Consider the following 72,089-nt stretch of genomic DNA (forward strand, 5'->3'; position numbering starts at 1 on the left):
CGAGGGACTCCATGCAAACATATCAGCATTTGCACGGAGAAAGTCGACGAGCACGGCTTCCTATTTGGGGTCGAGGTCGGTGCTGATCGTCAGCACCTTGCCGTCGGAGTTGTTGGGGTCGAGCGGGATCTTCTTGGTTCCTTCCGCCGCCTCGAAGCTGCCCGCATGACGCTTAGGCTCTGGAGCCTCAGCGGCCATGGCCTCGAGCTTTGCAACGAGCTCGGTGGAGCTCTCGACCGCCTCCCCGTACTCGACGCACTCGACGTCGCACTCGTATGCGTGCTCGAAGGAGGAACTGACAGTGATGACGCCTTTGGGACCAGGCATCTTCAGCTTCAAGTATGTGTAGTTAGGTATGGCCATGAACCTGGCGTAGCCCGGGCGCCCGACGATGGCGTGGTACGTGCCTCGGAACCCAACCACCTCAAAGGTGAGGGTCTCCTTCCTGAAGTTGGCCGTCGTGCCGAAGCAGACCGGTAGGTCGATTCGACCTACTGGCAGTGCCTTTTTCCCTGGCACGACGCCATGGAAACCGCCGGCGCTTGGTTGGAGGCGTCCTCTATCGATGCCGAGGAGGTCGAGGGTCTCGAGGTAGATGATGTCGAGGCTGCTGCCACCATCCATCAGCACTTTCGAGAGTCGGGTGTTGACGATGATGGGGTCGACGACGAGCGGGTAGACGCCTGGGGCGACTACCTTGTCAGGGTGGTCTTCTCGGTTGAAAGTGATGGGAGTGCTCGACCAGCTAAGGTATTGGGGCACCGCCATTCTTGCTGCAAAGACTTCGCGACGCTCCCTTTTGCGCTGCCTCGTGGTCAACTGAGTCGAGGGCCCGCCATAGATCATGTAGCAGTCGTGGACGGCAGGGAAGCCGTCGTCATCTTTGTTGTCCTCCTTGCCGCCAGCCTTCTCTTTCTTGGAGTCATCACGCGTATCTTTTTTGAACCCCTGACCGTCGAAATGCTTTCTCAGCATACGACAGTCCTTGAGTTTGTGGTTGGCGCCCCCCTTATGGTAAGGGCACGGCTCCTCCAACATCTTGTCGAAGATGCCTCCCTCCGGAGGGCCTCGCGGCTTCTTTCGATCCATGGCGGCGACGAGGTTGTCACCTGAATCTTCCCGGTGGAACTGCCGCACTTTCTGCTTCTTTTTATTTTTCTTGAGGCCTCGACTGGAAGTCCCATCTTCATCGACGGGCTGCTTGCCTTTTCTTCCTTCTGAGCTGAAGAAGGCGCCGACTGCCTCTTCCCCTGCCGCGTAGTTAGCTACTACGTCCATCAGCTCGTCGACGGTCTGAGGTCGATTGCGACCTAATTCCCGCACCAAGTCTCGACTGGTGGTGCCCGAGACAAACGCCAAGATGACGTCGTGGTCAGGGATGTGCGGCAACTCAGTGCGCTGCTTCGAGAAGCGTCGAGCGTACTCCCAAAGAGTTTCTCCTGACTTCTGCTTGCATTTGCTGAGGTCCCACGAGTTCCCTGGCCGTATGTAGGTCCCTTTGAAGTTACCCTCGAAGACTCTGACCAGATCAACCCAGTTGTGGATCTGATTGGCAGGGAGTTCCTCGAGCCATCGACGGGCGGTGTCCGAGAGGAAAAGGGGTAGCTGTCTGATGATGGCTCGGTCATCACCTCGAGCGCCACCTAGCTGACAGGCCAACCTGAAATCGGCCAGCCATAGCTCTGGTTTGGTCTCTCCGTTGTACTTCGCGATGCTGGTCGGGGGTCGAAACGGATTATGCAGGGGCGTGCTGCGAATCGCCCTGCTGAACACTCGCGGGCCCGGTGGCTCGGGGGCCACCCGGTCCTCGTCGCTGTTGTATCTCCCACCGCGATGCGCGCTATAACCACGTTCTTCCGCGTCTCCGTGCCGGCGGCGTCTATTTTCTTTGATGTCGTGCCGCGCGTCGTGTCGACGTTGATTGTCGGCAGGGAGGATGAGAGCGGTCTTTCTACCTCGAGGGGGAGGTTGTTGATGGACTGACACCTCCTCTTCGTTTAGAGGCTGTTCGTCGCGCTTCTCTGTGGCAGCTCCTCGTCGTCGAGACGCCGAACTTTCGGCTTGTTGAACTGCTGCCACCTGGAGCAATATCTGAACTTCATCTCGAATGCGTCGGGCCTGGGAATTCGACGGCTCTGGCATGTTACGTAGCAGCATCGTCGCTGCCACTACATTCTGGCCTGCTCGAGGGAAACGGCTGACAGGTTGCTCCGCCTCTGCGTCACCGACGATTTGTCGATGTACCTCTCGAGCGCGTCTGCGGACACTTCCGCCCGGCGGGTAGGGCAGGTCTTGTTCGAGGATTTGCTCGAGCAGGACGAGGCACTCGCGGTCTTCGTCGAGCTTCATTTTGAGCTCCCGCAGCTGCGCGAGCTGCGCGATTCTGTCTTCCTGAGGTGGGGGGTCGACTTGTCCGTCGTTCCCAGGTGTCCTGGGGTCTTCTCGCGCCGCGGGGGCTCGACCACCCGCAGCAGCATCCCGTGTCTCGTCAGTAGTTTCTACCGCCCCGTCGATGTGATAACATTCCCTCGTAGGGTCATAGCTGTCTGTCTCGGAGTCGGAGTCCGGTTCGGCGGCGTAGAAACACCCACATCCTTCCTCCAGCAATCGTTGCCTGAGGGAGGTGATCGAGTATCGTCCAGGGCCTAGACGACGGAGGCCTCGTACTCGGGAAAGGTCCGGCAGCTCGGACGCCGGCCGCCGTGCTTCAGAGCTATGTGGGAGGACCATGGGTCTTTCCACGTACGTCTGGGCGTTTGGGCATATCGTCCTGGCGAGCGACGCCGCGGCGTTGTCCATTCCGAATGGCAGTGCCGCCCTTGGAGAGAACAACCCGTGTGGAAGTAGCCTAGCTGCGGTGGGGGAGAGGGCGCGAGACGCGTCCCCTCCCGTCGTCGCGCGGTGCTGAGTCGTCGCACTTGTTGCTCCGTCACATGGTGCTGCCGACTTGTGGCCCACATCCTGCCTCGCACGAGTTGTTGGTCGTGCTGAAGCAGAAGGGCCGCGGTGGTGCTGTCCGTGCCTCTTCTTAGGCGGGGAGACGTGGTGATGAGGGCGTCTCGGGGCCTTCAACCGTGCTGGCGTAACGCGGGCTCCTCCTGGTCCTTTGACTGAGAGCAAGATCATGTCGTAGCCGGAGCCCGTAGACATGAACTCGAGACTCCCAAACCAAATCACCGTGGAGCGCGGAAACGGCGAGGCAAGAGTAGCCATCCGGAAAGGAGTGGGAAATCGATGAAAAACACGCAGGACCCCTACCTGGCGCGCCAACTGTCGGTGTTTTTCCCCCGGGGGGTCACACCAACGAGTAAATTTGTATGCGTGCTCCCTTTTCCGGATGGTGATGCAAGAAGACACAGAGACTTATCCTGGTTCGGGCAAGAGAAGGCCCTACGTCCAGCGGGGGGAGAGAGTTTGTATTATCTTGCACCTAAGTGCTTGTACAGGGGCGAATACAAGCGTGATATGAAGTGTGGAGCTTTACTACGTATGAGCGTGGTCTTGTGTTGTGATGTCCTGTTCTTCTATTCATGAGTCTCTCCTATTATAGCTCCAAGGAGAGACACAGGGTACATGCGTAGATGTTAGAGTAGGGATCGATAGCCGCATGGGGCGCTGACCTACTCGAGGCTTCCGTACGGCATGGCCTCGAGCCGTCCCATCTTGATAGCCCGGTGATGATTACGCGTGCTCCTGCGTTCTGCCCTGCCCGCCGCCTTGCGCTGGTTCTGAGGTCGCATGCTTGTACGGTATGGTGGCGGATCCGGCGGGGTAGCTGTGGTGTTGTCAGTCGACGCCCAACTTGTCCCTAGGAAGGGACCCTGTTCGGTCGAGGGTCGGACGCCGTGTGATATGCTGATATCTGGAGCGCTGACCTTGGGTGTCTCGAGGGGGTCCCGATTAGACGTTCCATCCTTGTTTCCTGCGTCCTAACACGCCCTAGGTCGTTCGGTGGGAAGGCTGCAAAAAGAAAAGAACGATGGGACAGAAGCTTGTTCCCTATCACGCCTTCCGTGACCCGTGTGTTAGGTGGGGAAGCGTCAGGTGCATTTAATGCTCTGGCCCGCGTGCACGCGTCAGGCGGCGGACAGTGTCCTTGCGCCCGACGCCTCTCGGTTCGCTCGAGCCCGCTTCCGTTTTCGACGGCAGTCGTCGCTCGAGCCCTGACCGATTCGCTCGACGCTATTTCCGTCTTCGAGGCTGCGACCGTTGATGGCGGCGCATTACGTAAGATTGGAGCGTCGAATTGAGGGTCTCGATCTTCGTACGGGCGATCTCATAATGCGCATCGCTGAGGGTACCCCTTACCGATACCCTCGACAAGAAGTTTGACATGGACAAGGCCAAACCCATAAAGACACCAATGCCAACAACCGGACATCTTGACCTTGATGGAGACGGCAAGGCAATTGATCAAAAGGTATATCGCTCCATGATTGGTTCTTTGCTTTACCTTTGTGCATCTAGGCCTGATATTATGCTTAGTGTGTGCATGTGTGCAAGATTCCAAGCTAGTCCGAAAGAATGTCATCTTATGGCTGTTAAGAGAATTTTTCGATATCTTGTGTTCACTCCTAATCTTGTCTTATGGTACCCAAAGGGCTCCACTTTCACTCTACTTGGCTACTCCGATTCGGACTATGCCGGTTGCAGGGTAGAGCGGAAGAGTACCTCAGGGACTTGCCAATTCCTTGGTAGGTCCTTGGTGTCCTGGAGTTCCAAGAAACAAAACTCCATTGCCCTTTCCACCGCTGAAGCCGAGTATGTGGCGGCCGGCGCCTGCTGTGCCCAACTGCTTTGGATGAAGCAAACTTTGAGAGACTTTGGTTGTAAGCAAAGCAAGATTCCCCTCTTATGTGACAATGAGGGGGCAATCAAGCTCGCAGATAACCCTGTAAAACACTCTAGAACAAAGCACATAGACATCCGTCATCACTTCCTGAGAGACCACCAATCCAAAGGAGATATCGTTGTACAACATGTGAGAACCGAATATCAGTTAGCCGATATCTTCACTAAACCTCTAGATGAGTCAAGATTTTGTGCTTTGAGGCGTGAACTCAATATCGTTGATTCTCGTAACATAGTTTGATGTCTTGCACTCACTTGTTGTTTTAGAAAGGTTGTGAAAAGTTGTGTGATTCACTTTCAAAATCTATTTTATTTAACCCCAAAGATGTTCATAGTTATGTAATGCCTTCATGAAATCTGGATATCTTCGCGTTGGGTTAAAAATAAAAAAAAAGGAAATCGGAACTTCCGGTCCTATTGACCGGAACTTCCGGTCGCCTTTTTACCGCGGTATATATACCGCTGAGTCGTTGACTAGGTAATCTTATCCTTTGACTCCCGTCCTCCTTCTCTCCCCCTGACGGCGGCGGCGGTGGTTGCCGCATTCTCCTCCAGATCTCCCATCCCCTTCCCCCCTTTCAAAATCCGTTCGCGGGGAGTCTTGCCCTTGTCTTGGAGGTTGTTTTGGAGGTGGTCGCGGGCTGCAGAAGGGATCCACGTGCGGGTTTCTCCTTCCTCTTCGTCTAAGGCCAAGGTACCGGGTCTTTGCGCCCGATCTGCCAATGTCCTTTATTTTGGGTCGAATCCTTGCACGTGCTTGTAGTTCTTTATCTCTCCGAGGTCTACGAATGCCTGTCTTGCAAGTTGCATGGATGGATTCGTCGGAATAGGTCCACATGGTGTTCGCGGCTCTGGACTGGAACTTCCGGTTCATGCACCGGAACTTCCGGTGGGTCATGGACAACATGCGCTCCCATTTCCTCGTATCTATCTGTTGCTGTCTTTCCTTATCTCAGTCTCGTTCCTATCTTATGTCTTTTGCAGCATGTCAGATCGCCGTGCGAATCCCTCTCGCTCTGCTCGTCCCCGTCCCCAGAGTTTGGGGGATGGAGAGGAGGTTCATGCTCGTGGTGCTCGCGCTCGACGTACCACCAACCCTCCGTCCTCTCGCGCACCGGCATCGGCTGGTGACGGGCCTCGCTCCTGTCCAGATCGGTCCACCTCTGCATGTCCTCCTCCTCTCCATTGCACTGTGGTCCGTGACTCTGTTGCTCCGGGTCAGATTGAGGTTGAAGTCCGGGCTATCAATCCGGAGGTTGTTCGCAACTCTCCGGTGCGTATTGGACAGTTCACCATGAACCGAGTTCTTCAGCGTCCTCAGAACCGCTGTCCTCGTCTTCATGGCCCCAGCACTCCGGGTGACTGCATTCCAAGGTGTCCTATTGATTACAAAGTCCAATCTTCTGATGTGAAGCGCATGCGGCAAGACAACCCTTTTGCTTGGTCTAAGTTTGAGGGTGTTGATGATAGGTTCTGGTCTCAGTTTCATAATGATTATTATTCATCTGTCTGCATGAAGACGGGCATTCGAGGTCTCACTACTCCTATCATTATGCACAAGGCATCCACTTTGCTTTCTCTTCAGAGTCACAATCATCCTGAAATAGATGCCCTCATCCAGCGCCTTGAGGACTGGTGCATCTTGCCTCTTATGACTTTCAAGCATGATTGGAATTCTGAGATCCTTTGCCAGTTCTGGGCTACATTATACATTGATGAAGAGCACAAGGTCCTGCATTGGATGACAGAGGGTCTTCATTACCGCTGTGATTATCGTCAATTTTCTCGCCTTCTTGGTTTCAACAGGGATGATCGTGCAGCACCCAGTCTCTATGATCGATATCCCGATGGTGCAGGGAAGGATGATTTTGTTGAGGCAGCTCTCTATATTGATCCAACCAAAGCAAATGGCAAGATAGATGGTTTGAAGCCCTACTTCTATGTGCTTAACAACTTGCTCAGGGCCACTATTGATCCCAAGATAGGTGATGCTACTACTGTGCAGAATCATGCTCCCACCATTCTTGTCTGTTTTGGGCTTGGAAAAAGGTTTAGTGTCACCGATCTTATGTGGCGTCACATTCAGGAAGTTTCCCTCACTTCCAGTCAATCTTTTCCTTATGCTCCATATCTCATGTATATCATTGAGCAATTCACTGGTTTTGGTTTTCACCATGATGTCTCTCATCCGGATTGGAATGTGAAAAGGTTGCAAGCCAAAGCTAGCCAAGGGAAAGAGCCTGCAACTGATGTTGGTGGCAGTGACCATGAGCCACCTGCTGATGATGCGCCCCATGTTCCTTCGATGGATCCTCCTCCTAGTGCCTCCGGTGGTCGTGGTCGTGGTCGTGGCAATGCCACTCGCCATGCCCTATAGCGCTTCATGTCATATTTTTGCTACTGTCAGGCAAAGCAGGACAGACGCATGAGGCGCCTTGAGGAGAAGGCTGGTCTTCCTCCTGCTTCTCCTCTTCGCCCCTTTCAGGATCCCTATCAGGAGTTTGAGCAGCCGGATTTTCAACAGTCAGGTGGCTTTGATCCTTCTTATGGAACTAATCTCCCTGCTGGTTACACCATGGAGGATACCGAGGCTGGTTTCTCTTATCAGGATATCTTCAGTGGTGCTGATCACATCACAAGGACTTCCACCTCTCGGGCAGGCCAGTCTACCTCTGCTGATCCTTTTGGCAAAGCTTCCCTTGTCGACTATGGCGACGATGATGATGACGATGACGATGCCGAGTAGTTCGCTGGTGTTTTCTCCCGCGCCTACCCTTTTTGGCACTTGCTGCCAAAGGGGGAGTGTTAGGCTTATCCCTGCTGTAGTAAGTTAGTTGTTGGTGTCCGTCTTAAAATTTTCTAAGTGGTGAACCGTTTGTGTGTCAAGAACTACGTTTGTGTGATGGTTGATTGTAAGCTAAACACTTTTATTTCTGTTTATATATTGCTTGTGTTAGCTTATTTGGATCCTTGTTGATGCAATGTTGTTTTAGAATGGTTATTGTGAGCTCTTGAGCCCTTGCATAATCATTCAAATTCTTCTTCCACTCTTTGTGATATATCCTGTCATACGCATCACGGTTATTTCTTGTCACTTACACACTCTTTTAGGCACCCCACGGATTGCAAAATTTAGGAGGAGCTTGATCTTATTGTATGCCATCTTGATATTAATCAAGATTTGAAATTCCAAATCCAATGCATACATTAAGGGGGAGCTCAACCTAAATTTTTGGAATTCAAAAGCTCCTCTTCTTTAAATCTTTTGTAAGCCTAAGTTGGTTGTCATCAATTACCAAAAAGGGGGAGTTTGTAAGTGCATTCACCCCCGGTGTGGGTTTTGATAATTAATGACAATCAAATTGGGAACTAACCTGTCTATCAAGTGTAATCTACAGGTGTTAGTTCATTGATGGAATCAAACAAACACATTTGGTGAATCACAGCACCCCCAAAATTTCTTCTTTTGAGCGACGTTTCAACTCAAGAAGCTATCTAGTTTTATTTCTTGTTTGAGTTTTAGGAAACGCCGCACTATCAAGAGGGACATGAAACTGGTTGGCAAAGTGGGGATAAAAGTGCTCTCGTTGCTGGTGTCTTCCTTCGCGAAGTTAGCACACCGGAAGTTCCGGTCATCCAGACCGGAAGTTCCGTTAGCTGCCGGGTGACCGTCTCGCGTTTCAGCCTTCACTTTCGGTGGCTCACCGGAAGTCCCGGTACGGATCGGAAGTTCCGGTCCAGGACCGGAAGTCCCCGCAGGAGAGTTTCTGCGGACCGTCTCGCGTTTCAGCCTTCACTTCCGGTGGCTCACCGGAAGTTCCGGTTCAGGACCAGAAGTCCGCGCTGTAAGTTTTCTGCGGAGCGTCTCGTGTTTCGTTTTTCACTTCCGGTCAGTGAGCGGAAGTTCCGGTGTGCCTGTGCTGGCACTCTCCGTTAGTCTTGAGTGAACCGGAAGTTCCGGTGCCTTCCTCTATATATATCCTTATCTCCTTTCTAACCGTTGGGTGAACAAGAACAACTCTCTAGCTGAGCCTTCCATCTTGTTTAAGCAGTAACTCACCTACTCTCTCTCCCCCTGTGTCTCAGAATCTCAATCCAGACTGTTTGAGCTAGGGAAGTGAGATTAGAGAGTGGGAGCATAGATCTACGACTTGAGCACTTGGTTTCCCCTTCTTGCAGGCCGGCTAGGCGTTCTTCGGGACAGCCCGTGTTGACTTACTTGTGAGGGCACTCCGAAGCGTTTGTAACTACTCTCTACTCTTAGTGGATATCTTAAGTTAACCTGTGTGGTTGCTTGAGAGAGGAGACCTTCGTGGTCAGACCTTAGTGGTCACCTCAACAACGAGGACGTAGGAACTCCTTAGTGGAGATTGCCGAACCTCAGATTAAATCTCTTGTCTTTCTGTGGCGGTGGCTTCGACCACCCTCTTGTCTTGTGAGCTGTTGTTTTTTCTTTTCTCCTCTTACTTCACAGGGTGATACTCTTGGATCCGCAACTAGGAGTAAAAAGGGAGTCGGTGAAGTTCAACACCAACTTCAACAATCTCCAGGAGTGTGTGGTGATACTAGATCTGAACTTCTCCTTGCCTTCTCTCAGTTTTTGCAGTAACTTTAGGTAACCGGAAGCTCAGGAAGTCTGCACCGGAAGTTCTGGTCAAGCCGACCGGAACTTCCGATCCAGACTACCGGAACTTCCAGTCTGGTTACTAACTTTTGCAAGTTCAAGTTTGTGAGTTTCAGATTCCTTCAAAAGGCCTATTCACCCCCCTCTAGGCCAATTAGGTCCTTTCAATTGGTATCAGAGCGAGGTTCCTCGTTCATACGCTTAACCGCGTGAGGAGTAACATTGGCCAAGATGGATCCAAAACTCAACAACAAATAGTTGAGCAAATCACAGCACAGATCACAGCATCCTTGCAGCTGCAGCAGAAAGAGCAAATGAAGAAAATGCAAGAAGAACTAGACAAGATGAAGGAACTCTTAGGTAAAAAGAATCATGAGTCAGACAGTGAAGGTGGAGATGAAGATGCTAGCAAGGTGTCAAAGTCGTACCACAAGACTGGGTTTGATTATAGCAGCTCAAGCAAGAATTCAACATTGCCCATGATCAACCCTGGAAAGCCACCTCCATTTGATGGTATAAGGTACACCGATTGGACTCATAGAATGAAATTACATCTCATTGCTGCAAGATGCTGGGAAGTAGTGGACATTGGAGTAAATCCACCACAAAATTCAAGTGGAGGGCCACGTAGTTAGGGCGACACGCCGAACTCGGCCACGTAGTTAGGGCGACACGCCGAACTCGGCTGGAGGGCCTTGTTTAATTGTAAAAAATTTTGCAAAACGTGAACAATTACTTTTGTTTGTATTTAATAAATATTGTTTAATTATAAATTAATTAGATTTAAAAGATTCGTTTTGTAAATTATATGCAAATTATATAATTAGTTGTCTTTTTTATCTATATTTAATATTTCATATATATGCCTAAAATTTAATATGATGGAGGGCCCATCAACCGGATGCGGCTGCAGCTGTGCGCCAGGCGGCAGTGGGCACAGGCGTCAGAGACGTTGGCGATGACTTCGAGGCACGACACCGCTACGGCAACGGGTGTCGCCATTGACAGTCACGAGCGGAGCGGTCGGCAGGGCCATCTAGATGGCATTTGGGCCTAAGTTCAATTCTAAAATTTTTGTAAAATATAGATGGTAGTATTTTTGTTTGTATTTTTGATAAATATTATAATTGTCTAATTATAAACTAACTAAATTTAAAAGATTTATCTCATAAATTACAGATAAATTGTACAATTAGTTATTTTTTAATTTATATTTAATGTTTCATACATGTGCCGTAAGATTCGATGTGATGGAAAATCTAAAAAATTTTACAAAACTTTTTGAAAACTAAACAAGGTGACTTCCTCGGTTGTTGTTGGAGCTCAGGCAGGGCATGAACTAACCCATCGATCCGTTGACGCTGACACTGTACTCAGACGCTATGTATGATCGTGACATCACAGAAGACTTGATGTTAGAGGAGTTCGCATCCTCGCTTATCAGTAGTCGGATCATTGCATATCCTTCCCTTGAGCGCCTGTTGTCACCTTCGATGCCCCTAGCTATAGGATGAGGCCCTGGCAGTGGCGGCTCCACAGCTAGAGGACGAGAACCCAACGGTGGTCTTTTGTGAGATGCAGACACCTTCCCGTACTCTATTAAGTGGGTTGTGGACTTGCCGAAAACACGTATAGATCTCAGTCACCCACTAGGCTTAGGACCAGTCGACCTCATGGTAGATGCTGGCCCTCCTAGTTCACCACCGGTAGATACCACCGGACTGTGGACAATGATGACTCTGCCAAACGCTGCCTCGATAGTTTTCATCAATGAAGTGACTCATAAGTGGAACTCTCCGCTGATTTGTGAGACTCCCAAGCAACCTCCTCCTAAGTGGTGTTGTCATGGCGAGCAAGCGGTTGGCAGCTCAGAGCCTCTCCCGAGTATTAGCTTTCAAACGAGGTGAGGTGTTGATCATGCACCGTATGGGTTATTCCAAGGGTCACAAGCGCCATCCACGGCCGAGGTGTAGGCCTTTGACAAGCTCTTCGACGACAACCTGACTGCATCTAATGCCCAAGCGTTGGACACGCTTCTGGCTGTTGAAAAGGGCTCATCCAGGCAGCCACGAAGATGTAAGGTCACCTCCTAGGTCACAAAGCTATGTCGGTATTAGGCCTTGTTTAGTTCCGGAACGAAAACAATTCGTGACACTGTAGCACTTTCGTTTGTTTGTGATAATTATTGTTCAACTATGGACTAAGAGCAACTCCAGCAGGGCCCCTACTTGAGCCCCTATAGCTAAATATGGGTGCCCAGGCAAAAAATAGCACTCCAGCAGGGCCCCTACTAGAGCCCCCAATTTGGGGTGGGCACCCAAATCTTCCCTGCAGCCCCCATTCCTGTTGGTCCAACAGCCCAGCCCCCATCCTGCGTGGTGTGGCAATTACCTCATCACACCGAACAAGCGCAGCTTCGCCCATCTCCCTCCAACGCTAATTTTCACTACCGCGCTCCCTCCCTCCACCTCCGACCTCCACCGTTGGGCTTCGCCGCCATCCCTTCCGGTGAGAGTGGTCTCTCCTCGATGAGCGGGAGCAGCCCCAGCCATGGTTATCGCGAGCGTCGAGCCTCCCCTTCTTGTGTCCATGCGGTAGCGAAATGTTTGACCCAATGACGAGTGGGTCCCACATGTCATTGTCTGCCAGTTTGGATTTGAGGGCCTTCATTTAGGTGGAGTTGCTCTAACTAGGCTCAAAAGATTCGTCTCGTCAATTTCGACCAAACTGTGCAATTAGTTTTTATTTTCGTTTATATTTAGTATTTCATGCATGCGTTTAAAGATTCGATGTGACGGGAAATCTTGAAAAATTTTGCGTTTTTGGGTGGAAGTAAACAAGGCCTTAGTTATTTTCTTTATCTAATATCTAAACAAGAGGTCTTTTATTAGGATGTTTCAGCTTCGGTTGTGTTAGGTCGCCTTCTTTTAACACTCCATAGAAGCGTGTTGTATATTTGTTTAAACTCTTATACTTAATACAATAATAGACAAAGCTGAAAAGTGGAGAACATACCTGGAAAGGTCAATTAGCTGACGAGATAGCAGTAGCAAACAAGTGGCCTGACGCCAAACATGCAAATCGATCCACTAGTCCTGTGCGGCTTCTTTCCCGGCACGAAGTGACACAAGCTCGGCGACCGGTCGAAGGGACAAGCGCTAAGGGCCTCGACCTAAAAACCAAAAAGTTTTTAAGATTCTCCGTCACATCGAATCTTGTGGCACATTTATAAAACATTAAATATAGACGAAAATAAAAATTAATTACACAGTTTAGCTGTAAATCATGAGACGAATCTTTTGATCCTAGTTAGTCCATGATTGGATAATATTTGTCACGAACAAACGAAAGTGCTACAGCGTTTCAGTTTTTGAAACTAAACAAGTCCTAAGGTTAACTTTCGATCGTACTCGTACATGTACATGCACTGCACGCACGTCGCCCGTCGCACGGCACGTCGTCTGCCATTGCTCTCCGGGCTCCGGCCGGCTGGTTCGGCATTTGCTTGTTAGCGCATGCATGTCCTCGGTGTGAATCACCGTCCCATTCCCAATGCTGCATTGCCATTTCGCACACAAATACTTTAAAAGTCTGGTTTAGTTGGTAAAATTTTTTAAGATTCTCGTTACATTAAATTTTTGGTCGCATACTTAGAACATTATATATAGACGAAAATAAAAACTAATTGCACAGTTTACTTGTAATTGGTGAGATAATTCTTTTGAGCTTAGTTACTCCGTGATTGGATAATGTTTGTTAAATAAAAACAAAAGTATAACAGTAGCAAAAAAAACTAATTTTTTTACGAAATTTGATGATCTGCCTCCGCGGACAGGGGATGGCCCACATATTGGAGAGTGGAAGAAGAGAGCGAATTTGTCTCGGCGATGACTGCCTGCCGCTGCCGAATGCGTGTAGAAATGCCAGACGGTGTGGAAAAGCTATTCATGATGTGTGGACGAAAGCGTCGGTCCGGTAGCGCCTGTCTGACTTTTGCCTGCCAACCTGCTCGGCTGCGTGCATCGACGACCATGGACCAGAGATGATTTTCAGATGTTCACGTGATGTACCACTACTCGATCGAAATATAGGCCTTCTTCGTTTTCCAAAAAATTTTGCAAAATTTTTCAGATTCTCCGTCACATCGAATTTTTAGATACATGTATAGAGTATTAAATATAGACAAAAATAAAAACTAATTGTACAGTTTGGTCGGAATTGACGAGACGAATCTTTTTAGCCTAGTTAGTCTATGAGTGGACAATATTTGTCATATACAAACAAAAGAGCTACTGTAGCAATTTTGCAAAAAATTTCCAAAGTAAACAAGGCCATAGGCTTCGCAAAAAATTCCAAGATTCCCCGTCACATCGAATCTTTGGTCGTATGCATAGAGCTTTAAATATAGATAAAAATAAAAACTAATTGCACAGTTTACCTGTAATTTGTGAGATGAATCTTTTGAGCCTAGTTACTCCATGATTGGACAATGTTTGTCAAATAAAAACGAAAGTGCTACAGTAGCCAAAAATACAAATTTTTGCCAACTAAACAAGGCCATAGGACTAGAGGAGCAGTTTATAGTATTTGCTGGCCAAACACAAACACCGTGCACGTACGTAGATACGTACATACTACATAGGCATTCTGCAGATAAACTGATGGTGTTCACGATCATGGCGCCAACTCATCACCTCACCTCTGAAAAGCCGCGAAAGTATGTGGCCTTTCTGTCAACCTCAGGGAGGCCACTTCCTTGCACGCATGTCTGTCACTGAATCTTTATATGTAGTTTGCGATACGAATCTTTTAAGTCTAGTTAATTTATAATTAGATAATACTGTCATATTGAATCTTGTGTTACATACATAAAACATTAAATATAGATACATGTATGGAGCACTAAATATAGATAAAAAATAACTAATTACACAGTTTATCTGTAATTTGCGATACGAATCTTTTAAGCCTAGTTAATCTATAATTAGATAATATTTATCAAATACAAACGAAAATGGTACTATTTATATTTTATAAAATCTTTTGGAAGTAAACAAGACCATAGGCAGGGCAGGGCACACACATGAAGCACGCAATACAACTCGAGTGCTGAAATTTATGAGGCCTTCGCTATTCAACCTCTGCAGCAGCTGCACTAGTGCACTGCATCGTCCGAAAGCAACCGCTATGCTCCCTCCATTCCATGGTTTTACGCGTCAACTGCTTTTGAGACGCCTCATCTCCTTCAGTCCTTCTACTTCACCTGTGTCTGGCCGGCCAAAATAAAGTCCACAGCTTCGTCTTTTCACGCTTTGCAAGAACAAAGCTTTAAGCTCGCTCCCCCTTCCCCTCCTCTCCTCTTCTCACTCCCCAAGGGGCCCTGACCAAGCAAGCTCTCTCAATCTTTCTCTGCTTCCGGTGCCTCTGTGGCTCTGTCTGAGGCGGTTCATGGCGTCGGCGGCACTAATGCCCACCTGATGATCCACACCTCATTGGCGTGTATGGCATTGGCAAGAGCATGGCATCACCGGAAACTTGTGTGCGCCGTTCTCGTCATCTTCGCCCTGCAGATCCCGTTGCTGCTCAGTTCTTGTTCCGCACACGCCATCATCGTCGTCGACCCTCCGGCGGCCGCGGCCAGGCGGCGTCCTCTACCCGTGCGCACGGTGCAGGCGGCGCAGTCCGTGGAGGTGAAGGAGACGGTGGTGCCGCATCCACGGAGCATGGAGAGAACAGCAAGCAGCAGCAGCAGCTCGGCGGCATTCATGAACGCAGTCAGCAAGCATCAGGTGCCGAGCGGAGCCAACCCGGACTCCAACTAGCTGTGGCCGTGGATTGATTCATTTGGCTGCCGGAGAGCTGCGAGCGAGAGTGATGTATCTATCCCTTCCCTTCATCCCTTGTATGCTTTTGTGCAAATGTATGCTTTATTATTATATTAGTCTGTTCTGTTGTTCATAACAAATTCATCCTTTGTAGTTTCATTTCAGGATAATTTCTATGACCCATCAAAGTTAAACTATCTAAAGTTTAACTAACTTCAACATATATATGACTTCAATTAGATATACTACAAAAATATGTTTCGACCGATCTAAACAATATATTTAGCATGATAAATATTAGGCCCCATTTGGTTTCCTACGATAAAGTTTAATTTCGGTCCATCGAATGTTTGATACATGAATAAAGTATTAAATATAGACTATTTTCGAAACTAAAAACACAGTTAGAGACTAATTTACGAGACGAATATTTTAAGCCTAGTTAGTCCAAGATTAGACACTAATTTTTCAAATAAAATAAAAATGCTACAGTGGGGGTTAAACTTTAACACGCCCAACCAAACAACATTTAGGCCATTTTCAGTGGGAGTTTTATAATCCAATTGCACAAGAGTTTCATCCCTATGAAACTCTTTGTACTCTCATGAGACTAATATCATTTCTTTCTTCATTAATACGGTGCCACATCAACATATTTAATGTTCATGAAACTCTATTGAAACCTCAATGGAGTTTCATTCACATTAAATATGTTAGTGTAGCGCTGTATTAATGAAGAGAGATGATAGTAGTTTTATGGGAGTAGAGAGAGTTTTATCCCCATGAAACTCTTCTACACTATTTCTAAAATATGAATGTATTCAAAATTGGACCATGAAACCCACACCGAGGATGGCCTTATTATCTTTATCCCAACTTATAAGACGTTTAACTTTTTAACCATAAGTTTGACCACTCATCTTATTCAAAAAAAATTATATAAATATAGTCAAATTTAAGTTATTCTTGAAGAACTTTTATTAATAAACCAAGTCATGACAAAAGAATTGATATTTTGCACAAAATTTTGAATAAGACGAGTAGTTAAACTTGGTGTCAAAAAAATCAAACTTCTTATAATTTGGGATGGATTGACTAGTATTTTTTTATATGAATTTAATCAAATTTAATAAACTTTAACATAAAACTGTTCTAGAAATGGTGGTAAAAGTAATAACCAATTTTGCTAGCCTACAAGGGAAAATATAATTTTTGTGATAATTTTTTTTAAAAAATGTCAGCGAAAGTGATAATCACGATGTTACTAATAGAAAGAGAGACAAAACAAAAATATATAGGTTAGTTAGCCTAACTTTTTATGACAATACTAAAAAATCCTAACTTTTAATAGGCCATGTCACCTAAACTCCCAAAATAAATGCGCATCTCATTTTCCAACAAGTCTAACTTTTTAAGTTTGACTGATGAAAATAATATCAATATTTTCATCTCCAAATAAACGTATTATGAAAGTATGGTTGTCAATCTAACGATACTAGTTACACATCATAAATATGATGATTTCTTACACACCATCCATTCTAAATTATAAGAAGATTTGGATTTTCTAGATTTATAACTTTTGTCCTGTAGCTAGATATATATTATGTCTAGATATATAGTAAAAGCTATGAATGTAGAAATGCTAAAACATCTATAGAGAAAGTATATATTTAATCAAACTTAAAAATATTTAACTCTTCAAAAACAAGACATGAACTTATTTTGGGAGAGAGAGAAAGTAAACCTTATGGACGGTTAACTAGTGTCCAGAGAGTCGAAATTTATAAGAATCAAACTGTCATATGGTGCATAAAAATTTCAATAGGCCTTGTTTAGAAAAGCCTCCGTTTAGAAAAGGAAAAAGTCTACATAACTCCCCAAACTATCTAGGATGGACTACTTAACCCCTCGAACTATTAAACCGGATATTTTACCCCTGAACTTTCAAAATCGGTCAAATAACCCCCTCGAGTGGTTTTGGAGGGTGGTTTTGTCTTTTTCTTTTTTATTTATTTTCGCGGAATCTTTGAAAAATCATAAAAAATCATAAAATGAAAATTTTAATGTTGTTGGACTTCTGATGAGTTGATCTACACAGTGAATATATAATATGGTATACTTTAGTACATAATTTTTGCCGTACCTTTAAATCTATGTTTTTCTGTAATTAATTTGAATAATTCATATATGCAGTTCCTGTGGTCCAATTGTGGTAAAATATTTATGGTGGGCTCATTATTATATGCTTGAATTATGGTAAAAATTTCATACTCATTGGATCACGTATATCTTAGTTACAGATAAATCATAGATTTAACAAGAATAAAGCTAAATAAATTGATAACTAAGTTATACGTGATCCACTAGGTACGAAACTTTTACCATAGTTCAAGCATACAATAATGAGCTCACCATAAAAATTTCACCACAATTGGATCATAGGAACTGCATATATGAATTATTCGATATAATTATAGAAAAACATAGATTTAAAGCTACAACAAAAACTTTATACTAAAGTATACCATATTATATATTCACTGTGTAGATCTACTCATCAGAAGTCCAACAAAATTGAAATTTTCATTTTATGATTTTTCTATAATTTATTATGATTTTTCAAAGATTTAGCAGAAATAAATAAAAAAGAAAAAGACAAAACCACCATCCAAAACCACTCTAGGGGGTTATTTGACCGGTTTTGAAAGTTCAGGAGGTAGAATATTCGGTTTTATAGTTCGAGGGGTGAAGTAGTCCACTTTTAATAGTTTGGGGGTTATGTAGACTTCTTCCGTTTAGAAAAGCTCCAATCTCAAGGGCAAAGGGATGAGAGACCCCTTGAGCTCCAACCAAACACCAAAGGTGTAGCTCCTCTTAATAAGCAACATAGGCCTTTCTTAGTTTCTAAAAAAATTTGTAAATTTTGTTTTCAGATTTCTCGTCACATCGAATCTTGTAGCACATACATAGAACATTAAATATAGACAAAAATAATAATTAATTGCACAATTTGCCTGTAATTTGCGAGACGAATCTTTTGAGCCTAGTTAGCCTATGATTGGACAATATTTGTCAAATACAAACGAAAGTGCTACGGTGTCCATTTTGCAAAAAAGATTTTGAAACTAAACAAGACCATAACCTCATTTTAGTTTGGCAAAATTCTATAAAAAAGCGATTACGGTGATTCTAAGGGCGTATTTAGGGCTGCTTTGCTCTACGTTTTCTAGGTACGCTCTATGTTTTTAGTCAAACAGTTTTAGCTCACGTACTCAATTTGAAGAAAAATGGTAGAGTTATGAGAACACCTAAAAAGATACTTCACAAACTTCACCGTAGAACAGCTTCACAAGAAAGTGCATTTTATGAAGCAGAGTTCGTAAAGCAGTTCCAAACACCTTTTAATTTGCAATAGCACCTTCTCGTTTAGTAATTGCGAATCACAATTTGGTAAGTTATTTGCTAACAAAAAAAAGGTAACATTTTATAAAAAAATTTTTGGGATTAAATCCACGCCGTTGAAGAGCTGCACGACGCAGATCTAGCTTATACGGCAGTACGGCACTCTACCTAAAACGAGGTAAATTTGCATGTATTTCTGATTTATTTTATTTATATATATGGAGGATTATTTCTGGTTTATATAAAATGACACAAGTGGGGGCGAAGTAGCAGGAGACTTCCCTTCGTCTGTTTCGCCAAAACCTCCGGGTGCCTTCCCAGAGACCCAGCCATGGCGATCTCCCAGATCTCACGCGGAACCCTGTCCATCCTCCTCCTCCTGGCCGCCGCCTTCGCTGCTGCCCCGGCTGCGCTCGCGGACGGCGACGACGTGGTGGCCCTCACCGAGTCCACGTTCGAGAAGGAGGTCGGACAGGACCGCGGCGCCCTCGTCGAGTTCTACGCCCCCTGGTTCGACCTCGCTCCTTTGTTTTCCACCACGCTGGATTGTAGTTCGGTCGATCGTACGGGAATACGGGACCGGATCTGTGGACTGTGGTTGGGGTTACTGGTACAGCACCCGGGATTTGGATATTTGCGGACATGGATGAGGCGGTAGTTCTCGAGTTGTTCCAATTGTGGTCAGAAATCGTGGTTTTCCTGTAAATTTTCTCAATCGTTTGTGGGATCCGCTAGAAGCAAGACTGTTATGGATGGATATTGAACTCACGTAGTAAATTGATCGTTTTATAGGCTTGGCAGACTGGCGCCATATGCACTTGAATTGTCTTAATAATATTTGGCCGTTTGTCTCCTGCGTGTAAAAATGTTGTAGATCACAGATCTTCATCTTCTAGTGGGTGGGCTTGGCTATACAAAATAAGTTCTCTCGTTTCATCGTTTGACCATGCATTTTTAACCTGCGCAGTTTTATCTTCTGCAATACCCAATTCAGTAACATACAATTGTACTCGGAATTTATTATTTCTGTGTATCAGCAGGTCAACCTTTCGTAAAATCTGATTTGTCATCTGCTTGATTTGTTTGTTTAGGTGTGGTCACTGCAAGAAGCTTGCTCCTGAGTATGAAAGGCTGGGTGCAAGTTTTAAGAAAGCTAAATCTGTCTTGATTGCTAAGGTATATCTATCGTACACTTGAAGGATTAAATTGCTTCTCTCCCTTATGAATCTCTCAGCATTCCTCAGATATTCTCTGTCCTTTTATGCCACTATGGCCGATAAGAAAATTACCGGCACTTGGCTCATGCCTTCTGCACTTTTTGTGGTTTGATAAAATCACAGGTTTCACTTATCTTAAACTCTGGTTTCTCATTTTAGATTGATTGTGATGAGCACAAGAGTTTGTGCAGTAAGTATGGAGTTTCCGGGTATCCAACAATCCAATGGTTCCCAAAAGGATCCTTGGAGCCCAAAAAGTGAGGGTGCATGACTCTAAATGTTTCCATGTCCTTTGTTTACCAAGTTCTGTAAGTTATGACAGAAATTCCTTTGACAATTTAGGTATGAAGGACAACGCACTGCAGAAGCCCTTGCTGAATTTGTTAATACTGAAGGAGGTGGGAATTTAATTTGTTCTCTGAATACTTTGAATTTATTGTTTTACCAAACAGCTTCACTTTTTGATATTCAATATGCTCATTGTATAGAAGAACGTCACAGACTACATTTCAAGTTTTCACAAATAATTAACAAAGTTATGCATTACCAAAGTAATCATATTTCTCAATTAATCAATGTCTAAATTCGTTGGATTCTGGATTTTTCAGGCACAAATGTAAAGCTGGCAACCATTCCTTCAAGTGTTGTGGTTCTGACCCCGGAGACCTTTGACTCAATTGTCCTTGATGAAGCCAAAGATGTCCTTGTTGAGTTCTATGCTCCATGGTATGTTACTGGGTTTTGTTAAGTACTTTACCATTATCTTTTGTGCCATCAATCTGTTATGTTTGCTCAGCGAATCTAATTGATTATGTTCTTGTCTTATGTACAGGTGTGGTCACTGCAAGAGTCTTGCACCGGTTAGTACATGGTTCTTGTTTGAGTTGGTGACACATTCTATTGTGGTTTTACTCTTGTAATCACCCTTAGCAATCTTCATCATTTCTGATATATCTAATCATAATCTTTATTGTTTCAGACATATGAGAAGGTGGCTTCTGTTTTCAAGTTAGATGAAGGAGTTGTTATTGCTAACCTTGATGCTGACAAATACAGGGATTTGGCTGAGAAGTATGTTCTGTGTCTTACATTCACATATGCTTTATCTGCATCTGTTTTCCTATTTGTGTTACCTAGCACTGGGGCATGATCTTGTTTCCCTGTGAATACTAGTCACTAGTATTTTATATGCAACAAATAATACCTTATTACTTCTGACTTGTTCTCTACGCAATATACTGTACTTGTGACACCACTTTAGGTATGGAGTTACTGGATTTCCTACATTGAAGTTTTTCCCAAAGGGAAACAAAGCTGGTGAAGATTATGATGGCGGTAGGGACTTGGGTGACTTTGTCAAGTTCATTAATGAGAAGAGTGGTACCAGCCGTGACACAAAGGGTCAACTAACCTCAGAGGTTGGTTACATATGCACAATACTGCATTAATTTGTGAATTCAGGCAAAATGCTAACTCGGACTCTATTATTTTGTTAGGCTGGCCGCATAGCAAGTCTGGATGTCCTGGCTAAGGAGTTCCTTGGTGCTTCCAGTGACAAGCGAAAGGAAGTCCTTTCCAGTATGGAGGAGGAGGCAGCTAAGCTCAGTGGTCCTTCTGCGAGGTAAACTCTTGCCTCAGTTATTAGTCTATTTGCTCGAGTTATTTAATGATCTCAATTAATGTTGTAAGAATGTTATTAGTTAAGTGAGTTGAATTTTCCTTGTGGCATAATAAATCAGGCATGGGAAGGTCTATGTAAACATCGCAAAGAAGATTCTAGAGAAAGGCAATGAGTATACTAAGAAGGAAACCGAGAGGCTTGATCGCATGTTGGAGAAGGTGGGAAATGATTACCTCTCAAGATGTCTCATCAAACATTCTGTTTTGAGACAACTCACCCTACAGATTTGGTTACTCATAGTCATATCTCTTTTTCCTTGTTGCAGTCCATCAACCCCTCGAAGGCCGATGAGTTTATCATCAAGAAGAATGTTCTCTCGACTTTCTCATCCTAAGGCATCTGCTAGCTCCATTTTCACGTTTCAGATATAGGTGACAAAACTGCAAGATTAGAAGTGTGATAATGAGTTAAGTGGCGGTAGAACTAATTTTGGGGTTTTCCCTCGAGGACATGTGATACTTGTACTTCTTGCAAATTGCAGTTCTTTTCCGCCCTTGTGCTTATGGATTTATTCCGTAGCACCATAGTTTATTTTTGGTTCGACATAGAGAACATTGTGACTACAGAACTGAGTTTTACTGTCCAATAACACTGTTCACTTGATGGGGCTTATGCGAATCTGTTCTGATACGTGCTTTGGGAACATACATGTTCCCGCGCCTGCCTACCCACAGATAATTTTCCAAACATTTTGAAGCATCTGCTTGGTTGTGTGGCGGCTCACTTGACAGATGAGATGGACGAGTGTTTGATTTGAGGAATTAAACCATTATAAATGAGAGGAAGAGTGCTTGGTTTGAGGAATGATTTGAGGAACTAAACTATTCTAGATGAGAGGTGGTGTATTATGAGTCTATTTCTTAATGTTGTGTTTGGTTTATGGAGTTACTCCATGCTTCATAACATGATGCATCATGAGTTTATCCCATGAATTTTGGTAGAACTAATTCATTTTTCATGCATATACTAATTATTAGCTTATGAGGAATGATGTGATGATGAATCAACTTATTCCATTCTACAAAACTAAATAAAAAAGTGAGAAGTGAAAAGAGGATGGATCACATCATTCTTTAAACCAAGCATACTCTAAATTTGGTGGAATGACTCCACTGGTTACACTAGTGCTACTAATTACTTTTTGTTATGTATATCTGGACATAGTTTATATGAAAAATTATCTTTGTGAGTTTTAGTTTTTTTTTTGAAAACATTTTTAGTTTGCCTTGAGCTTGCAACTTAGTCTGATCTATCCTCCTTTAATGTGGCACCATGCCAAGAAAATTACTATCAAAATTTTATAAGATAAAAAACAAATATTTTTAAAAGTTAAGGGGAGTCAGAAGAACCGATTTTATAGATGAGATTGATAAATCGAACAAAGGCAAAAGTTGAGGGCAGGGCCGGAGAAGGCCCTTATCATGGGCTTGGAAACTATTTGCTCTTTGCCTCCCCCCACGTGATTTTGCTTGTCCATCCCGGTTAGCAACGGGACAGTTCGTCTGACGTCTGGCTAATCGACTGCACTCGGCAGTCATTTGATCTGTGCCGTTCTCTTAGCATCCAAGCGCCCAGCTCGTTCTGCTCGCACCTGGTGATAGAAGATATTCAATGCAAACTGCAATTTTGGTGCAATTATGAAACCCCTTTGTAAAACCATACTTAGCAGTTTTCAAAAATTTAAAACTATACACACTAATAACAAGTTTCAAATTTATTATGCAAATGAAATTTGTTATTTTCATATTTTTTTTTGCAATATTAGTTTGAATCTTAAATTTTGTGAAAATGTATATCTACAGATGCACTATTGGTGTGTACAGTTTTAAATTTTGTTGAGAACTCCTAATATGATTTTAATGGAATTTTTATACATTACACTGAATATTTTATTTACGCTGAATATTTTGCCGTGACAGAAACACCAGTCCAGCAGCCCATCTAAGGCCCACGAGCGAGGTCTGTACACCGTGCAAGAGCACGCGACGCTGATGTCTTCTCGGCGAGTTCCCCTGCCGTGTTAAAACCCTAGCCCCCGCCTCTACCTCCGCCGCGCTCTTTCCTCTCACACGCAGCCGCACGCCACCGCGCGAAGCCTTCCAGCCCCGAAAATGGGCCACAGCGACGGAGAGCATGTGCACGAGGGCGACGACCTCTCCGCCGACGACTCTTCGTGGAGCGACGGCGTCTGGTCCGAGGACGGCGATGAGGTGGGAGAGGTTCTTTTTATGCCTTTGCCCTGATTTTTGCGGGCTTTCTATTTATGAGTAACTTTTGTGTTTTGTGGGTTTTGCGTTGTGCGCAGGAGTCGTTGTCGTTCGAGGACAGCGGCGAGGGCTCCGGCTCCGACGGTGAGTCCGACGAGGCTGCGGCGGCGGAAGAGAGCGACTCTTCGGAGGATGAGGTGAAACATTTGCGTTCTTGGTGTTTGCGTTGCTTAAACTACTGATTTGCGGATTCTTTTGTTGTTCCGTATTTGATGTTAAAGTGAGCTAAATTTCGTGTTGTTTGCAGGTGGCGCCAAGGAATACCGTGGGAGACGTGCCTTTGGAGTGGTACAAGGACGAGGAACACATTGGGTATGACATTGATGGGAGGAAGATCAAGAAACGTGATAGGGAGGGGCGCATTGAAGCCTACCTCAGGAATGCAGATGATGCCAAGAATTGGTAAGACTTGAACTTGCTCTGTTGCAGTCACTTCTAATGCTTGGGTAGACGAACGATTAAGCTTTGAGAATGCCTCATAGTGATGACAGGTACTTATAATGCCATATATTTGTAATATGATATTTGGGATCATTTGCTCCGGCTGTATCCCTACAGAAATTTTGTAAGCTGGAAAACAACACCAGCATATTATAAAAATGTTGTCCTGAAGCTTATCAAGTTCACATTGGCAGCTGATGTCCAATTTACACTTCTTTGGGGTGTTGCTGAGCTATTTTTTCCCTTGTATTTTTGGCATGTTAGTGTTAACAATTTGTAGCTAAACTTGTGTTTTTGGAGACTGCAGAGTTAAAACATCTCTAAGCAGTAATTGGAGATGAGTGTTTTCATGGCACGAGTTTCCATCATTAAAGAGTGTTTTTAAAATCTGATTTCAGTAAATTAATTGTAATTGTTGGGATAATATCTTGTGTCAGTTTCATCTGGGCTTGGTAGATATGCTGACATCTATCATAGATTCTGTTATTGATTTATCATCCTACCCAACAATGGCCTGTATCAATTTTCATCTTTAATCCTTGTTTACACCCTGGACCAATTACAGTGGTTTGTGTGACCAACATGTTTAAATGCTGGGATTAGACCTGGATTATGACATGTACAGTAACTAGGAGTATACCACGCGTGTTGCCGCAGGATTTTCTTAAAAATAAATCTGTGATATATATAAGACACACACACACAATAGATGAATATGTAATGAAACAAATAGTGTATGTAAATGACTTGTATGTTAATAGATTAAAGATTTAAAGTACTTCACATGATAGAGATGATATGGATTTTTTTATAATTAATAAGGGATGACATAGACTTGGTGGGGAATGATGTGGACACCTTGCATGAAGAGATATAACATTTAGTGGGATGACTTAGTGGGATATGATGTGGACACCTTCCATGAAGAGAGAAATCATCTAGTGGGGTTTATCTTTATAAGAGTATGTGATAAGTTAGTAGCAAACAAATACTTAACAGCCAAAACGTAAGCAGCTCTAGGTTGATCATTTTGAGTGAAGCGAGGATGAAAGTCAAAGAGTTGCTAAATATTTGTAGGCTCATCTTGCTTGGGGATTGAGCCTTAGTATTTTATTAGATCCTAGTGCGTCATGCATTGGCACATCGTGCTTATATTTTGATTGTATTTGATCATCTTTTTGGTTATTACCACTAAGACCATTTACCTTAAAATTTTAAATTTATCCTAATATGAAAAATCGAGCTTTCAATTTCTGTCAAGTGGCGTCGTCACCTGACATTTCTGTACTCTCTTACAACAGGACATTGTTTGTGTGGTTCAGTTTAGCTGCATGGCATTTCAGTACATTTATAGTTTTTCTAAGAACATGGATTAAACAAGTTATTGACAGTCACTTTGATTCAATGCTTCAGGCTGTACTCATCATAGATCTTTCTTCTCTGAGAACCATGTGATTATTCAGATATGGAAAATTTGGATCTCCCTGTGCCAGTTAGGAGATGGCCAGATGCATCTGATTGTTTACCTTCTGCAATTTCTTTATCCTTACACCTAGTACCATTTAGTTGTTTGCATTTGGTATTAATTTTCTTGCTCATTTAACTTAATCTTATAATTTATTTTCTTCATCACCAAATGCAGGAGAAAGATCTATGATGAGTATAATGACGAGGAAGTTCAGATTACAAAGGATGAGGCTAAGATAATTAGTAGATTGTTAAAGGGAAAGACTCCACATACCAATGTTGATCCATATCCAGTATGTACTACAATCCTTATCTATATATTACTCAAGGTGCAAGTTTAGATGTTAAGTAAATGATCATCCAACAGCCTGGCATTATATTCGTGGATGACTGGACACTTGCATGAGTTGTTTTGTTAAAACTATCATACTAGATCTCCTTCTATCGTTAGTCGCGTTGTACTGTGTAATTCGCACAAAAAAGTACAATTTGTAATGGTTGCTTATTTCCTGCTGACATGTGGCCTGTTTACAACTTAGTTTCGCTGATAATAACCGATTGACTTGTACATGATATATACTTATATAGTTTTGAATTTGTTATGCATGGTGCCAATGAATGCTATCCAGATTCATGCAAATGGATTGCTCTTTTACAGTTAAATGATTTACTTTTGTTTCTCCATATGTTTATAGTGCACAGATGTGGCATACTGATTAACTTTTATTCTAGGATTATGTTGATTGGTTTGAATATGAGGATAAAGGTCATCCACTTTCTAGTGCCCCTGAGCCAAAGAGGCGATTTGTACCTTCAAAGTGGGAGCAGAAGAAGGTATATCATCCATCTCATCTCTCTCTCTTCTTTAGACCATTCTCTTTATTTGGTTTCAATTTTTTTCAAGGGGGGACTGCTTGGATCATGAATATCTTATTACTGAATTCTTCTGAGGTCTCTATACTGATTCATTTAAATAATTTATCCCATTGAGCAGTGTTATGCAATGATCTCATGAATAGTCATGAGTTAAATGTCCAATTTATTTTTATGATGATTAGCTATCTCTGACTTTTTTTCTTTTTTCTAATTTCAGCATACTGCTTCATTTCATGTTGTAATTAGAATGTTTCGAAATCTGGGACCAAGCTGATAAAATAAAAGGCACTTAAGCAATGGCTTGACATTTTGTAGTGGTGTTGTCCTGCCGCTCTTTGTCTTGGTAATCACCTGCATAGGCAGTGCAAGTCTATTAATAGCCTAGAATTACATTTAGAGATCATTTTAAAGAATGTAGTCACATGTCATCACACATTTCTTGAAGATATTTGGTTGCCTAGGCAGTGTGCTGGTGTCTACTAGGCATGAGAGACGACTCATGAAATAGACAGTTGGGGAGGGTGGAACTAGATTGTTTCATTGTTTATCGCTTCATTGTAACCTGTAAGCATATCTTCTAATCTTAATGATTGTAACTAATTTATTTAGAGTTAAACTTGATTGTTTTGGGAATTTGGGCAGTTGTGTCACAGTACTTTTTACTGGTTCAATCCCTCTGCATGACCCATACACCAGCCCACCTAGGGCCTCTTATCATACCAGATGTTCGGGAAGTAGCAGGTGACTTAGTTATGCAGTCACAAGTTGTCTCAGTTATGCATTCACTAGTGAATTTGGGAGCTTACATAACTTACTGTTATTCTGTTGCGGTGCTTCGTTTTTTTCTGAACAGGACAAAATCTTGTATTTGCATCCTGCATATTGGTGTCAGTAATCACAGGGCTTGTTTTGGATCTTCTCTCTTAAACTGCTCTGTGATTGTACTGCGTCTTAAGTTATTTGAATTACCCCTTGATGTCATGCATTCTGGTGGCAGGTTGTTAAGCTTGTAAGAGCCATTCGTAATGGATGGATAAAGTTTGACAAGCCCAAGGAGGAACGTAACTTGTATCTATTATGGGGAGATGAAGCTGATACAGCAGACAATAAGCGGCATGGCTTGAGCTACATTCCTCCTCCTAAACCTAAGTTACCAGGTATGTTGACATTCCTTTTTCTGCATTAATTGGAACATGTTTTCACTTAATGCTCATATGCTATATAATTTTCTATTGATTCTTCATGGTGTATCCAGGTCATGAAGAGTCATATAATCCTTCCATTGAATACATTCCTACACAAGAGGAAATAGATTCTTACCAGCTTATGTATGAGGAGGATCGCCCAAAGTTCATTCCAAAACGGTACTATCTTCTTTTTTATTGTCCATTGTCTTATATTGTCTATCATTTTGACCTTTGAGTTGTGCGCTTCACCAGATTTGAGTCCCTTCGAAGTGTACCTGCATATGAGAAGGCACTGAGGGAAGGTTTTGATCGGTGTCTAGATCTTTATCTATGCCCTAGAACCCGCAAAAAGCGTGTAAGTTGAGCCCCTATGTTATTTTTATGCCATTTATTGCTTTAAAAGACAATATTTGTCTCTAATTTGTGCCAATCATTTGACAATGCCAGATAAATATTGATCCCGAGTCACTCAAGCCCAAGTTACCAAGTAAAAAGGATTTGAGGCCATACCCGAAAACTTGTTACCTTGAGTTCAAGGGCCATACGAGTCCTGTGAAATCCATTTCGGTTGAAATTTCAGGGCAGTGGCTTGCATCTGGTATGCACCATTGTTATTTATTTTCTGCATTTATCTGAATATACATGCACAGAACGTTTTGATACTCAAATGGGGTTATTAACTAATTCAATGAGAACTGTAATGTTGTACTCACATCATCTTTTCTCCATACACTGTAATTTATGGCTTAAAATAGTAGCACTAACTATATCTCGGTTATTTATTTTGCAAAAGTAATTTATATTTTGGTCAGCTTGGATTGTAAGACATAATCTGCAGCTAAACCTTTCTTGCTCTGTTAGTGATCATAGGCAGGCAATAGGTCAGCTCTTGGTCATATAGGAGTATGGCAATAGGCCGCTCTAGTACAGTAGTTGGTAGAACCATACATCAGCCATACTTGGTAGGAGGATGATGTATGCAGTGTACTAGGAGTAGTTGGGGCTGTACTCAGCCATGCCTTGTGTACCTTATAGTTGGTACAAGGCTTGTATATATACACCATGTATGCAATGAAGGAAAGGCAGTTCAAGTGCCACATATTTTCCTGGGTTCAAGTTTCAGCCAAGACTGAAACTGTGTGAGTGTGTGTGTGCCTGAGCTCGGCTCATCTTCTACCTTGGGTCAGGGGAGAGGAAGAGGGAAGGTGAGCAGGGTCTGCTTACCTGGTGCTTGTGTGCAGGTGCCAACATGGATTGTAGAGAAATGCAGAGCTCATTTTAGTTGCATATAGAAGTGCGGTAATATTACATGTCTTGATCCACATGGGAATGGAGGCAAAGAGTATCATAATCTAATTACTAAGCAAAACCTGTGGTCAAGATATTTCTTAATCAAGTCATATAGTTCTCATATGGGTTATAAACTGGATAGTATGATATGTGAAAAGTAGTAAACCAGAATTGCTTTTTAAAAATAGTTGCAGCTGGCCAGCTGCTAAGTTGATCTTAAACTGGGGGCTTTGTTTTAGTACACATGGAATATTGGTAACCTGCATTATATAAGGTTAACTGACTTGAGCAGGTTTCTCCACTTTAGAAGATCATTTCATAAAAATGAGTGTGACAATGTTAAGTTACAATGACTCCTTTCTGAAGGTTCTTGTGATGGTACAATTCGTGTCTGGGAGGTTGAAACTGGTCGCTGTCTTAAAGTTTGGAACGTTGGAGGTGATGTCCGTCATATTGCCTGGAATCCTTCACCTGACAGGCCTATTCTTGCTGCTGTCGTGTAAGCCCTTTTGCTATTCTAGTGTATGTTTCCTTTATGTAAGCTTTATGTATTCTTCTCATTCATTTTATTTGGTCCAGTGGACATGACCTGCTACTTATTAATGCTGAGGTGGGGAGTGAAGAAATGCAAATGAGGGTAAAAGATCTGCTCAAGATTGATGAAATGGCTCCTCAAGATGATACTGGTGTGTTGAATTGATAGCTATTCAATGTTTCCAGTGTTCTACTGCCGCCTTTTTCAGTCTTCTAAATACTATTACTATTTAACAGATGACAAGAAACCAGCTGTGAGGTGGATGAAGCATGAAAAACTTGATGGGATCACCTTGATTCATCAAAAGGTCTGGTATTCATATTTTAACTTATTTTTTTACTCTTTGAACTTAATAACTTGTTTTCTTTGCTTACCAGTTTATTCTTGTTTAGGCTGTGTCAAATGTGGAGTGGCATTACAAGGGAGATTACTTCACCACAGTTGTGCCAACTGATATCCTTTATGAATCATATCTTGTTGATTCTGTTTTATTTCCATCTGTTCTGGTTTCCTTTTTCTTTTCAAGTGTGGCACCTCTCCACTTGTAGGTATATTCACATTCATGGTCACATTGAATATTCAGGACCAACTATACCATAGTTTTGATTTCCCCATTCGATTGCACACCTTAATTCCAATGTACGCGATACAAGAGCTGTATTGTTGCATCAGCTCACCAAAAAGCACTCGCACCATCCTTTCCGTAAATTGCCAGGCCTTCCTGTTGCTGCAACATTCCATCCAAGTCAGAAGATGTTCTTTGTTGCTACTAAGAAATTTGTTCAGGTTTATGATCTCCAAAAAGCACAGTTGGTAAAGAAGCTGGAGTCAGGTCTCCGCGAGATTTCCTCCATCTCGATCCATCCTGGTGGTAGGTCACAAGTCAGCTTGTTGCGAATTTTGAAATCTTCTAGCGAGTTGCTTCAAATTGATTGCATCTATTGGTAGCAAAATTATCAATATTGGTGGTGTAAGTATTGTGATTATGTTTCTTTTGTAGGTGATAATGTTATTGTCGGAAGCAAAGATGGAAAATTGTGCTGGTTTGATACTGATCTATCTACCAGACCATACAAGACTCTAAAGTATGGTTCTTCTCTTATTTCAATCCCTTTTTGAAATAAAAAAGGACAAGTAATTTTTCAAGATCTTCATATTGCATGTCCAAGGTTACCATTATAGGCACTGTTAAATTATCTGCATGTTATATGAAAAATCCTACTAGTATAGATGCTGGAAGTCTGCTCCCCCGGAGACATAATGGAAATCACTATTAAGATGCAACTTGGTTTTCATGTGTTCCACTATTTTTAAATATATTTAGATTGCTCATGGTCTAATGTTCCACTCTCTTAATTTCTTCTGACTACTTATTTTTAGGACTTTATGCCAACTTAATATTTTGATAAACGTGTTGCAATATTTGTAAAACATGGGCCATATGTTTTGCTGCCTGGTTGGTGTGGTTACTGCTTGCACTTTTACAATTGTCATCCACATCTACTATTTGTCCACTGCCTCATGATGGCCAAATTAATCTCAAAATTCCCACATTTATCTGCCAGTCTTGTCTTTGATTCTTGCTGTTTTTTTCCATTTTGAAATACCAATAACATATTTGCTAAATTTCAGGATCCATTCTAAGGATATTACCAGAGTTACCTTTCACCGAAAGCACCCTCTTTTTGCCTCAGCCTCCGAGGATTGTACTGCCTATGTATGTCATGGAATGGTCTATTCTGATCTTAACCAGAACCCACTTATTGTACCATTGGAAATTCTTCGTGGCCATTCTAGTTCAGATGGAAGAGGTATGCATGTCACTGCTTCAATGATTTTTACACTGGTCTTAAACCCAACAATGAGGATACTACATTATGTATAGTTCTGCTTTGATGGGAAACTAGTACATACACAGTTAAAATAGTTTTATTTCTTGCTAGATTTACCATGTTCATTGGATCGGTTGATCATAGTTTTTCTTGGAGATGCATTGCTGTGAGGTTAAAGATGATAATCATGACATTGCAGACTAGGACTTGCTTTTTATTCTTTGCAATAAAAATATTATAGGTTTCTTATTTATACTTGATACAGGCATATTATGTTGCTCCCCAGATATTTCAAGGCAATATTTAATCACTTTTTGGGTTTGCAGGGGTTTTGGACTGCAAGTTCCATCCTAAACAACCATGGTTGTTCACTGCTGGTGCTGACTCTGTGATTAGACTATACTGCGACTGAGCATTCTTGCAAGGATTCATGATTTTGACAGGCAATATGATGTGTAGCGCCTGTCCTTGGGCCTCAGTATGGTGATGATTGCTATATTCTGGTATGAAGTCCCCCAACTGAATCTTGGGCACTGTGGCAGTTGGATTGATGCTCATGTGTAATGCCATCAGGCTCGTAGCAGTTTTGATTCAATTGAGTGGTGGATCTTATGTTATGCGGTTATGGCTGCTCTGAAAAGGAACATTCAAACAGCGGGCACGGTGTTTCAGAGCCCGAGCACCTGTAGCTATAACAGGAATATGAAAACAACACTTTGAACTGTCCCAAAATCAATGTTAGTGGTTTGCCAGCATTTGAAAATTTTCAAATCTGTGTCTTCAACTGTTCCAGAAGCTAATGAGGTGCGGTCACACAGCCACACTGGCCTTAGGGTAGGTGGTTATGTTCTTCTATTATGTGACTAGCAGGTGTAAAACTTGAGATGATTATTGGTAACATTGTAATGTCGCCGATCATGTACCATGAATCTTGTAATACAAAAATACTGTTCGCCAAGCTCTTCCAAGGCTGAGATCCCCAGCCGTTCATCGCATGGTACTAGTTCAAGGATCGAATGGTCAAGAGGGCTGGGGGATTGGGCTCTAAAACTTCAATGTAATAATCTTAGCCAATGTAAATTAAAACTCTTCAGCACCTTGGCTCCTAAGTAGCGATGAAAACGGATCGGATACGGACGGTTATCACCGATATCATATTTGTTTTTATATTTCTGGTCGGATTCGAATACGGATAATATCAATCATATCGAATAAGATATAATTGGATGTCGATATCATAAATATACGATTTAAGTATTCGGATACGAATACGGTATCGGATGTTGGATATTCAGACTCGGATACGGACAGATTTGAACCTCTCTAAACAAATTCGGTCTCGAATACGGTCGGAAAATATCCGTACCGTTTTCATCCCTACTCCTAAGAGCATCTCCAAGAGTGCCTCATATTTCTTCATCTATATTTTTTTAAAAAAAAGGAAAAAAATCATTTCTAGGAGTTTCTCATATCTTTACCTTGTCTTTCCATACTTGGTAAATCACCGGCACCTATATGCAAATATACGAGTAGAAGGAGGTGGGAAAGAAAAAGAGAGGTGGGAAAAAAAGAGAGGAAAGATATGGTTTTAGGTAAGAAAGAAAAGCGCAAAAGAAAGATCTAGTAAAAAGGTTTAAATGCACATAAACAATAGCGGAAGGGCTTAAATGCATACAGAAACAATTCTATGATTCTTGGTGCAAAAGTATTGAGAAAAAAACTTTTAGAATAAAAATATAGGAAATTCTTGGATATGACTTTTTTTCCTCATACTAATTTGAAAGTTGATAAACACTATGAGGAACCTCTTGGATATGACCTTTTTTTTTCTCCCCATACTAATTCGAGAGTTGATAAATACTATGAGGAACTCTTGGAGATGCTCTAAGTTGTACAAAAGCAATCTATTCAGTTCTTAAGGCTAACATACTAGGTGAGGTGTGGTTCACACTTGTAAAACTTAGCACTAGGTAGCTCAGGAAGACGCAAAGATCATATAGAGTCAAAGTCATTCACAAAGATTTTTGAATTGGAAGTGAATGCATGGTCATTACATTGACCAGACGCTAAAGGTCCAGTGACCAGACACTAGGGTCTATGTCTGGTTAGTGCAAATGTGTGCTGCAAGAAGTCTAATGTGACTAGACACTGTATAGTAATGTGCATCAGATGCGCCGATACTTGCTATAGCAGGTGAACCGGGTTTGACTGGATCAGATGCTAACCAAGAAACAACTAGACGTAGGTATGTAGTGTCTGGTCACTACTCAAAGAGCATACATAATGGGTTTTAAGCGCACAGACACGTATGATGGCTACTGATGGGACGCTGGCTGCGTCCCATGCAACATAACTAGGATATCTAACACTTGGCTTACAGTAGTCACTTTGACCTGTGGGTCCGGTGACCTCAAGTTTGGCTGATTTGGACAATAAAAGTCATGTTATGTAATAGGAGGGGGGTATTTATACTTCTCCACTCGTTTAAATTAGCTCTCATGCTCATTTGTTTAGCTGAGAAACCCCTTTGAAGTGTAAGGGAGTGCAAGAGACTGGTGAGGTGAATGAGATTTGAGAATCTAAAATTAAGGACCTCATTAATGCATAGGGAGTAGCAAGTGTGCATCCACCATTCTCATTAGGCTTGTTGTGGTTAAGTGAGAGTTTGTACTTGTTACTCTTGGTGATCGCCATCACCTAGATGGCTTGGTGGTGATTGAAAGTTTGGTGATTATCTGGTGAAGCTTGTGGATGACCCAACTCATGACCCAACTCATGGTGTGAGCGGTTTTGGACAATTCACCGCGACAGATTATCGAAGAATCTGCCCGTAGAGAGCATTTGATCCATACGCGGATCAAGGGGGAGCTATACCCTTGCACGGGTGGTCCAATAAGGACTAATGGGGAGTGACGACTCTTCGATACCTCGGGAAAACATCGCTGCATTCCTTTCCCTCTCTTTACCTTGAGCATTTACATTTGAGCAATTCATTTCTTGTCTTTACATTCTTAGAATTTCCATGCTAGAGTTGGACTGGAACCTAGGGTGCAAAATTTTGTGCCGTAGATCAATAGACACACAATCGGGCACTATGGGTGAAATGGGCTAAGTGTAGAGCTTAATTATTGCAAGAATTTTAGAATTAGCCCAATTCATCCCTCTCTTGGGCATCTTGATCCTTTCAATTTTCATAAACATATAATGAACATGATAAACAATAAATAAATGATATCCACGTATGAATAAAACAATACTCATATAAATAAAAATAATGCTCTTCATAACCACTTCAACACAAACCTTTGATACAAAAAAACCTCAAAGATTTCAATGCAATGGATATGCATGCACTGCCTCCATTCACTTCACACCATATAAAGGAAAGCATATGTAATGCAAATGACATGCTCTCAGTTCAATGGTTAATTATTTCAAAAATATATTGCAAAAACACAAATCTTGCCCAAAACAAAGTATAGCATAAGATCCAAATCTATCAACATACCACAAGTACCAACAAGCCTCATCCATATATGACATAGCCATGCTCACATACATCCACCACTATAAAACATAGCACTTACCTCATGAAGATAGACAAATGACAAAGATTCAACAATGAAGATCATCTATGAAATATTTTAAAGGATAAGTGAGTTCATAGTTAGTCATGTCATCTTGTTTATTCATCTTATGACAAAGTGTAAGTAGAACAAACAAGTCAAGCAACCACCGCTACGTTTACTTGGCTCGAAACAATGATGCAAGAATGTGAGCTAAGAATGATCCAAAGGCACACCATTTGTTCAAACATCATTACCTCATAAAATATACTCATACAAATATTCACAAAAGACAAATAAAATGCTTCTATGGCCTACGCTATCGCTCCCCTAAAAACAACAACCAAACAACGACAACAACAACCCTGCTTTGTATTTTTGGTGCAGATAAATTACAAGTTCAAAAATTATGAAAACTTTACATAAGATGTAAGCACCATTATCTACTAGTTTTATATAAAATAATCTAGCATGGTGCAGCTGGCCCCTGCCCAGGTGATGTGCCATGGATATTGTCCCTCAAGCCAAGAAAAAGAGAATAAGAACATATTCTAGCGCCTCGTTATCGGTAAGTGCATTCGTGCATCCCCTGTTGATTGCAATTTCTCAAATGAATGTGTGCTTGCTTATAGATTGTGATTAGGGACATGTAATTGTGAAACTTATGTATGATTTAATTAATTATTAAGGATTTGCATAGGTTAACACGAATAGAGCCTGATGTATCAATTGATGTGTTTTGTAAAAGTGATGTGGTACGAAGAACCGAATTATTTCACCTGTAGTCTTACGTAAAATATCCAGGGTCAATTGGAAAATGTGTAATAGCCTATAAATAAGAGATAGCAGCCCCCAACCCATCTCACCTCTCCTATTTCCTGTTTTTCCATTATTCCATTATTCAGTTAGGTTTTCTTCCACCTCTAGTCTTCTTGAGTGGGACTGTGGGAGAGGTCCACAATTTGAGAAGAATTGTGTATGAACTCGTTTTTACAGCGGGAATGGAGGCCCTAACCTCCTCGTGTCCTCCGGAATTTGATTTGTGAGATGCTTTTGTGAATCACATTTGTGTTCTTCGCATTCTTGCTTTTGTGAATCGCATTCGTGTAGCACACAACACGGTACTGTAGCATGCAGTCCGACAATTCACCACCTCCAGTTTTGTGCAGTTTGATCCGTTTCTTTGAGAGTTTATTTCTATCGGTGCTCGAGTACTTTTGGGTGTGCCTTAAGACTTCACGCGTGGTATCTTGCTACTAGTTAGCACGTATATCTCATGTCTTTGGTGAGTGTTTGTTTTAGGTTGTTTGTGAGCCAAGGACTAAAAGTTTCGAAATAAATTTGAGGCACCATTCACCCCCTCTCGCTGTTTCTGGTCCTTCAATTTAATTATCAATTATTAAGGATTTGCATAGGTTAACACGAATAGAGCTTGATATATCAATTGATGTGTTTTGTAAAAGTGAAGTGGTATGAAGAACCAAATTGTTTCACTCGCCAAATTAGAAGCATGGCCAAATTATCACTTTGGAATGTGTTTCTCGACGGTTTAATCATGGCTTGGGTGACCTGCTGCTGCTTGAGCTTGTCAACACAATGCTGCCAAAGTGTTTGTGCTTTTTCTATAAAAAAAGTGTTTGTGCTTTGTGAGGGTTCATTCAGTTGTTCTCTTAACTCTATCTACTAATGGTGCCTCATTCATCCAATGATTTGAATTATCTCAGTGCTACTGAAAATTAAGAATTTCTCAAATAACAAAAACTTAAGTTGTTCAATTCATACATGACAAGACTGGGATCAATGTGGAACTTTGTCTGGCAATCTCATATTTGTGTAGGTAACCATTTTTTTTGAGAGGGTGTAGTTAACCATTTTAATTTAACCAATTCTAATTCTAAATATTGCAGTTGGATGTTACATATTGTTAGGTTCTAATTAATAGTGTGCTCTGAATAAGATCCTTTAGTCTAGTTCTGAAAATATTACTGTTGGCCTTGCAAGATTTGGAAGGCCAGTTCACACCTGGACGGTGAAGCAAGCAAGATGCTGTAGTCCTCTGCGGCAACGATGTAGCCGCGTGCCTGCCGGCCATGATATAGTCGCGGCTCGCAGGCACGTCCCTTGCTACCTTCAGTCCAGCGATGGTGACCCGTGACCGCAGCCCGCAGGTGCGTCTCACAAAATCGAGTGGTCTCTGCAGCAGCGGTTGCGGGATGGTGACTCCACGGCCATTGCAGTGCACATGTACACGATCCCGGTGGCTGCGTGCACAGAGGAGGGACTCACGTGCGTGGCCCTTGCTTAGGCCCTGACACGGGGTTGAGATGGCAGGCGGTGTGCAGATTTGCCCAAATTTTACAGGCAAAGGAAAGGAGAGGGGAAATCAAAGAATGGAACAAGGAAACGAATCATGCGTCCCAAGATTATGGATCTATTGATCGCGTGATTTAAACTGGAAAATAGGGAGCGTCGGCAGTCGGGGATCCTGTACGGAACGGGGCCGCCGGGCGCATCCGTGGGGAGCGACGGCTCTTATTTCCTTTTGCGCGACGGAGGCGGAGATGGAAACTTTGAGTGAATTTTGGGCGGTTTGTTTGTTCCATCCATGATCCACGGATACGTCCGTGATAGCTGGGATGGGAAAAAAAAAAAGGGAAACACGGAGGAACTGACCAGGCAGTCAACGGAATATGGAAGGCTACGAGGTGTGTAGCCCCTCCTCTAGCGCCTAGCCGTGTTCCACCCCCGCCGCCGTGTTGCGTTTGATCCGCCATGGCACGCGGCGCCTTCTATATATACGCCGCCTCGCCCTGTGCCTGCGAACAACTAGCACGGCGAGAGAAAGGGAAGGGAAGGGAAGCAAGCCTCAGCGACAACGCTCGCAATGGGCCGCCGCAAGGTTTCCATGGGGCTCATCCCGAACCGCCGCGTGCGGGCCTCCACGTTCGGCAAGCGGAAGGAGGGGCTCAAGAAGAAGGCGAACGAGCTCTCCGTGCTCTGCGGCGTCGAGGTCGCGCTCGTCGTCGCCCCGGCAGACGGCGAAGGCGGCGCGGGGGCGGCCACGGCCAAGGCGGAGGCGGACGTGTGGGAGTCCAAGGAGGGCGTGCTGGCGCGGTACCGGGAGCTCGACCCGGAGGCGCGCGCGCGGCACACGTTCCGGGACTACCTCTTCGCCGAGCTGGGCAAGGAGGAGGCCAAGCTCGCCCGCGTGCGCCAGGCCGGGCCCGACGGCCTCGACTGCTGGGACAAGGCGCTGGACGGCGTCGACACCGTGGAGGAGGCGCAGAAGCTGCTCGACGCCATCGACGCTGCCATACAGGCCGCCGACGACAGGCGGAGGGCGCTGGGCATGCCGGTCGACGACGACGAGGACGGCGGCGGCGGGATCGTGCTCGAGGGGATCGCTCCCATCAACTCTGCGCACGTCAACGACAACGATGGCTACCTGCTGCACGCGCTCGGCGGCAACGGCGGCGCTAACGACGAGGCCATGGACATGTGGGGCAACAACGGCTTCCACCAGTGCAGCGCCGCCAACATGCAGTTTGGCTTCCAGCAATTCAACAGCAGCAACGTCGTCGCCATGGAGGGCTACGACCTGCAGATGGTGCCGGACATGTACAACAATGGCGGCCTCGCCACGGACGCCTACCAGTACCAGACGTGCCATGGCGGCACAATGCAGCACGGCTACGTCTTCCCGTGCGCACGCGCCAGCGCCAGCTACTTCAGCATGCCTTCTGGCTACCAGATGCAGCAGGTGGTCGGCAGTGGCGCTTCCCAGCCCAATCTGGCCATGTCGAGCGCCGACGAGCCATGCCACACCATGGTGCCAGTGCCAGTGCTGGAGTACCCCTCAGCCGACACTAGCCTCAACTACATGGACACGCAGGCGACACAGGGTGTCCACGACAGCAGCAGTGGCACGTCCTTCGCAATGGACGCCAGAGGCAACTTCATCAACGCACCACCAGCGTTCTCCGTCGCCATGAGCACCGGTGGTGGCGGAGGCAACTTCATCAGCGCGCCGCCAGCAGCACCCTTCCATTCCATGGGCGGCACCAGCGATAACTTCACGCCAGCCCAGCCCCTCGCGATGAGCTACGGTGGCGACATGACAACTGACATGACAACTGCTGGCAGGTACGCGACGCAGTCCGGCATGGAGCAGCTGCATTACCTTGGTGACCTGGAGGACACGCAGCCGATCCTATGGGGAAACTAACCTTGCTTGCAATCAGATCTACGCTCTAGTAAAGTACTAATAGTGTCTAGCGTCATAGTAGGGTCAGTGTCTAGCGTTGTAGTAGTGTCAGATGCGCGACATCACGAGTCCGGTAATTTTGGTCTGGCCGCCAGGTTGTGCTGATGTCGTCGCCGCCACCGCCGCCCATTGTCCCGAGCGATTTTCCCGGCCAGTGAGCAAGGGACAAGGTCTAGGCATATATATAGGCAGGTTGTCCATGGTCACCAGGTGAAGACCCGGAGACTTCGTCAGTTTCTGCCCAGCTAGGTAACAATCCGGCAAAACTCTGTCAGTTTTGTACCTTCGCTTGGTTGATTTTAGGATTCAGGAGTTTTGTTAGCCTGTAAAGTTGCAGGAGCTTTGTTAGCCTGGAGTGTTGCAGCAATTTTGTACCCTAGTTCCTGGAGATTATCCTGGCAATCATGTAAATGTGACATACAAATATAAGTATACAATCATGCATCTCTCTCTTCCCCAGATCACATGCATAGGTTCAGCGATGAAAATAGACACCAAATGGTAAACAAATCCAAACAATATCTGAACCTTGACAATGCAAGTGACACAGGTTGTTTAATTTTTTGCTCTAATAGCTTATCATAATAATCAGTGATATCATCCACACCACATTACATTCCTAAGTTCTGATTAATTAGAGTTACAAGCTTACAACCTAGTATCACATAAGATGATCAAAGTGGCCAGGCCACCACTAGAAGACTGTTAACGGTTACTAAATTACCACAGGACATGCAGCATTTTATATATGTTCATCCAAATTTACGCAAAAGCTTACCAGAAATGTCATAATCTGATCCTCGACAAACTTGTTGACTGGTCACACCGTAATCTGATCCTTGACAAAATCAACGTCATGGTGAGGATGTTGGTCTCGGTTTATAGGGCTCTGGTACTCAGCATCCTGGGTTGACTTTGGACAAGAGAGAGGCCTTTGATCCAACTGTACACCCACAGCTTCTTTCTGATCCTGTTCAAGCTCGTCAGCATGTACATCAGAAAGCCCTTGTTCTTGTTCATGTCCACCGCTGGGTAGCACATCACATGGATGGGGGCTCTGAGCCCTCATTTGCACCGATCTCAAAAGTGCAGCTCGCCTCAGATCTCCACCATGGCACATGTCATTAGGTGAGGATGGGATCCGGCCTTCCTGTTCAGTGCCACAACCACGGGGAGCAGGCGAGCAGACCACTGCTGGGAGGGAGCAGCTTGGGAGAGTGTATGAACATGCAGAAGAGAACCAGTTGTGTAGCTTCTGGACACGGCGTGGAGATGAAGCTGGACTAGTTGACGAATTACCCAGTACATCTGTTTGATTCCCATTGGTGTTTACTTGAGTCTCATAGTATCTGTAATCATCTGACTCTTCTGACACACGTGAGTACTGCATGCTTATCTCATCCCTACAAGGATGCAAATAAAACAGTCTGAGATTGTAAACCATGAAAATGTAATAGATAGAATCGTAATAAAAGTAACTAAGCAATTGGAGTAGAAGAAGATATATGCAAAGTTCAGTAATTTTTCCAACACAAGCAAAGATACATTCCCAAAATATTTGCAACATCATCATTGATAGCATGAAGAATATTCTGAATTATAATAAACATCCAGTTGGTTTGAAGTATCAGTAGAAATGGCAACATGATATAAGTATACAGTGGAGAATTATGCCAGTAGGTGGTAGGTGCTTTGCAGAGTAATGCCTTCCAACAGATTTAATATAGAAAAAAAGCTAGGCTAAAGTGTGCTGGGTTAAGTTCATATGATACTAAAGTAAGGGATTATATTTATTACATTACATTGTTAAGAGTGATACAAATAAATCTATTTGCCAACATTTATGACGGTCCGACAGTATAGTGAAAGTAGTAAGGATTGTGCATAATGCATGGATATAATGCATTGAGCCCTTGGGCAATATAAATAGAGTGCAAGACTTAGCCAGCAAGATGCCTCCCGGATACATATGGCAATACAAGATGTCAATATCCTTAACTACCAAATATACTCTTAACATCCCCCACAATCTAGCAGGAGCACCGCAAACAATCAGACTAGAGAAGAAGCCGTAGACTAAAATCTGCCACAGTCGTAGCAACATTGCAATGCAGATGCTGCGACTGGAGTAGAAACCAACAAGTAGCTCATGCAGATGATAGCCCTTTTGGTCACAGAAGTAGTCAAGGTCGAGGTGGACGTGGTCGAAGCCATGGAGGGGAGGCACAAGTCCGAAACGTCAACAGAGGCACAGAAGCACACAAAATCACCAGCTTCTCGCTGACAACCGCAGCAGGACAAAGAGCCGGTCAGATGCAGGCTACTCAAAAGCATCAATGAGCACTCACATGTCCATAACACTGACATTGACATTCCAGAGGTGGCAGCAGTAGGCACAGACTCAGGCTGAGAGCCAGCCAGCGTAATGAGGACCAACAGTATGGGTGGCTGCCTAGATAGGCGGCAACTGGGAAGATGGCTTAACCACGAGCAATGTCCTTGGGAGAGTCGACGATCAAAATGTCGAGGGATCAGCAAACAGGGCAATGCAACCCTGATCTCTGATCGGGGAAAAAAAGAACACAACAGCGTCCAGTCACAACTCACAACAACACCGTGATGACCAACCACCACAGTGCGGTGACCCCGCGTCCTCAACGACGGCGCCCTAACACCTCTAATGGCAGCAGCTCGGTGTCCCCAAGGGCCTCCTCTGCAGCCATGTGTTTATGCTCAACGGCAGCGGCAGTAGCAGCGCAGGGGAGGGGCAAGGCAGATCAGGCATGGCTAGGGAGAAGGTGGCAATTTTGGCGACTCGACGTGACAGCGTAGAGGATCAACAATGACAATGAGTAGCATGGCAGCCCACCAATGCCCACGGCGAGCCATCCTTACAATTTGTTGCTGCTCGATGCTAAGGTGGCAGATCAATTATATCTACAGCCAAAACCTTCCTACGAGGGCACTTCCTACGGCAGAGATTGATCTCCCCGAGGGTGGTGCGGTGGTTGTGGAAACGTCAGCTCAAGATCAGAAGCCTGAACTCATGATACCATGAAAGCAGGAAGGATTGCGTATAATGCGTGGATATATTGCATTGAGGCCTTGGGCAGTATAAATGGAGCCTAAGACTTAGGAGGCAAGACTAGATACATATGGCAATACAGGATGCAATATGCCTAGCTACCAAATATATACTCTAATACCCAGGTTTGAAATATTGGAAGCCGGGGCCAAAAGGTATATCCATGTCAAGAAATTTGTGACCTACATTCTCCCTTTTAATTGCTATGTAGCTGACTGCCATGGTAATATCCAGGTCTCAAAGACTTGGTCTTACCCAGGCTCAGTGCTTGAATGGCTGAACCAAACCATGTCAACATTGTGAAAGGAGTAACATGTGACTGGATTGCTAATATTAATTGGGTAACATGGTTCAATAGTGAAGCTCCTTTTCTCTCTACCTTACCAGATGTAGTAACATATACAAAGTACAGCTTCAGAAACCCACCACTAAGAGCCAATCCAAACAAAGCCCTTCAAGGAACTAAAAAGGCATCGTCGTTCATTAAGTACAGATCCCTTCTATTCAGATAAAGTTTTCAGTGAAATTCAAAGATAAATTTTTTCTTTTGTATGACCTAGCACATGAACCTGACCTGAAGAGTTTCAATTTTGATTATGAAGTTACTAACTAACTAGTGAAGATGTAACATATCAACTTATACGGATAATGTGTGTGATAGGACATATAGAGAAAATTTTCTTAGATAACGAGGATGCATAGAGAATTAAGTTATGAATACCTAATGCAAGAAACATTCTCCAGTCTCATTGGGGACCCCATGACACTGTCAGCAACTGAATCTCCAACGGACAAGCCATTCATGCTGGATGCCATTATCTGCAAGAGCCTATGCAACAGTTACCTGATGAAGACTAAAAACAAAAAAAAAAAAAAGGAAATGGGAGAAACAATTGAGGATTTATACAAGTAGAATGCAGGAGCATGTGAATTCATAAAGCATAAGATCTGATGCTAAACAAAATCCTATAAGCTTCCAACAGTTAGCCTTGACTTTTCGTCAGCTAAAGGACACTTAGTTATGGGGAAATTTGGTATGTATGTATTGAGTTTTACTGAAACAGCAACATATCTATGTATATAAGCTAAGATTATATAGAAATATGCCAATTATATGGCATTTTCAGAATGACACTCCCCTTTATTGATGTTGAAATGAAAAAAAAAAACACACCTCCACCATTCTGCTCAACCTAACTACCATTTAGTATATGGCCTTGGATACAAGATGAGATAGTATTTGGGCCTGAATCAGTTTACGACGTCCATCAAACCAGGATGCTGGAATGGAATTAACCTCAATCAAGTGGACCCTAAGCAAATGATAACAATGATTTGGATTCCATTCCCCAAAATCCTGAAAAAAGCGGCAAATTAGAGGGGGTGGCCTTCCCCACCGAACAGTGACAAAGAAATTCAGCAGGCGCCGAGAGGATTAGCAGCGGCACGGCCCACGCTCATCCTGTGCCCCACCCACGCGTTACCGTCAAGCAAGGCACGAAGCGAGCCACGTATTCTCCTCAGTCCCCCACCCGGTTCGGGTCTACGAACGAACCAACACGGAGACTGCCCAAGCGCGGAACCTCGCACGACATGACAGAGAGAGGACGGACGGACGGACCTCGGTGAGGTAGCGCTTGTGGGAGTGGAGGTTGTCGACGTAGACGTCCTCCTCCGGGTCGGGGACCCTCCCGCGCTTGCCGCCGCTGGGCGCCGGAGACATTGCGGCCTGGCCTCCTCCTCCGCCGCCGACCATCTGTGCAGTGGAACTGTGGAAGTAAAAAAGCTCCCTCCGGTGCAGGCGAGTCGAGAGAGAAGGCCTTGAGTGCGTTGCAATGCAAAGCCGCTTCCCGTTCCCGTAATCCCGTTACTATCCTGTCCTGTCCGGTGTATTGAGATGCGTCGACGTGTCGACCCGCGCGCTTTTCGCTTTTCTCTTTCGCCGTGTACTCGTGTCGAGCAGACGAGAGGAGCTTTCTTTCGTCACCGCCCTTTTTTTTTTGGTTTTCTCGTTGATTGGATTGATGCAATGAAACGATCTGAGCTGTTTTTTCTGCATCCAGGATTTCAGGATCTGGAATTCCCCGTCAGCCGGCATGTTCCGCTCCGAACTTGTTGTCGGGACCCAGAGGGAGGGCGAACAGAAATTTGACCAGACGGTGAGAGGGATCCCTTGGTCCAAGTCCAACGCCGACGCCGCATGATGGCACGATCCGGCTTGAGTACTTGACCGTGTGTTCACTGTTCACCATCTAGGTTGTGCTGTCATCGTAGAAGACGAGTGCACACTATTCGTTTGAAGTTATTAGCACTGCTCTCCAACCATGAAACAATGTATTTCATAACAAATCAGCATCAGTAGTCAATAGGATAGGTATAAGTTTCTTTTTTCGCTTGACTAGCTAGGAAAACATAACTCCAAAATATATCTAGGCACATGTTTTTTCCTTTCCTTTCTTTTTTCCTTTGATTCATCCTCCCTCTTTTTTCTTTCTTCTAAAAATTAAAGAATGGTTTCAAGGGGGCTCTAGTGCGCCACATAGCATCCCTCATTCCTATAGCAAAACCACCCTCGTTATATGCCCCACATGCTTCTATTATTGTCCTAAAGACCTTTGATTGCTGCACATGAGAGCCAGATGACTCACGTAGTCTGTCGAGTGTCCTCGGGAGAACCTCAGATCATCCATATTTACAACTTATATATGATCAACAATGGAGTTGCCACAATATCACTACAGTTGATACAATACATCGAATTGCAGAAGACTTACACTATTAGTTTACAAAAGATATTCGAGTCAAAACTTAACTTAAGTTCCAAAAGGATGAGTAGAACTACGAAAGCAACTTTAGGTGAAGCACCTAAGGTAGAAGAGATAAGCATATCATGTTGAGCCCACTAACATGACCTCGTTTAGCGGCACAAGTCACAACCTGCAACACAGTTAACAAACTATGAGTACTTGAGGGTACCAACAGGTATTACCCGCCTAAAAGAGAAGACTCCAAGGGCATGCTAGCTTAAAGGAAAGATTGAAGGAAGAAGTAACTTTTGCTGAAAAGCTTACAATTAGTGAATTCTTACTATCAATGTTTTAGTTGGGTATTTAAGTCATTAATAGTATCTGGTTTGCATCTAATCTACATTAATCACATCTTTAACATCTCATCTCATACCATCTCTTATCGATAAGTAACCATGTTCCATTGATTAACTACGATGTAGATCGGGCGATTGAGTCTCCTTCTCCAAGAAGCACGGCGATTCGAATCGATTTGGCCTAGCTGGGATTTCCTTACCACATGACATATGCAGGTCTTAGACCTATATATCAAACTTCACTTGAATCCTCCAAAACATGAACCGGTCCATGCTACCCGAGAATACAGTACTCCACTGTCCTACATCATCTGTGGTGGTGTTCTGTAAGGTGGGTACACGCTACTCTTGCTATCTCTTACTCCTAGTGCGCAGTTAGCTTTTCACATAATGGAATAACCAAGGTCTTAAGTTTACTGTAGTATGTGGCCAATGTCTCAAACACGACAGGTCTACAATGAACGGTCCTTTCGACATAGGCAGCACACTTTATCGATTCATTTCACGATGCAAGTCACCCGACCGGTCTCTATTTAAACACTAATATATTCATGGTATTCTCATGATCCATTAGCAAAGCCGACAAGAGCAAGATAAACCTGTTTCTCTCGAACGATGAAACCATCATTCGACTTCTACCGAAGACTAAGCATTACTAAGCATAAGAGGTATCAACCTACTCATAATAGCAACAATATTCAACCAACTCCTGATTACTTAATACACACCTCACAAAGACTTAAAGTGTAATAAAGATTTGTAAATACTAGAGAAGGGTTTATGCTCCGGGAGTTGCCTTCGTTGCAGAGAATGATAGATTCCATAGAGAGATCCAAATGTTAGACTTGGCACCTACACCATGGGTGGATGAACCTTCTCCAAAACTTAGATCCAACACAAGCCTTCTCACGCTCGTACACCACACGTAATAGATGATGCTTTGCTTAACATGATGGACTACATGCCATGATGCATGATGACAGATATTCAAGTGCATTAGCAGAAGTTAAACAAAGTTAATTAAGTTGAGTACAACTTTCCTTCACAACAAAACTAGGGTTATTATTATAAAAAGTATTTTCATTTTTCAACTAACAAGTTAATTAATTAGTTGTTACCATGAAAGGATTAATTTAACATGGACCAATAGGTGATTAATATTTAAAACATCTATGAAGAATAACCACTTACTCAACTACTGCATACAAGGAGCAAACAAAGGCTTATATACATGCATCTACTAATTAAGCATTTAATTAAGGGAACGTATCTGGTGGAAACCACAACTTCGTAAAAACACATGCAAATCATGGCAAAAAAGTCATCTAAATTCACCAAAAAAATCACAGATATAAGTGATATGATGATACACAACCTTGTAAAATATCTTGTCCAAACTTGAATTCGTTTGTGAGATATAAAAATAATAAATTTCTAACAAATCTTGTGGACAACTTTCTGGCTTAAAATTTGTTATTTTTATATCTCACAAACAAATTTGAGTTTAGACAAGATATTTTACAAGGTTGTGTATCATCATATCATCTACATCTATGATTTCTCTGATGAATTAAGATGACTTTTGTGCTGTAGTTTGTATAGGTTTTCACGAAGGTTGTGGTTTCCACTCGATATATTCCCTTTAATTAAACTATTTATTTATTATACAACATGTTGATGATAAGCAAAGGAACTAAGTTGCCAAGGAACAATAGGAATTGTGGTGTTCCAACGTCTACAAACAATTCCAAAATACATCAAAGTCATTTTATGATTTATCCTAATCATTTTAGTATTTATTAATAGTTAATAAATAAAGCATGTAATAAAGTGGATAATTTAGAATTATCAAAACAATACCTTAATTTTCATAAAGGCAGGCCTAAGCATGTAAACATACACAAAAAATTTCATGATTGTTGATATTTCTAATACGATTACAAATAAGAAATTCAAACTCTATCTAGTAAAGGCACTAGAAATATTCGGGACATCTCCTAGCATTGCTTAAGTCAGAGATTGTCATCCCCAACACAATACCAAAAGATGTGGTTGTACTTATAATTATGGCACTATAGAAAATGAATTAAGACTATCTGCAAGCGCACAGATAAAATACACCTATTGTAGCATTTCACCTAGGAAAGTTCCAGATATTGTTATTTATAATTTTATCAATGGGAAGACTCTTGGAGATATAAAAGCTATATCTTATACTTGTGATAAGAGTTCCACTAGATCAATACTCAAAATAGGGATCAATTATATCATAAATAAAGATAATTAATAACAAGTCAACATCTCAAAAGAATTCCACCGAGCATTTCCTACTTGGCGTAATTCAAGAAAGAACTAGAAAATAGAGACTAACTCCTAGGTTATTCTAACTATAGGTCATTGAGCTACCTTAATTAGTGCAATTATATATAGTACTCATAGTCATGACTTAACTTGTATCTATATACAAGAGACATTGCTAAAGTGGGTCAGGAACATAGTAAGACATCACCTCGCAACTCCGTCTTACTAGTCCTATATTTGGGGAGTGGACTACAAAGGACTCAATGAAGCTGTCACCTTCGCTATCTACCACATGACTTGGAACATAGGGTGCATTCACAAATATACATTGTCTAAGCACCACGCCTACACAACTTCTACCACCCACCCCTGAGCTCAAAGGGTGAGTGCTATACGAACATGTGCATAAACACAAAGCTAATCCAACTATACTAAACATATAATCAATGTAGGCAATGAACATTATAATTATGAATATATAATTATACCAAGTCTTATCAAGTATTCGACTCAAACACAAATTAGAATAAGAACTTGAAGGGAACATAAACTAGACAAGAACACGATGAACTAGACGAACTAGAACAAGACCAAGATGACCAGAAGATCTAATTTATGAACTAGAAGAATAAAGGATGAACTAGAAGATAAACACAATGAACTAAAAGACAAATAACTCAAATGTTGAATACAAGAGAGAAGTACAAGGCTTTACCTAGCCTCCTTGTGACTAGATCCAGAATTAAAGTGTTGCTTGACTCCTCTAATTCATATTCTAATCTAGCTATGACCTAATTGGTGGAGCTCTAAACTGAACTACGAAATATGATGGACTAATTGATTGATTGATTGATGCCTCTAGGGGGTCTACCTCTGCTTATATAGTTCGGTGGGATGAACCGCAACCCTTGGGTCAAACTGAAATAGAACAAGGGTCAAGATGTGTCGTAGAGGTCGGTTGGAGCATAAAGGAGAGGAGACTACAAGGTGAGCCTAGGCTGGTCAGGCTGGCAAGTGGGGCTGGCCGGCCCCTCCTGTCCGCCGTCGGTCTCCCGCTTTGTTCTTGTGTCTTCTGGTGTCTTCTATATCCTTCTAGTCTCTCTTTCTGATCCATTTGCATAATGAGTCGTGTCATGGATGGATTCTATCTCTTTCTAGCTTCTAGATAAGTCCCTAGAAAAGAATATTTTGCAGAGTTGTGGAATCTTATCGGTTTAGTCCCTGATCTTGTAATGGATGATGATTCTAGGGTCTTCTAGAGTCTTCTGGGTCGTATATATCAAGGAGTCTCTCTAGTGCTCCAAATATGACAAATGATATGTCCGTCTTGATCATCTTGACGAGCTCTCCACAATGGTGTACTTAGATTCTTCACTTGAGATACTTTTATATGTTGAAATATTGAATATCCTATAAGGCAAGCAAGAACAACACAACTCATGTAACTCATTAGAATAAAGTCCTATAACCTTACTTTATAAGTCATTTTAGATCTCTCATGTGATTAGTTGACGGTTAAAAAAATTGGAGTTAATTACCGTCAACAAACTCTCCCAAGCTTATCCTTTGCTAGTCCCTTAGCAAACAATAGATGGTTGAATAAGATGGATCAGGAGTTGCTACAATGTTTTCACACCTCAAAAGTACACCAATGTTCAAACAAAAATTCTCCTCTGAGTTAGAACAAATTATTTCAACTTCCAACGTGGGGCTTGTAACCTTCACTTGGGTCTTGGGTAGTTGAAAAGCAGAATGATTAAGTCAAGCACTATGTCTCTAGCTCTTTGATCTACCTTTATTCTAGAGTTTTTGTAAGTTTTCAAAATAAAACTCAGAGAATCCTTTGTATGATCCTTTCAAGTGTGTCATTTGTAGTATTTGTGGATTCCTCTCTAAGGCAGATTAGCATCATACCTTCCTTTTTTCTCCCAATAACTAAGGCTTATGTGCCGCTAAAGTTATTTCAAGGATATAGCATACTTACCTTGCATATGTTGCCTAATCAAACCGGGATCCTCGGAGGGGAAACCATACTCTTAGATCATGATTTGCATGTGTGTGAACCTATATATATGTGATGGATGTATATGTGGCGGTGGATATATGGTGGAACAATGGGTGTAACATAGTGAGGGTGAAAACAATGGAATATGATGGAAACCTTATCTTTACTTTGCTCCTTGAGGGGATACTTCTCTCTTTTTATCTTTGAAAACTTTGAAGAATACTTGGGCTAGATGTTTTCTTTTTCTTTCTTTCTTTTTTCTTTTTAACTAGCCTTCCAAGCTTCTCTTGCTGATGAATGTCAATAGATAATAACAAGGACTGTTGGAGTAGTTTACAGATTGGCAATGAAAACAGTGACAAGGTTTGATAATAAGGGAAATATTTTTGGTTGTTCATTCCTAGGATAGGAATAGAACATTTTTGGTGGATCTAAATGGAAAGCATGTTGGTGCATACTTCCAGTGTAGAAGCAGTATATATAGGTGGAGTGTACGTGATCTTGATGTTAGGAGTATGATGAACCTCTCGATAAGGGTCTTACATGAGTTGATCAAACTCAATACAAAATAAGTAGCCTATGATCTAGTTTTCCTAGTCTAGCAAACATATATATGGCTATGGTAGGAATTCAACACTCATCATACAGGAACTCATCATGTGGTAATTTTAGGTTTTCTAAAAGATAAATCTCCAGAACTCTAGTATCACTAGGAAAAAGATAAATAGTAGCTCAAAACCTTTTCATATCATACTCATCAATCACCTAGACTTAGATCAAGCTTTTGCAACCCATAGATTTTAAGCGTAGGGCAAATCTTCATGTCAAAACAACCATATCCTCAAACTTAGGAAAATTTAACGTTGAACACTAGGCACTTGAAAGGGATTACGGCAAAGCAACTATTCATCATTTCCATGTAAACAAATTATCTAGATCTCAATTATTCTAGGTTAGGTAAAGCAAACTTGTACACTCTCTTTTTATTACCTAATTAGCTAATATATATAGTATACTCTCTTTATTTTGTTTTCTAAGTTATTTATCTTTCAAATATAAAGCACACATAATGAAATAGATACTTAGCTAGATACATGGGGGTTGTTTCTCCCCCAAGCTAGATGTTGATGTAGTCGTTTATCTTGAATCTTGATAGCTTAGATATTATCCATCCCTCTGGGTCTCTAAGGGTGATGAAGTGGTCCTTCCCATAGTGGATGAAAACTTCTGGCTAGTCTTTCCTCTTGTTGAATCCTGTCTTAACCAAATAAACAACAAATCTCATGGAACAAATTAACCGTTAGTGGTAAAACCATTATGCCTTATCCATTTTAACAACTTTATTTTTTAATCAAGCATTCTCAACAAGACCTTAATATTTTATTTGGATTTTCTATTTTGTATGCAAATGCAAAATTATTTTTGTGCTCCACAACAATTAGCCAAGACTTACTTGCATGGGGCTTAAGTTTTTTAGGTGCAATGCTATGATGCAACAAAATAAATTTTTATTTTCTTTTCAATGTAATATCAATGTGCTAAATGCTTATGACTGAATGTAGGAAAATTAAATATGACAAAGTAAAAACTATGCAAGGAAATAAATATGAGGATAACTACTAATATAACCTTTTCGGCAAAGCTTCGGAGATTTGGGTCTGTCGATCCGGTCCTTTTGGATCAATCAAGTACTTGAGGGGGTATCTGATGAGGTAGAGTCCCTTGATTTCTCCTCTTCCATATATTCCTGAGTATCTGGTGAGTTGGGAGATAGCGATTCCTCTTCTTGTGCGGGAGTGCTTGGTTGTGTTGTACCTTTCTTTCTCCACACTTTCTTGGTCTGTGGTTTCTCTTCCTATGATTCCTCATCCAAATTTTTTTCCTTTGGCATCTAAGGCAGCTTCTCCTTTAACAGCTTCCTGATTAGCCCCTTCCTTCTTGATGGGTTGTTGTTCTTGACATGGAGAACGACATCTCCTATTCCTATTTTTCTTAGGCTTCTCATAAGTAGTATAACTATTAAAGTGACAACGTACCTTCTCTCTAGAGAAGTGAAAATGGATCTCCCCTTGCTTCATGTAGATGATTGCACTAGTAGTGTGAAGGAACGGTCTTCCTAGGATAAGGTGGACATCATCTTCTTCACCCATGTCTAGAACCATGAAGTCTGTGGGAACCTCATGATCCCTAATCTTGATTGCTACGTCTTTGGATATTCCCTCTAGAAATCAAAATGATTGGTCCACTAGCTGCAACTATAAATATGTTGGGCACAAGGGTCTATCATGATATAAATGTCTATATGTTACCATAGACATGATGTTGATGCTACAACTAATGTCACAGAATGTCTTGTAGAAGGTGCTTCCTTCGATCATACAATCGATGGTTGGTACTCCAGGATTATCCTTCTTCTCAAGGTGTGATGGAGGAAAAACAGGATCAATGGGTGGTTCAATTGTACTGACCATCCAAATAGGCCCTTGATCACATAGTTTTGGTTTGCCTTTCCTCTTCTTATTGTTGTTCTTTTTTGGAGTAGGCAGGATGCCTTGAGAGGTATAGACATTCTTCTTGACTGTAGTCTTCTTTTCTTGAGGCTTCTTCTCTAGAACCTTCTTCTCTAGAAGCTTGTCCTTTGGAATCTTCCTCTCTGGAATCTTGTTCTTCTTCTCTGGGATCTTGTCATAGTCTAAGTAGTTGTACGAGCTTTGAGGATGAACTCGATTTGTGAGCGTACGATGCTTGAAATTGAATCTCTCTTTAGTATTCCCAATGGTGAAATATATCTTGGCGGTGTCTGCGTAGATGATGGCTTTAGCTATGTTGAGAAATGGTCATCACAAGATGATGGGTGCTCTTTCATCTCCTCCTATTTCTATCACCACAAAATCTACTCATAGAGTCAAGTGTTCAACTCCTATGAGAACATTTTCTAGGATTCCCTTGGGGTAACACAATGTCTGATCTGCAAGCTACAAACACATGGTTGTGTACAACAAAGGTTGACCATGAATTTTCTCATAAATTACCTTTGGCAAAATATTGACACTTGCTCCCAAATCGAAGATGGCTTTGTCAAAGGTGTGAGCTCTGATGCAGATGGGGATAACAGGTCTTCCTAGATCTCCTTTCTTTCCTGGCATGTCCTCTTCTCCCCACACTGGTCTCAGTGGTCTAGGTATTGTGACGAAGCATTCTCCTACATTAAAGATATCTATAAGATTTGTAGTTTCTAATTCATCCAGATTCCTCAGAATCTTACCTTTTTTGGCCATAGGTACTAAAGCTGCTAGCTGAGAGATTTGAGATTCTATCATCTTATTAAAGCGAAGTTGATTCTTTATGGCAGAAGTAAAGCTATTCATCCTATTATTTATAGATTCAAGAATTTTATCATTGTAAGCTATCTTTCTAGACATATTATCAATAACTTTATTTTGATTAACAATCATCTCTCTCAAAGGTGGTTGGTTGAAATTATTACCTTGATAGTTACCTGAGTAATTACCTAAGTAGTTTGATCTCTGTTGTTGATTCTACCCTTGATTCTGTTGGTTCCATCCTTGATTCTGTTAAGGATGATAGTTGGCATTGTTGTTATTGATGTAGTTGACATCCTCTTGGACTTCAGGACAGTTGCTTCCCATATGGCCAGTGCCTCCACACTCTTCACAAGTTATGCATGAATCGTGGATGAGCATGACTTCATTCTTCTTTTGTTGATCATGTTCATCAAGCTTCTTCATGAGTAGGTCCATCTTGGCAAACAACATGTCTACCTCTTTGACTTGATGAATTCCTCCTCTCTTGCGTGGTTGAGTGCGTTCTTCATTCCATCCCTAATTCAAAGCTATCTTCTCAACAAGAGTGGTGGTTATTGAAGGACGATAACGTCAAATTTTATTAGAAATTTAGACTCATAGGAAAATATGAAAACACATTAGTCTAGGGTTTAAACTAACAATTTCCACGAGTTTTGCATATTCTGTGATTTTCAGGGATTATTTCAGAAAGTGCGGAAAAGAGGGATTTAAGTGCTAATCGGCCATGAAACTTATCCGCGATGGAAGGACGACACCAGAGGATTCAGGAAGACTCCAGAAGACACCAGGCACAACAGGGGAGCAAATGGCTACCAGGTGGGGCCGGCCAACCCCACCCTAGCACCAGCCGGCCCCTTGCAGTTAGGGTTCGCCCCCCCTTCCAGAAGCTTCCTCCACCGCCTTTGAGAAGTCATCTTGGCCGCTCGTTAAGTCGGTTTGATCCAATGGCGCGTGTGCACTCTACCAGGCTATAAATAGAGGGGCAGACCCCCCTTCCAGAGGGACCCCAGAGATTCAATTCATTCCTCCCGCTTCATTTGTGAAGAGTAGTCAGAAGTTAGGGTTTCTAGAGATTAGAAGTAGAGCTCTAGTTCTTCAAGTTCTTAGTATAGGAGTCTAGCGAGGTTCAAGTAGAGATCGGACGCTCCGCTCGGGATTCCAGATCTGTCTTCTAGAAATTGGTAATATTATCTTGTATTTCATTATGACTTTGCTCTACTTCAATATATTGCTATTTATTTAGCTCTTAGTTTATTCTAGTTGCATATTCGATATAGATGTGGTTTATGATGATTATTGTTATATGATCGTAAAGCGCCTAATTCAGTACTCGAGTGAGTTAGGTGGTGCACAATATGTAGATGCGGTGTTTAGATATTTTGTGTACCTACGGAGGCACCCTAACGTGCCGGGTCCTGTGGTAGTCCTCGTAGGTGACAACAGCGTTGGTTCCTCTGTAGTCCACCCCCCGTATGTAGGACTAGCAGAGCGCGGTCGCGAAGGAGGTGACAGTTGTATCTTAAAATCCTCATTAATTGATGCTCCTTATGATGTTTTTCTGAGTTTATCACACTATAGATAAAAATGTGTAACATGACGTAGCCTGTAGACTTTATATTAGTAATTACATAGGTTTCTTTTATTTGAATATCATGATTATCTTGCTACATTAGTGAGTCTTTGTTTTCTATATCTGGAATACCATTTACTTCATTACTCAGTTATCATTTATCATTTATCATATTTTATTATTGATCGCTAAAGCACTAGTACTATTGGTTATGATAGATTTGCATAATTATAATTTCCTTAGTTTATATAAGATCACCTAAGCCTAATAAATAGAATGCTGCTTTATCCTTTTGGCATAAAATAAATCAACGATACTCAGAATACTTCCTCGGTGAAATGCTACAATGGGAGAATTATATGTGCATTTGAGGATATATTCTATTTAGAGTTATTGCGTGTAGATTATTTTTATCCTTGGCTTTGGCATCATGTTAGGGATGACAACTTAATATGAAGTGATGCTAAAAATACCAACAAGCATTTCTGGCACCGTTGCCGGGGGTGGCAATTTTATTTATTAGGATAATTTTAAAAGGATTTATTAATTAGCTAGAATTTATATACTTTTTAGAATTTCATACAAGTAAATCTTTCATAGAACCATTCATAGGAAATCAATATTTAAGTATCTTTAGGACATAGTCTTTTGCTTTAGCAGACTTACCCATGTTTTATGTAGCAATTTTTTATAGGGTAAGTGCAGGATTGGTTGTAGATTTTTAACTCTTATCAGGAACAACCATAGAAGAAGGGTCTTACATCATTTTGAAGTGATGGCTGAGAAGACTCTGCGTGAATTCTCTCCTCCAAGCACTGAGAATATTCGCGTAGGTCCAATATTTGACCTTGCAGAATATGATTATGAGATCAAGCCAAGCCTCATCAAAATGGTGCAACTTATCATATTTAGTAGAAAAAAGGATGAAGATGCTATTGCACATTTGCAGAATTTCCTTGAAATTGGCAATACCAAAGACATTCGAGGCATTCCTCAAGATGTCGTGCTACTTCGTTGGTTTCCTTTCTCATTAGAAGGAAGAGCGAAGCAGTGGTTTTATCAGAGTAAAGATCAATTCAAGACATGGAGAGGATGTTCGAAGGATTTCCTAGAGAAGTTTTTGCCAATAGGCCGAATGAATATCTTACGAGGGAAGATTTTAGAATTCCAGCAGCAGCAGAAAGGTGAACCTATTCTAGAAGCATGGGAGCACTTTTAAGGATACATATCAGACTGCCCGCACCATGGAATGGAGAAGTGGTTGCTCATGCAGACATTCTACTATGGACTAACTCAAAAGTCATGTGAGCAATTGGATGCCACTGCTGAAGGATCATTTATGTCACTCACCCCTAGAAGAGCTGAAGCCATTGTGGCAAAGATGAAAGAAAATCAGAAAATCAGAATTAGACATTCAACACTCAGATATGCCATGAAAGCGAAGAAGTTCCAGAAGAGTTGTGTGCGCTATCAACCAAGATGGATGTATTATTGATCTGGCTAGAGCAGAGGAATAATTATAAAAGAAGTCGTCAAGCCATTCAAGATGCATTCAATTCTCAAGATCAACAAAAAGAAGATATCCGTACAATCACTAAGAAGCAAGGATGGAGTCAACCTCAGGCAACAAGCCAAGGTAAGTATCAAAGTGATTACAATTCAAATCAGAGACAACCACCCTTGAGAGAATTAATATTAGAACAAGCTAGAATCGATGAGAGTATTTATAAGAAGCTTGCTTTTAATGATGAAATGTTAGAAGGAATTAATTCAAAATTAGATAATTTTCTCTAGCAGTTAAAAAACAAATAATTTTCAATAAAAAGATAGAATCACAGATTACACATCTAGCCTCTATTTTGTCTGCCACTAACCATGAACATATTAAAGGAATATCTACTAGAGGAGGTAAGGTTACACGTGAACCACCTTACCCAGAAGGGGCACACATACCTTCACATTCAATGCAGGTAGACAAAGAAGCTGGAGAAAACAATAGAGAAAAATAAGTTGAAGTACCTTCACCGCCAGTTGATGCACAAGAGCCCGAATTAATGAAAGGCTTCCATGATACTACTCTCCTACCGTTCCCACAAAGGAGAAGGAGTACCACCACTGATGAGCAGTTCAGTAAGTTTGTAAATGTCATTCAGAAATTATATGTCAACATTCTGTTGTTAGATGCTATGCAGGTACCTACATACGCATAGTACCTTCGGGCCATCCTCAACAACAAGGGACCACTTCCGTCAACTGAAGTCATCAAGCTAAGAGAGAGGCATGTAGTGAAGCAATCCTACGTTCTTCTCCCATCAAGAAGAATGACCCAGGATGCCCCACTATAGATTGCTCTATAGGCAACCAGATGTTCAAGAACGCCTTATGTGATCTTGGAGCAATCTTCAGCGTTATGCCCTAGACGGTCTTCGACAAACTCGACTATCCCACGCTCACTCCAACAACAATGTGCTTACAACTAGCTGACCAACCAGTCTACTACCCTGCAGGAATAACATAAAATATTCTGATAAGAATCCGTGACTTTTTCATTCCTGTAGATTTTGTGGTACTTGACATGCAGGCGGAGAGGAAGATACCTCTTATCCTCGTGCGACCATTCCTAAACACCGCAAATGCAACCATCAACGTTGGAGCTGGAGAAATAATATTCACCATCAATGGGCAAGAAGGGCGATTCGCATGAGAAATAATATTCAGCAATGCAAAACTCTGAAGGATCAAGAAGATGAAGATGCATCAACATCTCCGACAGCGGAGAGCCATCATAAAGAATAATTCAACTGGAGAAGTCCAAGTTGGTGGACTTAAAAACCCCGAACCTTCACCGGGAGGTAACTCGGTAGTTATCAGTAAATTAAATTCTCACATTAATTTTTAGCATATTTATTTTCACAAGTTGCATTATTAAAAGAAAATAAAAATAAGCATGTCATAATTAAAGCTTAAAGCCCCATGTGATGACTACTGACAGAGCGTAAAAAACCCCGTCAGTGAAATTTACTGTGGTGCAGAAAATTATAAAAATATTGTCGTTAGAATTCTAATTTTTCATAGATTTATAAAAGTAATTTAGTTTTCATCTTTGTGTCATTATACGGTATAAATATGGGAGACATGTGGGACCTACACATATCACATCACATCACATCACCCCCACCATCACTCACCACCATCCAAATGTTCACATCACCACTCACATGCATTTGTATCACCTCCATTATCACCTGCCACCGAAAGAGCACCCTAGAGGTAGCCATTTGATCATCTACATGCTAGTGTCGACATTTAACAAAAGTTGATGGCAAAGAGCCAAGAGGTGGGGCCGGCCGGTCCCACACCCAGGTCGGCCGACGCCCCCCTTCCTCCTTTTCCTCTCCTATTTCTTCCACTCTCTCTCACACTCATTCCCAAACCAGAGCACTCCATCCATCCCTGGTTGCAAATTTCAAAATTTCGACCTTCATCTACCACTCTTAATTAGAGATGAAAAGAAGAGAGAAAAGAAAGATCAAGTGCATCAAGTGGAAATCCCCTCTTCTCTCTCTTTTGTTTCACTAATTTCTGAGTTCTTGTGTTCTTGTTGTTCTTGCTTTGTTCTTCATGTTCTTAAGATAGGATGAATCGCAAAGTTGGAGGAGCACTTAGGAGCATCGGGAGGACACTTTGATTCTGTAGCACCGGGAGCCGTTTGTCATCTCAAGCACCTTCACGTGCCGGTTCTAGGATGGAGATCGATCCACCATCACCTTCCGAGCATCACACCCCGTCATCCTCTTCTCAACGGGAAGAGAGGTATGAATTAACAAGCCTTAATCAAATCCTATTACCACTTAGGCCGCAAGTTGAAATATTAAATGTGGTAAAGACCAAAGAGTTTACGCATACACCCATATTTGATAGTACTTTGCTCCATGAAACTGGAATGGATTCCGAGTTTAAGCTGATTTTTAGGATGATTGGATGGGAGGATGCTTGGGAAATTACTGAGCAGGGTAGCAAATTACTCACTATGGAATTTATTAGCTCCCTAGATTTTGATGATGACAATGTTTCTTTTAGAATGTTCAACAAACCATTTACTCTTACATGGAAAACTATCAGTGTAGCACTAGGATTTTCGGATCAGTGCGTAGTAAATATAGCTGATGTTCTTAAGGATTTTAATAAAGATGATTTTTAGGAGAACATCACTGCTAAGCAACCTGAATGTAAACAAAAATATACCACTATGGAAGTCCACCATCCCACACTAAGATTTATGCTTAAGTGGTTAGCTTTTACTTTCTTTCCTAGAGAAGAGTTGAACACTATTAGACAAGATGAGATGCATTTGTTACATAATATGATTAAAAAGAGAAAAGCATCACCTGTAAAATTAATGCTGAGCTACTGGAAAACTGTACCTACCATGAGAAAGTGCAGCATTTCTTTCACCTCTTGGATCACACGCCTAGTTGCAAGTTTAGAATTACTATCAAATGCCACGCTCATATTTATTCTTGATGATCGTAGAATTATTGGATATGATTTTTTCTTCTGTGCTCATATACTAAAAAGATGAAACAATAAAATAATCATAATCTATAAGAAATACCACAATGAGTACGAGCTACCTGACCAGAAACTGGGAATTTATTCTGTTGACAGTTTCGCTTTCCCAGAAAATTCTAACATTGGCAGGTGTCCACCAGCACACATCAGTAGGCTGCCCAGAACTGTTTACACTGGAGCTGACCCAGCACCATCGGGTCTAGCTCATTTTTATTACACTAACTTTGATGATCCAGGTGCGTCACATGAGCCACATCAGTCATGGTCCACCCACTCGGGATGGGAGGATCAAGCCACTTATGAGCAAGGAGAGCCATCTACATGCACTGGATGGAGAACATTCCCCACACAGGAGCCAGATGATACCAGACAAAATTTTCAGAGGGGTCGTGCATCATTTTCCGTGCGCAGAAATGCGGACCACACCACTGGTGGGCCATACCCGTTCACCAGCAAATGAATACATGCGCCCTCCTGAACAACACTTGGGGGCCTCTGTTAATGATTATCCTGCTATATCTTTGCATCTTGCTAACCTTCAGCAGGGACAACAGGCGATGAATGACACCTTACGCCGACATGAGCAGTGACAGCATCACATTGATGATAGATTCTAGCAGCATGAGCAGTGGCAGCTGAAAGCCCTAGTTTGGTTTTGGATAATTGATGAAACCCTAGTACTAACCTCTATACTAAGTGTGTGTAGACTTAATGAGGTTGGTACATGCCAAGTGATGGAGCAAGTGATGATCATGGTGATGATGGTGATGACCACAAGATGATCAAGTGCTCAACTTGGAAAAGAAGAAAGAGAAAAACAAAACCCTATAGAGATCAAGGCTAAGGTATTGCTTAGGGTTTTGGTTTTGGTGATCAAGACACCATAGAGGGTGTGATCACATTTAGGATAGACAGTCGTACTATAAAGAGGGGAATTCTTTGGCTAAGCGGTTATCAAGTGCCACTAGGTATCATTGTTCTTGTGCATGCATTTTGAACCTAGTGAGCTAACTTAACCCCTTCGAAGAAAATGATTGTGAAAATGCTAACACACGTGCACATGTTGGTACACACTTTGTGGTGTTGGCACACTTTGAGAAGGAGGTGGAGTTTGAAGGATAGAGAGAGGATGGGTTCCTCTCTCCCTCCCGCCAAGCTTGCGAGGTAGGATTCGGCGATTTTTGAGAAAATGAAGTGCATATTTTCTATTGCGCCGGTGGGAAAATTGGACAAGTTGCGGGAGTGTTTCTCGCTGAGGAACACTCACCGGACGCTGGCTTCTGGAGCACCGGACGTTGAGTCTGAGCGTTCGGTGCAGACAGTGCCTGGCCCAGCTAGGGTAAGGCACTGGACGACAGACACCGGACGCAGGCCTGTGCGTCCGGTGGTCTGTGTCCGGTGTGAGGTCCGTTTTGTAGAGCTCTCTGAGTTTTAGTCCGGTGAGCACTGGACGCTTAGGGTGTGTCTGGTGTGTTGATGCAAAAGCTAATCTGCAAACACAAAGGGCTAATACCCGATTCAAACATTAAGGCGTGCCAACCGATTTGACCTTACTATCGGCAAAGGTGATAACTCGAACACTTTCGTCCCGACAACAGCGATGCGCCCGGATGTCACGGCCAAGAGGTGTTCATGCGGAACTCGAGAATACGCCGAGCTTAAGTCGACGAATCCTTAAGAACTCGTAGTAAAAAGGAAAATATGACGAAGTCATCGAAAAAGTAGATGCTGGAATATGAGTAAAAACTTGTGTTTGATTGACTGATAGATTTTTTATTACAAGGCCCTAGGGTCTACATTTATACCCTGCTCAAAGAGCTACAATCAGACACGACTAGGACTCAAATTCCAAATTAAATGGAATCTGTATACAAGACGAATTTAAATAACTAAGGAAAACATAAAACTATCCCCTTGTAATCGACCGGGACACCGCCACATATCAATCGGCAATTTCCACGCTTTCCAGAGTCATCGGCAGACCTCCTGTTATGGCCATCGGCAAATACTAATACTGATCATCGGCACGAACACGTCACCACCTCTGGACTTAGTCACATTCAATTGTCTCTTCATCGGCAACCACCCTCATCGGCAACTTCCCTGCAGACTAGTTACCGTTGCTCCATCTGCCGATCTATACTTTACTGATCCCCAGGTACTTGTCCAAAAATGGTGTCAACACATGCTCCCCAATTTCAGAGTATAAAATCATTAATGCTCCAAAATTCTCTGTAGTAATGATGCCTTTCCGCAATTAATTCTCCCAATTTGGTAACCGTTCGTCAAATCCGAACAACCTTGGCCCGATTCTCTTGCATATTCCTCGAATTCCTCAACCTCCCGAACCGAATCTCTCCACTTTATGCGCCCATCGGCAATATTACCGTTAGAGAGAACTGCCGATGGACCAACCAGGAGATTTTGTACAGTGAAATATCTCCAAAATTATGACCGCTTGCTGTCAAATCACCTGCGCAATCCCTTGATTACTGTGCGAACAATTACCATATCCACCTGAGCACCCTCGGATTTCACGAATGCGGCGAAGAGATAGGTCAGATTTGCCCCTGTCCGTTTTGTCCTATAAATACTTCCTTCTCCGGTACTCCTTCTCCATCTTGTCATTCTACAGCCCAAAATCTACTTTCACGGCGGCGGCATGACCCGAGGACTCCAAGAACTTCAGCAAAGGCCTTTCTTCACCAACCCCCAAGTCTTCGATCTTCTTCCCTGCGAGGAGATGGCCATCAACTTCGTCGTTCCTAAGGTCAGCTTACCACCCTTTCTCCTGCACTTTTACTGTACTCCTGTTCATCCGCAATTTGTCTTACTGAATATTCCTTTTTCTTTTTGTTCTTCTTTTTACTCTCAAAAACTTCTAGGATTTGGCTGATAAGATCGTTATTCCTACCGATCAACCTCACCTCCAATGTCTTGGCCTGCTAGGAAACCCAGATCCCACCGATCTGATAAACGCAGAGACAAACAGAGTTCCTTTTAGAGCCGAAAACTTCTCCCTAGATCTATGGAAAGATGCCTTCCGTTCCTGGCCCAGTCCTACCAAGGGATGAAAGGATTGGTTCTTGAGAGTCAACCACTCAAATGAGGTTCAATGGGGTGAGCGAAAATTAGACCAATGCATTAGGTTGTCCCTTACCGATATGGAGAGGAATGAGTCACTGCTAATTGCTGCCTCATACTTTTGGTCAGACACGCTCAACGCTTTTGTGTTTGCCATGGCCCTGCTTCTCCTACACTTGCTGATGTACTCATGCTCACCGGCTTAGATATATCCACTGCCGATAATAGTCATCTATTTGACACCAAACCTAGCGCTAAGGTGGAAACTCGCGCTATCGGCGGTTGGTCTGGGTACATTCAGTTGTACCGTAGAACAGGACCTGTTAATGCAAAGGAATAGACTACTTTCTTGAATATGTGGCTGGATAAGTTTGTATTCTATGGCCGATCGGCAGGACCAACTTCTGTTTACTTATAGCCGATGGTGGCCGATTTCCTCTTGGCCGATACCTGCTCGGCTCGGTTTATCACCTCCTCCACCAAGTAGCCAGGAAACTTCTGCTCGGCCAACCCATCGGCAACTTAAGGGGTCATTGGTGGTTTGTCAACATGTGGCTTAATCTCCACATGCACAAGCGCCTTGAATTCGACCTCTTTCACAGCGCTTCCCCAGGGACATAGCCGAGGATTATGAACTGGATGAAGAAGAATCGGCAACTCGCTATCCCTTGAACTTTGGCGAAGCGGCCATAGTCTTACCTGGCACTGGTGGTAACGAAGACTAGGTCTGCCAATTCTTCCAGACTCTATATGAAGGTCTGACCAGAGAACAGCGAGCATGGATGCCCTATGAAGATCCAGACACGAGATTCCCCTTGACTTTCCATCCCTTCAATGATGCTCTCAACAAGGACCGTGACGTGATGATGGCAATCATCACCCCAAGAGCCATACCAGTGAACTTCTTTGGCAGTGGGAAAGCTTCCAATCTAACTTATGAATTTTATAACCCATCGGCACTAGCTCGCCAACTGGCTTTCGGCCAACTGCTGATTGCACTTTGCTACGCCGATGTGATAAAGCCGAGGGAGATCATCACCAGCAATCTTGAATGGATCAGGATACCTCAACTTCCGCCAAACGCCGATACAGATATTGATCTATCGGCTTGGATCCCAGCTCTCTTCATTACTTAGGCATACAAACAGTGGTGGGAAGAGTGGAAAGAGCACCTGTTCTGCAGATCGGCACTCACATATCGTGGCATGATTGATCCCAAATACAAGGTCCCCGATAATACTGTAAGTATTTTAACTGATGTTTCAATCCCTTCATTCTCACTCTCTATTGGTAACTTACTCTCTTTGTTTTATTCAGGTTGATGATACACCACCATCAGTCAGCAGAAGTAGCAAGCCGATCAAACTCCTTCCATCGGGCCCGATCTCTTTGATCGGCAACAACGCTCCAACCTTGGCCACTTTAATGCACCGGGGTGTGCGTCTCAAGAAAATCACCACTAAACGGACGAAAACATCCCCGTCGGTAGCTGCCACTACTTTGGCACAAGCCTTCAAGGTAAATTCTCGAATTCTTCAACTTATACCGATTCCATTCTTATACTTACACAATTTTTTAGAACACATCGGCTAGCATGGGAACTTCATCGGTAACTTTATTATTTTAATTAGAGCCTCATCAATACCCCGTTACACTTGTACTCACAAAACTTTCATTGTTGTACCAACACACTGGCAAATCAGCAAAGACCAGAAGTATGACTGCCGATGCCCCCCAGTCCAGCCAACCAAAGAGAAAAGGTTCCAAGAGTACCAGAACACAAGCAAAGCGTTAGAGAACAGCAACGCCTCCCCCTCCTCCAAGGTCACCGATCCCGGTGGAATCGTCTCCCTCTTCTCCAGAAGCTCAGATACAACAAGCACCGTCTCCTCCTCAGCCACAAGAAGAACCCCAAACAGAAGAACTTCATCTAGAAGAACCTCAGCCAGAAGAAACATCGGTTGATGTGTACGAGCAGACCGCCGATCCAGCAAGCTTAATCATAGCATCGGTGGTCTCCTCGATTTAGACAAGTACTGCACCGCCTCAAGGTAAAGTACTGTTAATGAAATTATTGCCGATGGACCTATTATTCCACTTTATAATTCTCTCTGTCAATCTTTCAGCTGACATAGTCCCATCGGCAGCTCCAGCCGATCAACCGGTGGTACCACTAGCTTCAACTAGCCAGAGGCGAGAGATAGCTCTGAAACAAGTAAGTTATCTGACTATCATTCTTTATTTTATTAATATTTCATTATCAAATAACTCATCTCCGTTTTCTTTCAGGAACAAGATTCTCCTGATAGCCTGTTCTCCTTTGCTATCAAAATTTCTGAGGATGAAGGAGAGGAAGCTGCAGCTCTTCTCAAGCAGTTGGAATTTCATCGACAGAGCTTAGAGCAAAGCTGGAAGATCTGTTAGCCATCCTTCATCAAGACACAGCCCAACTGGTTGATGATTCTGATTCAGCCAAGGCTCTATTCAAAACTCTCAGAGGCCAGATCCCTGCCGATGCCGAGGAGATCCTCTTCAAGGCTGCACACTTAGAGAGTCGACAGCTTCAGTATCAAAAGGCCACTCAGTGCCTTGCTGATAGGGCTACTTATGCCCAACTTTCAGAGGAGGTGATGAAGGCAAAGCATCTTGCCAATGAGAAGCATAAGAGCATCGGCATACTGAACTCCTCAGGAGACGTGCTAAAGCAAAAGATTTCTGAGCTATCGGCGAAAAGGGAAGCCCTGTTGGCAGAACTCAAACAAGTGGAAGAAGCTCTGTCCCAAGCTCAACAGGAAGAAAGCCAACTGCCTAAAGCGATCAAGACTCTTGAACAAGAGCGAAACGCCCAAGCCCGCAAGGCACTGTAGATGAAGAAGAAACTAAAGCGAGTGGAGGGCTCTACCGATGATGACATGAAGGAGATAGAAGAAGCCGATCAGATTCGTCTGCGCGCCATATCAACGATCCAGGCTCTGTTAAACATATGAACTCTTCATCGGCAGCATGTCTTGTTCTTTTCTTTTAAAAACTCCTGATTATTTTAGTCTAGCCGATAGGACTATTATCGGCATCCTTTTAAAACATTGAGCCCGGCCCCAGATACACTTTGATCTAGCCGATAGGAATGTTATCGGCACTTAAACTTTCATGCATCAATCCATATGCTAGGATAATATTTCTTTAAATATTTGCCATTCAATGCCCTGGGAAATTCAACTCCTTCGAGAGTTTCTAAAATATAAGCATTGCCAGGAGCAGATCAATTTATCCGATAGGGACCCTCCCAATTGGGAGACCACTTACCAAATTTCGAACTTTTAGTCCTGATCGGTAAGATTAGTTTCCATACTAAGTCTCCATCGGCAAACTCCTTAGCATTTACCTTCTTATCATACCATCTGGCAACTCTCTTCTTATTTTCTTCTATACTAATCAAAGACCTCAACCGATGCCCTGCTAAATCATCCAACTCGTCTTTCATCAAAGTAGCATAGTCATCGGTAGTCAATTGATCTTGAAAAGATAGCCGCCTAGATCCAGTCTTAATTTCCCAGGGTAGCACTGCATCATGCCCATACACCAATTAATAATGTGAAACTTTGGTCGACCCATGACAAGCCATCCGATATGACCATAAAGCTTCATTCAACAACGTATGCCACCTCCTAGGATTTTCTTCAATCTTCCATTTAATAAGTTTGATAATTCCTTTGTTAGATGCCTCGGCCTGCCCATTAGCTTGAGCATAATAAGGAGAAGAATTTAACGCTTTAATTCCCATACCGATTGCAAACTCATCAAACTCCCCCGATGTAAACATAGTACCCTGATCGGTAATAATTGTTTGAGGAATACCAAATCGGTAAATAATTTGCTCTTTCACAAAATCAATCATATTGGCCGATGTGACTTTCTTCAAAGGAATAGCTTCAACCCACTTGGTGAAATAATCGGTGGCAACCAAGATGAATTTATGCCCTTTGCTTGATGGCGGGTAAATCTGGCCGATTAGATCAATAGCCCATCGCCTGAACGGCCAAGGTTTAATAATAGGACTCATGGTCGATGCGGGTGCCCTTTGAACATTGCCAAATTTCTGACATCCTTGACATCCCTTGAAATATTTAAAACAATCTTCAAGTATGGTCGGCCAATAATACCCATTCCTCCTAATCATCCATTTCATCTTAAAAGCCGACTGATGTGCTCCACACACTCCTTCATGGATTTCCCCCATCAAACTCTTAGCTTCATCATCACCCAAGCACTTAAGAAGAACTCCATCAATTGTTTGATAATACAATTCATCCTCGAGGAGTACATATTTGGTAGCTTGAAACGGAACACGCCTCTCAACCCTCTTAGATGGATCCTTTAAATAATCAATGATTTCTTTTCTCCAATCATCGGCACTAACTGCCAATATTGTATTTAATATGGGCTGATATCCCGAGGCATGCTGAGCCAACCGATTAGCTTCCTCATTATGCAATCGAGGAACATGCTCTAATTAGAAATCTTTGAATTCCTTTAATAGTTGCATACTCTTTTCGTAATACGTTATTAAAACATCACTTCGGCATTCATAACTTCCAGTTAATTGATTTATAACCAGCATAGAATCCCTGAAGATTTCAACAACATCATCATGAACTTCTTTTAACAACTCCAACCCCTTGATTAAAGCTTGATACTCAGCTTGATTATTTGTCGACGTGACAACAATCGGCAAAGAGAACTCATACTTCCTTCCCTGAGGGGAAATTAACACTATACCGATTCCTGCTCCCCAATCACACGTGGATCCATCGAAGAAGAGCGTCCAAGGCACAATTTCCAAAGTTTCCACTGCACCGCGATGTTGAGTCACAAAATTGGCCATAATCTCTCCTTTAACCGCTTTAGCCGATTCGTAACGCAGATCGAATTCCGATAGTGCCAAAATCCACTTACCAATCCTGCCACTCATGATCGGCATAGATAGCATATACCGGACCACATCATCTTTGCATATAATAGTGCATTCGGCCGATAGTAAATAGTGCCTCAACTTAATGCAGGAGAAATATAGGCATAAACACAATTTTTCAATAGCCGAATACCTGGTTTCAGCATCAATCAATCTTCTGCTTAAATAGTAAATCCCACGCTCCTTCCCTTCAAATTCTTGAATTAAAGCCTAACCGATGACCATCCCATCGGAAGATAAATATAATCTGAAGGGCTTTCCTTGCTGAGGTGGAATCTGATCTGGAGGATTTATCAAGTAATACTTGATTTCATCTAAAGCCAACTGTTGCTCTTTCCCCCATATGAACTCTTGATTGGCTTTCAATTTAAGTAAAGGACTGAAAGCACGAATTTTACGAGACAAATTAGATATAAACCGCCTGATAAAATTTACCTTGCCGATCAAGGATTGGAGCTCAGTCTTGTTAGTAGGGGCAACAATTTTGTTGATACCATCAATAGATCGTCTACTAATTTCAATTCCCCTCTGATGCACCATGAAACCAAGAAACTGCCCCGCCGATACACCAAAGGCACACTTATTGGGATTCATCTTTAAACCATGTTTCCTTGTGCATTCCAACACCTTTCGCAAATCGGCAAGATGCTTTGTGAAATCTCCAGACTTAACCACTACATCATCACTATAAATTTCCACCAGCTTGCCGATGAACTCATGAAAGATAAAATTCATAGCCCTCTGATAAGTAGCATCAGCATTTTTCAAACCAAAGGTCATCACTATCCATTCAAACAACCCAACATGACTAGGACATCTAAATGTAGTCTTTGGAATATCTTCTTCAGCCATGAATATTTGATTATATCCTGCATTGCCATCCATAAAGCTTATGATCCGATGCCCAGCCGCAGCATCAACTAGTAGATCGGCAACTGGCATTGGGTAACCATCCATCGGTGTAGCTTTATTAAGATTCCTGAAATCAATGCAAACCCGAAGCTTCCTATTTTTCTTGTAAACTAGAACAACATTGGAAATCCACTCGGCATACCGACACTGCCGAATAAATTTAGCTTCGATAAGTTTGGTTATTTCGGCTTTAATATCAGGAAGAATATTAGGATTACATCGGCGAGCTGGCTGTTGATGTGGCCAAAATCCAGACTTGATGGATAACCGATGTTCAACAATCGATCGGTCTAAACCAGGCATCTCAGTATAATCCCAAGCAAAGCAATCTTTATATTCTTTTAACAAATCGGTTAACTGCTGCTTACACTCAGAATTTAACTTAGCACTAATAAAAGTAGGTCTAGGCTTATCACCACTACCTATATCTACCTCTACCAAATCATCAGCCGATGTGAACCCCTGGCCTAATTTTTCATCATCGGCGAATGTATCCATTAAAACTCCTCATCAGAACCGACTGCTTGGATCGGTGAAATTTCATAATCCGCAACTTTGAGGAAATCCTTCTCCCAAATTTCTCCCGAGATACACCTGGTCCTTTCATAAGTGTCCGCCTCTGCCGATGCAATGACATAAGAAGAATCTCCCGGGACAATCTCAATCTTGTCACCTACCCACTGAACCAAGCATTGGTGCATTGTAGACGGGATGCAACAATTGGCATGAATCCAATCTCTCCCTAGCAGCAAATTATAAGCACCTTTTCCACTGATCACGAAGAAAGTTGTCGGCAAGGTTTTGCTACCGATGGTCAACTCGACGCATATTGCCCCCTTAACTGGAGACACATTTTCTTCAAAGTCTTTTAGCATCATATCGGTCTTGGTCAAATCATGATCTCCTTTCCCAAGTTTCTGATAAACTACATATGGCATGATATTAATAGCAGCCCCACCATCAACTAATATCTTGGTCATCGGCTGACCATCAACTCTTCCTTTGACGAACAGAGCTTTAAGATGCTGCTTTTCTTTGTCGGTAGGCTTTTCAAAGATAGCCGTCATCGGATCCAGAGCCAACTGAGCTATCTGGTCGGAAAAACCCAGCTCCTCATCATCACTGGATGGCGCAAGGAACTCCATCGGCAACATAAATACCATGTTAACATCTGCCGATGACCCTTTTCCCTTAGGATCCGGTTGCTGCTGATCCCCAGATTGGCCAGAATTCTCTCCCTTGATCAAATTTTCTCGTCTTTCGCGCTGCAACCTTCTTTTCTGTGTCCTAGTCAACCCCTCTAGACACCATGGACGAAGTTGTGGTTGCCTTGGTGGAGGACGACGATTTTCCTTTGACTCCATACGATAGGTATTAGCATCCCTGCAAAATATGAACTCATCGGGAACTTTAGCATTTGCCATCTCTTCAAGCTCCTCTTGATTCCTAGGAAAGAATTCAACACGATCACCAAGCCTATCATGCACGCTGAGCCTGCCCCCCAACCGATTATGCACTGAAGTTCTCCCCCTAATCGGCCCATCAAATCGGCGGTCATTGTTCTTGTACTGCCGATCCGATCTGTCATACCGATCATAACCATTGCATTCAGGGCAGTCTCTAATAGTAGGAAGCTTAATATTTTGTTCCCAACAATGGATAAAGAACGGACAATTCTAGTGTTCCTTGTGCCGATTCGACTCCTGTCGGCGTCTTTCTTCTTCCCGACGATAGTCCTCCTGCTGGCGGTGATACCGATCTTCACGCTACTGCCAAGTCTCCCGATGCCTCCTATGAGTTATCACAATGCCAGATCGGGGCGGCCTTCCCGAGTTAGTTCCCTCCTGGATCAAACCTTTTTCTTTAGCATCGGCAGCAGTAACCTGATCCTGAGGATCCATCGATGCACTTCTTTCAGCTGCTTTTGATGTCAAAACCTTGGTTTTCCTCCTAGCATCCAACATGTTTATCAGAAAAGGGTGTTGATCAATCTTCATCGGCTTCTGCGTTTTAGAACTATCAAACTTGATTCTCCCAGATTCTATAGCCGATTGCAGCTGTTGCCTGAAAACCTTGCACTCATTGGTGCTGTGAGAAGTCGCATTGTGCCACTTGCAATATTTTATCTTCTTCAATTCCTCAGCCGATGGAATCACATAATTGGGTGACAACTTGATCTGGCCTTCCTGAAGTAGAAAGTCAAATATCCTATCGGCTTTGGTGATATCAAAGGCGAACTTCTCTGGCTCTTTATGCCCAAAAGGGCAAGACATCGGCTTCTTATTTTTCACCCACTCTGCCAAGCTAATGACTGGCTCTTCATCAGAATCCGAGCTTGCTGCCTCATCAACAAATGACACCTTTTTGTTCCATGCTCTCTTGGGTTCAAAGGGTTTGATATCCTGGTCGGAAATCCTATGCACCAAGTGACTTAGGCTCTCGAACTCTTGAGAAGCATACTTGTCTCTGATATGTGGCAACAAACCCTAGAAAGCCAAATCGGCTAGCTGCCGATCGTCCAGAACCAGACTATATCACTTGTTCTTAACTTCTTGCAATCTCTGCACAAAGCTTTCAACCGATTCGTCGTTGCGTTGCTTCAAACTGACCAAATCGGTAACCTTCTTTTCGTGGACCTCGGAAAAGAAGTACTTATGGAACTGCTTCTCTAGATCGGCCCAAGTAATTACTGAGTTGGGAGGTAACGAAATAAACCAGGTAAAAGCCGATCCAAACAAAGATGATGAAAACAAACGAACCCTTAATTCATCCCTGTTAGCCGCTTCTCCACACTGGATGATAAACCTGTTAACGTGCTCCATAGTTGATGTATCGTCCTGTCTAGAAAACTTAGTGAAATCGGGTACCTTGTACCGATTTGGAAGTGGAATCAAATCATATGCGGGAGGATACGGCGTCCGATAAGAGTAAGTGTTGACTTTGGGTTTTATCCCAAATTGGTCTCTCATTACTTCAGCTATCTTATCGGCCCAGTAGGCATCGACATCTTGCCGATGAGGCGGTTGCGGATCTGGCACCTGCTGATATGCTTCCACGTGTCTCTGAGGTGCACGATCTGCATGGAACATGGGGTTGATCATCTGACCGCCAATCTGCTGACCAAGATTCATCGGTTGGTTAACCAATCCTTGATTCTGAAACCCAGGTTGGATTTGTCCCTGTTGAAACCCTGCAGTCTGATGATTCTGCTGATGCATCTGTGGAAAGACTAGCTGTCTATTCCACCCACTGTTAGCATTCATCGGCATAAGCCCTGCCGATGACTGGTAATTGGGCATCATCATTGAATCGACATACCCTGGCTGTGTCATAAACCTTTGCTGCGTCGGCATTAAATCTGCCGATGCGTTAGGCATCTGGAACGTTGGAACTTGAGAATTCCCAGTGTAAGGTCTTGCAGTAGTAGTTGTAGTATACAGGGGACTCTGATTCATCGGCAGATTTGGGGGTGCCGATGCCATAGGAGCCTTGCCTCTCATGTCAGCCGTTTGAGATGTGCCAGGCGTCTTCAACATCATCTCTAGGGGCATACCATAACCCCACCAGTTAGGAGGAACAGATCCTGACATGGCCGATGCCAATAGATCTGTGGCAAGCTTGATTTGCTCAACAGATGTGGATGGATTGGTCGTCATCGGTGTAGATTGCGCATTAGTGACTCCTAATGTGCTTGGAGGCGAAGTAACCTCTATACCCGCAGCGGCTGTAGTAGCCGATGGTTTAGGCTGTAACCACTGATGATCCTGGCTGATGATAGACAGGGCCCACATAGTTTGGTGGCAATTGTCCTTCTTTGAAAGTTCTAGCCACAAC

General features: G+C 42.8%; 4 protein-coding genes across 4 annotated transcripts; 3 read left to right on the forward strand and 1 right to left on the reverse strand.

Moving 5' to 3' along the window:
* LOC8075317 (protein disulfide isomerase-like 2-2) lies at positions 18,953-22,233 on the forward strand. The gene is made up of 11 exons (XM_002455549.2): positions 18,953-19,215; positions 19,797-19,881; positions 20,082-20,179; positions 20,265-20,320; positions 20,531-20,648; positions 20,755-20,782; positions 20,902-20,993; positions 21,184-21,340; positions 21,419-21,543; positions 21,662-21,761; positions 21,869-22,233. Exons 1-11 carry the CDS (start codon positions 19,037-19,039, stop codon positions 21,935-21,937), a joined length of 1,107 nt encoding a protein of 368 aa, XP_002455594.1. The 5' UTR covers positions 18,953-19,036; the 3' UTR covers positions 21,938-22,233.
* On the forward strand, positions 23,597-32,253 carry LOC8086330 (ribosome biogenesis protein BOP1 homolog). Its single transcript, XM_002455550.2, has 17 exons — positions 23,597-23,813; positions 23,909-24,007; positions 24,118-24,272; positions 25,954-26,071; positions 26,511-26,612; positions 27,652-27,811; positions 27,910-28,018; positions 28,094-28,196; positions 28,289-28,439; positions 29,498-29,630; positions 29,711-29,817; positions 29,903-29,973; positions 30,059-30,119; positions 30,310-30,537; positions 30,667-30,751; positions 31,299-31,477; positions 31,825-32,253. The coding sequence occupies exons 1-17, from the start codon at positions 23,715-23,717 to the stop codon at positions 31,908-31,910; spliced, it is 2,046 nt and encodes a 681-aa protein (XP_002455595.1). The 5' UTR covers positions 23,597-23,714; the 3' UTR covers positions 31,911-32,253.
* On the forward strand, positions 35,669-39,787 carry LOC8086331. The gene has a single exon (XM_021455212.1). It carries the CDS (start codon positions 37,949-37,951, stop codon positions 39,287-39,289), a length of 1,341 nt encoding a protein of 446 aa, XP_021310887.1. The 5' UTR covers positions 35,669-37,948; the 3' UTR covers positions 39,290-39,787.
* On the reverse strand, positions 39,880-44,303 carry LOC8086332. Its single transcript, XM_002457743.2, has 3 exons — positions 44,035-44,303; positions 43,135-43,232; positions 39,880-40,731 (listed from the first exon to the last, which is right to left on the reverse strand). Exons 1-3 carry the CDS (start codon positions 44,167-44,169, stop codon positions 40,149-40,151), a joined length of 816 nt encoding a protein of 271 aa, XP_002457788.1. The 5' UTR covers positions 44,170-44,303; the 3' UTR covers positions 39,880-40,148.

Source organism: Sorghum bicolor, chromosome 3 (assembly GCF_000003195.3).
Source record: "Sorghum bicolor cultivar BTx623 chromosome 3, Sorghum_bicolor_NCBIv3, whole genome shotgun sequence".
Lineage (NCBI taxonomy): Eukaryota > Viridiplantae > Streptophyta > Magnoliopsida > Poales > Poaceae > Sorghum > Sorghum bicolor.

Coding starts and splice junctions, on each gene's coding strand:
- LOC8075317 (XM_002455549.2), top strand. CDS start 19,037: ATGGCGATCTCCCAGATCTCACGCGGAACCCTGTCCATCCTCCTCCTC. Junction 20,180..20,264: donor GGATCCTTGGAGCCCAAAAA/GTGAGGGTGCAT, acceptor TTGACAATTTAG/GTATGAAGGACAACGCACTG. Junction 21,544..21,661: donor CTCAGTGGTCCTTCTGCGAG/GTAAACTCTTGC, acceptor ATAATAAATCAG/GCATGGGAAGGTCTATGTAA.
- LOC8086330 (XM_002455550.2), top strand. CDS start 23,715: ATGGGCCACAGCGACGGAGAGCATGTGCACGAGGGCGACGACCTCTCC. Junction 29,631..29,710: donor CCTATTCTTGCTGCTGTCGT/GTAAGCCCTTTT, acceptor TATTTGGTCCAG/TGGACATGACCTGCTACTTA. Junction 31,478..31,824: donor TTCTAGTTCAGATGGAAGAG/GTATGCATGTCA, acceptor TTGGGTTTGCAG/GGGTTTTGGACTGCAAGTTC.
- LOC8086331 (XM_021455212.1), top strand. CDS start 37,949: ATGGGCCGCCGCAAGGTTTCCATGGGGCTCATCCCGAACCGCCGCGTG.
- LOC8086332 (XM_002457743.2), bottom strand. CDS start 44,169: ATGGTCGGCGGCGGAGGAGGAGGCCAGGCCGCAATGTCTCCGGCGCCC. Junction 43,233..44,034: donor ACAAGCGCTACCTCACCGAG/GTCCGTCCGTCC, acceptor AGGCTCTTGCAG/ATAATGGCATCCAGCATGAA. Junction 40,732..43,134: donor GAGAATGTTTCTTGCATTAG/GTATTCATAACT, acceptor GCATCCTTGTAG/GGATGAGATAAGCATGCAGT.